This window comes from Cibotium barometz, chromosome 50, assembly GCF_041138505.1.
Source record: "Cibotium barometz isolate CiBa-2024 chromosome 50, ASM4113850v1, whole genome shotgun sequence".
Taxonomy (NCBI): Eukaryota; Viridiplantae; Streptophyta; class Polypodiopsida; order Cyatheales; family Cibotiaceae; genus Cibotium; species Cibotium barometz.
In genome coordinates this window covers 3,563,330-3,624,277 of record NC_141095.1, presented here as the reverse complement: position 1 = coordinate 3,624,277, position 60,948 = coordinate 3,563,330, and the positions used below count along the sequence as shown (strand labels likewise).

Genomic DNA, 60,948 nt, shown 5'->3' with positions numbered 1-60,948 from the left:
CTAGCCACATATTGCAGTTGCATGAAGGCATGTGACAGTGAGCATATAGGTAGTGACTAGCAAATATTGCAGAATGCAATATAAACCATGGTAGTTTCAAACGTATGAAACGGCACGAGTTTAGTACGTCGTATAGAACGTTGTCGACTGATACAGTACGTCAAAAATGTTACGTACTTTACAATGTTAAAATCATATATATGGGTGTGTCTGTGTGCGAGAGTTTGGTCAAGAAAGCTCGAAGTCTATATCTAGTATATATCCTTTGATAGACAAGGAGCGATGTGTCAACACGTCACATTCTAGCATTTCAGCCTATCTAAGATTTTCAAAATTAGCACTCACAACATAAACAATGTCTAGACATACCCAAATACACCATGATTGGAATTTGACAATTCAAGTAGATAGAAGTAGATAGTAGAAACAAATGATAAATCAAAATCAAATGACAATGTCACATCTGTCTGATGTCATGAGCGCAAACGGGCTATACAAAGCGATCACCAAACATAATAAATAGAAAAAAGGACACGGGGGAAGAAAACCAAAACACAAATGTTTTTTAAGTTTGAAACATTTGGAAACGTTCGGAAGTCCAAAATGCAACCTTGGTATAAATCAGGTGCTCATCTGCAGATGGGTAGCACTAATCAGGTGCATAACTAGCACAGAAACCCTAGTCACATAAGACCTGCATGTGTACACAAGCTCACAGGGAAGTCACACAGGACCTGCATATGTACACAAGCTAACCGGAGAAAGCAATAAAGATGTATCTTTCTGTCCGGTAGTCAGTGAAAAAAATTGCAGCTTCAGACACAGAATGGCCCCTGCTTCAATTCCTGATTTAATCAGGGTTCACCACAGATTTAATGTGGATTTATATCCCACAACAGAAACAAGAGTCAGCCATGGCCTAAAAATCACCAGTGTTTTCCCTTGCAGAATCTCCACTTCTCGGTGTTCCGCTAGTTAAAAACGCAAACTCACAAGCTAAGGCCAAGTGATCACTGCCCCATTTCTGTTCCAGTATCCACAACAAAGACAGAAAAGGTAAATTAAGTCTCTAGGGGACAAAAAAGAAAAAAAGAATTGTTCAAAAACTTTGGTCTCCACCCTTGTGACAAGGTTCTCAAAAGGCTTTTCCTGAGGAAACAAGGACACCTGCAAACCAACCCTCTAAATGCATGCAAACATGCATGCACATCACCCAAACCCCTCCTCCCTTCTTTACATGCACACAAGCAAAAACACTAGGTTTAAGCGACCACATATCGCTTAAATGGATTCCAAATAAGCACTCTACCTGTCAAAGACCAAGCACGCACAAAAGGGCAAGAGCACGACAACATATGCAGTTAAAGATACGATTGCCTTAGAAATTGATAAGTTCCAGCGAAAAGGTGCAACCTTTGAGGGAAGACCCTTCGTCCTTTGTAGAACATGGACTGGCAAAATGTCTAACACCTTAACAGCTACGAGGCCCTCATTAAACCTGCAAGAAGGTCCAACTTGTCAGAAAAATCATGTTGGGTGAAGACACTTAAAACTCATCCAAAATCAGTAACTTGTACACAAGGTCGGACTAAGACGGCAAGCTACCTTCTCAATTACAAGAACTTGATATTTTACCACATTGATTAATTAGCCTACAGATTATAAGAACGCATTGATCAATTAACCTACATTAATCAATTACCACATTGATCAATTAGCCTACGCAATAAAAACGCATCCCATTTTCAGGCAATACACCATCTTGACAATTCTAGCCTACACTCCAGTGCAGAACGGTGTAAAACCACAATGTCCTTCATGCACGCATGCAACGCAAAGCTCTTTATGGTCAGCATGCAACTCTGTTGACTGCAATGCAACTGTGAGGCATCGTCCGATGCTATCCCCCATCTTCCAATATCCCCCAGGGGGCTTTTTCAGCTCCTAAAGCCCCTTCCCTGACCTGAACATCTTGCTTTCATCATGAAACCTAGTGACTGCTCAACGTACACCTCCTCAAGGACTCAGAAAATTAGATGCCTGATTACTCACAAGTTTCCTGCCTGTAAGACAGACGAGGAGCTCTTTGAACACAGGACAACCGCCAAAATTCCTAAGAAATTCCAAGTGCTGAGGGATGCATCGCCTTGACATTCATACAAGCAAGAGCCATCTTTTATGTGAGAATTCTTTACCATGTAACAACACGGGTTAGGCAAGCCAAATTACCAGATGTAGTCAACTGTGCCCATGAACTTTCCATGATAGGTGGTTACAAGAGGCTCATTGCTTGTGTCTCTAGTTTCCACTGGACCCTGTCAAGATTTCCATTCACAGCCATTCAGTAGGCTAATTGAGAGGATTCGTGACTTTGAAGAAAAATTCCTACATCACTTAGATCCAAAAACAATACCTGTATATTTGAGTAGGCACTCTGAAGCTTGAATTTGTGCTTCATAAGACTCTCAGTAGCACTCCCTGTTGCAGTTTCCAGCTCCTCTGCCGTCCACTGGTAGGCCCTCAAAGATCTATCTTTGTATGTATCACTGCCAGAAACTTTGAAGCTTGCACGCTCAGAGGTGTATTCAAGCTGGCTGCTTGAGTCTATAGTACTTTCTTTTAGCAGCTCACCCGATACAGAATTCGCTGTTTCACACTGCCAGTCTGCAGAAATCATGGATGCCTCGGCATATACCTCTTGCCCTTCTGTCATTGATGTCCACCTAGATGAAATGCATTAAGGCAAACCACATGACTACCAGGTTCTCAAACTATCAATCCATGCCTTTTCAATAAGTGGCCACTTAAAGTAGTCAACCTCTGCACTCGAGTTCCTCTCACTCCCCGAGGGACTTCCACTTGCCCTGAGATAGCGCGTCTATCAAAGCATGATACATCAAGCTATAAAAACAAGATCGCCCATCAATATCAAAATAAAGGAAATTTTGCCTACAAAAATAGAGAATATTCCACTTACGGTCGAATCATGTAGAAATTGATACAGCGGGCTCTGGAGATAAAATACAACACAACATATCAGTTAGAATAAAGGGATCAAACCTACCCTACTAAAGACGTAACACACGTAGATCCCTATGACACAACTAATCAATGGTTTAATGGCCCACAACTACAAGTCAAATCAATAACTTGGGCAAAACGTAGTATCAAAAGGGTGCTTCGTTAGTGATCTTGACTCCTGTAAGAGGTGGCTTCAAAAAGGCCCATCACATCCTCCAGGACCTTCCCACCATCAGACAGTCGGAGGCAACCCTCCTCCCAGTCGCTTTGGAGACTGTCAGATTTGCCAGCAGAAAAAGTGGAAGGAGATAACAGCTGCAATTTCTGAGGCCACCTTTAGTCAAGCATCAACTAGTAACAATATGCATGCATTCCTCTTCTGCTCCAAGAACCTTCCTGAAAGGTTCCTCCCTCCTAACATATTCAAGACCCAGCGAGGATTTATCACTATACATCCATCCACAGAGGGTGACGATGAGTAAACAAATGTGTGCATGGGTCGAGATACAAGCCAAAAAAAAATCTATATTTGGAACCTTAAAAGGGAAGACCCATAGCCACTTATGTATTCTGTCATCCCAACAGAGAGAGTCGCACTTCTCCTGATCTCATTACCACCATGTTCTGGAACACTACTTGGTTCCATCATCATCCCTTTTTTGTTGGTGCCACTTTGTAAAACCGTTTGGTATGGCATCGTGTCGCAAACAGCACTCCTCCCTCAGGTAAAATAGAAAAGGCCAATATGGGAGTCATGACATTAAGAAGGCTATGATGTCAAAGAAGGAAATGTGCAAAAACAAAAACTAGAACACACTGCCAAGCATGGAGATGTTACCACCCACACGAGCTTGGTACGAAGATGGCTTTCTATAGAGATCATCTTCTCCAGCTACGGAGGATGGGTTTGTGATTAGACCCAGCTACATGGATACTCATCTTTCTCATGGGGTACGGTGTGTTATTGGTCAGAAACCGCACATCCTCACACCAGCTAGAGATTGAGACTGGCAGATTCAGAGGAGTACCAGTTGAGGCCAAGAATTGTCAACTGTGCCAGATGGAGCCAGAGACAGAGTTACATTACATATGTCACTGTCCAGTGTATTATGAGATACGAGGCCGTTTTCACTGCTTGTTCAGAGAGGGTTTCGGACCACTTTCTAAAGTCATGAGATACCAGGATCAAAGATGCCTCGGATTATACTTGCTGGAGCTGCGTAGACATAGAGAGGGTCTCTTGAGAGGGAGGGGATTAGAGAGGGAGAGACACCTACAGAGGCAGATTACAGACTTCTTTCGACCAGAGATTGAGCAGTCAAGCCAACAGGCATTGCAGCTAGCCCCAGAGTATAGCCGCACCAGAGGTACACTGATTGATCGGGCTATAGAGCTGGGGCGGTCCAGGCGCCCCAAGATGAGAGGCCCATCTCGACACCGGCGGAGACTACAACAGAGGACCAGGACCATACTAGCACGGCATGGGAGACGTCCAGTCAGAGTACTCACCATGGAGTACATTGAGGATATCCGCCATCGACCGATGAGAGACATCTTTGGATAGTGATGTATATGATGCTTACCTTTGTTGCTGGAGTTTTCCTCCCATATGTTATCCATTAGGAGCTCCTAGTACCTTACTTTTCCTCGTAGTTGTTTCAGTTTCAGTTCGTTGTTTAGTTGTTTTTAGCTTTTCTTACACAGACATTGTATCAGATCCACCAATTGTTGTAACCTTTTTGGTCTCATAGGTCATTTTGGCCTTCTTAAGACGTTAATATATCATTTCATTTCATTTCATTTCATTTCTCTCTCTCTCCTGCCCATTTCGCCCGTCGCTTCAGTCTCATTGTTCGCCCGTCGCCTCCCTTTCCCGCCTCCTGCCCATTTCGCCCGTCCCTTCAGTCTTTCACTGTTCGCTGCGGTGTCCCCCCCAAGAGAAACTCGAGGCCCTCGAGACGGCAACGAAGGCACTAATCAAGGAGAACAAGAAGACATCCGATTCCAACCTCAATGAGGTGGAGAACAAACTACACCGGCACATCATGGCTCTCGAAGCATGGGTCACGAACCTCGAACAAGAGAACACGGCACTCAAGGAGGAGGTGAGTGCATTGAAAGTGGAAATGGTAGCCATCAAGAATACTGAGAAGGAAGAAGGGGAGATCAATGACAACACTCTCACGACCATCAAAGAAGAGAACTCCAAGGAGATCACAAAGGACATGGAGGGAAAACTCGAAGCCAAGCAGTCAGGATGGGTTGAGGTCGTGAAGAAGAACATCCGTAAAGAAGTGAGGGAGGAGACTCAAAGGGAAGAACACCAAACCATTCACACCACCATTGAGGAGGAGAAGATGAGGCATGCCCGCCGCCTCAACATTCGAGTCACAGGTATAGCCGAGACACCCGACTCCACTCCCGAGAAAGATGGACAGCTTCTATGCATGAAGCTCGGCTACAAGGAAGAGCACCCTCTCCCCTTCACCAATGCATGGAGAGCCGGGAAAGACTCAACACGCAAGCGAGCCCTCATCCTACAGTTTGCAGGAGAGACGGAGAGACTCACCTTCATGAGGAAGAGGGTCATACTACGAGGTTGAGAGGGAGCTCCTATTTTCTTGGATGATGATCTCACGAGGATGCAGCTTGAGCATAGGAGAGCTTGCATGCCACGAGTCTTACACGTGAGGAGAGGCGGCAAGAAGGCCTTCTACCGAGATGGTCGGGTCATCATTGATGGCTGGCCCATGGATTAGCGGTTTGGGGCCTATGGGACACAGACCAGGCCACTGACAGAGATACACATGGCAGTATGAAACTGTAATGGTTCACTATGGGTGCAGCCTGGACGAGTGGAGCATGTTATGGTGGGGAGAGACATCATACTTCTGACAGAGACACATCAGAGCCCAGAGAGAGGGCTACCTCGAGTAGAGGGAGTCAGCATACAGGAGGACCACACGCCAGGGTACCTCGAGAGGGTCGGGGGGAGTAGCAGTTCTATTCAGACGGGAGCTACAGGGGAGACTGAGAGTGGTAGCACAGGATCCAGAGGCTAGATACATGTGGATCAGCTTACAGCTCTCACAGGACAGGGTTATATACATAGCTCTATGTTACTTTTCTCCATCAAGATCCTCCTATGTCATTACAGAGGACATGCCACAGGAGGAGGAGATAGGAGCCTCGCCATACACTTGTCTGTCAGAGGAGATTATGCATTATTCTACACTAGGGGAAGTATTTCTTACGGGCGACTTCAATGCCCACACACAGAGCAGACAGTGTGAGGTGTATGACTATGATGACATGGAGATCCTCCACCCTGTGGATCTAGAGGAGATAGGGGCTAGTCGGGCATCAGAGGACACTGGACCAGACAAAGGACATTTTGGGGACCACTTACTAGAGTTGGGAGCCAGGCATCATCTCATTATTTATAACGGGATGCTACAGTGGCCGGGATCAGGAGGGCTGACATGCTTCCCACATGGGGGTCATACACGGACCGGAGGCACAGTGGTAGACTACATTATGGGGTCTTTGGAGGCATCACAGCTTGTCACCTCATTCTCCATTCCACCTCATCTTATTGGGGCAGATCATACATACTTGGCATTTTCACTAGCCGGATCACCAGTATCACCAGCCCCCCACATACCGACGCCACACACTACCATCTACTTCACACATGACATGGCAGACATATACACTGGCAGAGTAGAGGATGGGCTCCTACTCATGGATCCCCTGGCACCTATGGATACCATTACAGCCCAGTTGGCATCACTCCTACTGCATTACAAAGCTTCCCACATCGTGTCCACTTAGGAGAGCCTGCGAGATCTGGGACTATGCCCCAGAACAGATGGTATGATGACGAGTGCAGAGCCCTATACTCACAGCTCCGCATACAGAGAGCCTTGGGAGCCATCACAGTGCAGGAGTCGAGGAGAGAGATGAGGAGACTTACTCGCCGCAAAAGGCGGGCCTTCGCAGAGATACAGGAGCTAGAGATCTTTCATTTCTTCATGAGTAGAGATAGCCCTGTCTCATGGCGGCACTTCAGAGAGCCCCGGACATCGACACCTATTGCAGACCCACAGACATGGCACACATATGCAGAGGGCCTATACCACGCCCCACAGCACCCACCTATACCTCAGTCCACAGGAGCCTCGACCTACCACACACTCGATGGTACAGGAAGCTATCCGCCGCCTACAGCATGGACGGGCTGCCGACCATATGGGCCTGCACGGTGAGCATCTCATATATGCAGTAGATTCTTTGGCTCCTTTTCTTGCACACCTGTTTAACAGGGCACTAGCACAGGGTTTGCCTGCGGAGTGGACGATGCACACCATTGTGCCGATTCACAAAACACAGGATATGCTCGATCCGAGCAACTACAGGACGGTTATGGTTGGCCACGTGCTGGCCAAACTCTATGGTGCAGTGTTGGAGCAAGAGCTTAGCTTATATGCTGAGCGAGCAGGTTTACGCTCATCAGGGCAGGCAGGCTTCAGGAGAGCTTTCTCTACCACTGACCATGTATTCACTTTGAGATATATGATTGATCAGGCTAGAGTGAGGAAGAGAAAGCTCTATTGCTGCTTTGTGGATTTCCGCAAGGCATTTGACACAGTACCACGAGAGAGGCTCTTTCAGCGCCTACAGTCTCTTGGCATACCAGCAGATATGACATGGGGCATCTATGCATTATATGAGCAGGTTTTCGGGCGAGTCAGATGTCCAGGAGGTATGTCCGAGACTATTGCTAGCACCATTGGTGTGCAGCAAGGATGCCCACTTTCCCCCACGCTATTTGGGTTATACATTGATGAGGTGGCTGACTTCATTACACAGGGAGGCGGAGATGGAGTTGATTTAGCAGGTACCTCAGTACATATTATGCTTTATGCTGATGATATTGTATTAGTGTCTGAGTCTCCAGGTGGTCTACAGCAACATCTACATGCACTCGATGATTTCTGCACACAGAGGGGTCTTACTGTGAACCTTGGGAAAACCAAGGTTATGGTCTTTCATACATCGAGACAGGGCAGGTGTCATGGCCCTGTGAAAATGGAACAGTACAAGTGTGGGCATGGTGGTTGCAGAGTCAGAATATTTTATGATTCACATGGGGGGTGCCCGGACAGAGTTTAAGATGTGTGGACATCCCTAGGTGTGAAGGGGGGAACTAGAAACATTAAACTTTAATATTTATTAAAGTTTGCCCCTAGGCCTTAGTGGCCCTAGGGAACTTTTAAAAGTTTGGGGCCCTAGGGATTATTTTGGGGAGGAGGCCACTCCACTTTTGGAGTGAGTGCTTCTCTCTCCTCCCCCTCTCTCTAGCTTTTGAGAAAGGAGTCGTGGAGGAGCCTTCATGCGCTTGTATTCATGCATGGAAAAGCTGTGGAAGGAGGCGGCGGGCTGCTGGAGATTGTTTGCTGCTGTTTTCTCCGTGCAAACCAGCCGTACAGCCTTGTACGGACAGGCTGCAGGCTTTTTCTTGGTCCACGCTACACCCAGGAGCTGCTGCAGGTTCTCTTCTCTGCTGGACTGGCTGCGTACAGACTCTGCACAGGCTGTACCAGCAAGTACACAGCCAGTATAATACTGTACGACTGCCGTACAGTGTACGGACAGTCAGGTACAGCAAGTATCTGCTGCAGGCGGCGCAGGACAGGTGCTGGACAGGTCTGATTACACTGATTCAGGCAGGTACAAGAGTGGACAGCAGGCTGCTTGTGCAAGTACAACTCCTGGCACGTATCCCGAGGTAGTACAGACGGGTACGGGGCTGTTTTTCAGATCTGTACTTTCAAAGACAGCATAGAGGTGAACACAAGGAGGAAGGTACAGGCAAGTACGTGCACATGTGTGAAGCAGGATTGTGGAAACAAGTGCCTGCAAGTACAGATTGGTACCGTTGCTTCCTCCAGTGCTGTTTCACGAGCTGAATTTGGTAAGGTCTGTTTCTGTTCATCTATCTCTCTTTCTACTGCTTGATGTCTGTTGCAGATATGAGTTATCTGGCCCCTTGTGAGAGGAGGGGTATGGCAGATTGACAAGGGTTGAGACAGAGTTTGGACAGCATATGTATGTATGAGCTGAGATGTTGTATCATGCACTTGAGTTATGCCAGATGTATGCCCATGGCTGCCCTGCTTAGTGGTCTTGGCTGATCAAAGGGAGGCACAGTGTGTTATTGTGGAACACAGATCTGTGTGCATAGATCCTCTGTGCTAAGAGGTATTGTGGGCCGTCAGATTGGACATACAGGTGTAAACTCTTGGCTGATTTTTGTTGTACTCAGCCATTCATATTATTTTAATTGAATAAAGAAATACCGCAAGGGGCGCCAAGCTTTGGGGCCAACAGGTGTCGCCTTGTTTTCAGATTTGGGCACTCTAGCTCCAATCTGTTTTGTTTTCACATCTAGACTACAAGTGGACGGGTGACTACTAGCCTACCGCACTCTGGTTTCTATCAGAGGCCGGTTTCAAGGTTCCGTTGTCGGGACCAATCATCAACTTTCTGAAGGGGGTGAGCTCGTGGTTGCTTTGAAGAAATCCATCGCTGAAAATTCAGCAAACATGTCTGATACAGAGGATGAGTACTTCTATCATGAAGAAGAAGAGCAAGAGACTTCTCCTGAGAGAGATGTATCTGAGGATATTTTTGCAGGAGAACAGGCTGCAGATATTGAGCAATATGAGGATGTAACCCAGTCAGAAGATGTGCATAGTAAAGAGGATGATGATGCTCGGTTCAAAGATCGTTTGGCTGGTGTTATGGAAACTTTTATGCAGCTCACACAGAGCGAGAGATTTGCTGAATTTATGAGATCTCGCACAGAGCCCCGCACAGAGCCCGAGAAAAAGAAGAAGAAGGTTCGTTCAAAGAATCTTCCTCAGGGTCATAGTGGAGCCATCCCACAGGAACCATCTTTTGGCCAGTTTCCGAATATGCAGCATGCTTATGGTGCAAACTCTCAGAGTTCCTTCTATGGACAGCCACCTATTCCTCAGCAGAATATGCATCCAGGTTATTTTGGTGGTGGCTCGGTGTTCCAATCTATGACTGGGGGTTACCCTCAGGGAGGCATGGGTATGTACGGGCCTTTTGGAGCCAATTTTCAGCCTGGCATGCAAGGGAATATGTATGGTGGTATGCAGTTCGGTATGCAAGGAAATGTGTTTGGAAGCATGCAACCTGGGATGCAAGGCTGTTTGGTGGTATGCAGCCAGGTATGCATAATGGAATGTATGGAAATATGGCTGGAATGTATGGTATGCCTGGCATGGGAATGGGAAATGTTGACCCAATGATGGGTATGAATGTTGGGGGCAGCAATCTTACGAAACCACTTCCATATGACAATCTAACGCCTATGGGAAAGGCGAAGGATTACAAGGAAGGGGGAGCTGCAGTGAAGTTTGACACTTTCAGTGGGGCCAAGGATAAACTTAAAGCACTTACCTTTTTACAGCAGTTTGATGCTGCTTTTTCTGGTGGGAATTACACAGAGTCCTCTAAGGTGAGGAAAGCTGCCACTTTTCTCAAGGGCAATGCTTTGCAGTGGTGGTCTACTCTTCTTTTGCAGGGCATAGCACCCACCACATGGGTCCAATTCAAACAGGTTTTCTCTTCCGTATGGCTCACATCTACATTTGAGGTGGATGTTATGACCGCATGGCACAAATTGGATGCTTCAAAGTGTGATAGTTTGGAGGATTATAACAAGAAGTTTTGGGAAGCATTACTCCCAGTGACTTCCTATCGTGCCGTGCCATTATCTGAGCAGGTAGAGAAGTATTGTTGTGGGCTGCCCAAAGAGGTACGAGATTATTGTATAAAGACAAGAGTAACGAACATGTCACAGATGATTGAAAATGCTATGACAGCTAATGCGTTACTCACAGGTGGTTCATCTGGGTTTAAAGGCAGTAAGAAATTGGGCAAGAAAGCTGAAAAATTTGGGCATGCTTCTCGTGATGCTAAAGGGTCTACAGAGACAAAGTATAAGAAGTTGCCAATGCCCAAGAGGACTTCTGAGGAAAGACAGGCTTTGAGAGATGCTCAAAAGTGTTTTTACTGTACTGAAGAGGGGCATATGTCATTCAATTGTCCCAAAAGAAAGTCCCAAAAGGACCCTGACAATAAAGGAGAGCCCAAGCCAAAGAAACCAAAGCCTTCTGCAGGCTTAGTTCCTGATCTTGTGGAGGAGCAGCTAGGTGGTGAAGCTACAGAGTTGTGCAGGGCATGGGGCAAAGTGAGAGATCAGAATGCCTTGATCTTCTTTGACACAGGTGCTAGAGCCAACTTCATTTCCCCAGATTTGGCTGGCCGATTGGGGATTCGCGCAGAGGAGATGGGGCCGTTACATGAGGCAAATATGGCTTGTCCAGGGTATGCAGAACCCGTTACTCCTATCATTGGGAAGCTTTGGCTTCATTTGCAGGGTTATGTGGACAGCGAAGAGTTCTTCATCATGCCTTTGGATGGCTGTGATGTTTTGTTGGGGATGCCATGGTGCCACAGGGTACATGCGGTGGTGGATACTTACAATAGGAAAATCACTCTGACTCATAGAGGGAAAGAGCATGTATTGGATGTAAAACTCAAAGGGGAATCTGTTCCTATTGTATCCGCTTCGGCTATTTCATCAGTAATGAAAAAGCATCTTTCCGCGTACTTGATTTATGTAAAGGATGCACAGGATGATGAGTCTAAGTCTAATTTGTCTATGTTAGATAAGGACAGGACTGATTTCTTAAGTGGGTTTCAAGATTGTTTTTCCGAGTCATTGCCAGGAGAATTACCTCCTGAGAGGCCAGAAGATCATGCCATAGATCTGATTCCTGGTAGCACTCCACCGAATAGACCGCCGTACCGTGTTAGTGCAGCCCAACAGGAAGAGATTATGAGTCAGGTGCAGGAGCTTTTGAATAAAGGGTTGATACAGCCTAGCTCATCACCCTTTTGCTCACCTGTACTCTTAGTGCAGAAGAAGGATGGTTCTTGGCGCATGTGTATTGATTACAGGGCGCTGAACAAGAATACCATCAAGAATCGATTCCCCATACCGAGGATCGATGACATATTGGACCGCTTACAGGGCTCCACAGTCTTTAGTCGTATTGACTTGAAAAGCGGGTATCATCAGATACGCATTAGACCCGAGGATGTGCATAAGACAGCATTCCGAACCACGTTTGGGTTGTATGAGTTCTTGGTTATGCCCTTTGGTTTGACAAATGCGCCTGCCACATTTAACAGAATGATGGACAGGATTTTCAGGCCTCATAGAGAGTTTGTGGGCACCTTCTTTGATGATATGATTGTGCATTCACAAACTGAGGAAGAGCATAGAAAGCATTTGGCCATTGTGTTTGCAGAACTCAGAAACCATAGGTTGGTGGTTAATGGCAAGAAGAGTGAATTTTTCTTGCAGGAGATACATTTCTTGGGGCATATTGTGTCTGGTCATGGAGTCCGTATGGATCCAGCAAAGGTAGAAGCAATACTTAATTGGCCAGCTCTGAGGACCGTGCATGATGTACGCAGTTTTCTAGGATTGTGTTCCTATTCAATGTAGTGGCAGATGCTTTGTCACGCAAGCCACAGGTCTCTGCAGTTTCACTTGCTTATCATCATGAGCTTGATGAAATGAAAGAGCAGTATGCCCATGATGAGGATTTTGAAAGGTTGTATGATCAGATGTCTGAGGGTCAACGGCATGAGCACTATACTCTCAGAGATGGGTTTTTATTGATGCATGGCAGACTGTGTGTTACCAGGCCATTGCGACTCAAGGTTATGATTGAAAGTCATGCTCCACCGTATGCAGGTCATAGAGGTATTGACGCCACGGTAAAAGCAGTGGAGACTTTCTTTTATTGGCCAACCTTGAGAAGAGATGTTGATGCCTTTGTGAGGCAATGCATCGTATGTCAAAAGGTAAAGTTTGACCGTCAGAAGACACCAGGGTTATTACAACCTTTACCTATTCCGGATAGACCTTGGGAGAGCATTGCCATGGATTTTGTATTTGATCTTCCACGGACACAAACGGGAAATGATGGCATCTGGACTATCATATGCAGGTTCTGTAAGCAGGCTCATTTCATTCCCGTGCGGAAGACTATCAAAGTGGATCATATGGTGAAGTTGTTCATGGCGAACATCTTCAAGTATCATGGCTTGCCTACGTCTATCATTAGTGACCGTGATCCACGGATGACGAGTTTGTTCTGGAGAGGGTTGTTTGACAACAAGGGTACAACTCTCAAGTTTTCATCGTCATTTCATCCACAGACAGATGGTCAGTCAGAAGAGGCTAACTCTACAGTGTTGGATCTTCTCAGGTGTTATGTGTCAGAGCACAAGCAACAATGGGAAAAGTATCTTCCTTTGGTGGAGTTTGCATATAACAACACTGTACATACCTCGACAGGCAAGGCGCCTTTTGAGATTGTGGAAGGAGGGAAGAAGGTTCCACCCATTTTGCATACAAAGGATAAGATCTTTGAGGCTGATCAGTATGTGGAGAGCTTGGATGAAGCTTATCGGAGAGTTAAGTTGGCCCTCCAGAAAACTCAGCAGAAGCAAAAGAAAGCCGCAGACCGTCACAGACGTGATTTACAGTTTGCATTGGGTGATTGGGTTCTTTTGCGCTTTGAAAAGGCTAGACTCAAGAGGATGAAGGGTAAAGAGCGCTTATTCCCTAAGTTGAGCATGCGATATTATGGGCCTTTTCAGGTTTTGGAAAAGATTGGTGAGGTAACCTATCGTTTGAAGTTACCAGATCACTGGAGGATTCACAATGCTTTTCACGTGAGTCTTCTTAGACCTTTCCGTGGGGATGTGCCTGAGGATGTATCAGATGAGGCTCAGCCGGAAGTTGAGGAACTTGATGAGGTTCTGATTCCAGAGCAGATACTGGCACATAAAGAAAGGATGGTACGAGGTAAAGTTTCCCGTCGCTATCTTGTGAAGTTCAAAAACTATTCCTCGATGGATGCGAAGTGGATGGAGGAAGGTGACTTAACAGATTCACCTCAGGTTTTGCAGCTTTATCTCGATGCCTTTGAGTTAGAGCCGACTCTTATTGTGGCTCATTCAGGTTCAGCAGAGCATGGGTCTGGAGCATTACCTGATGCTCAAGAGGGGGGTCGCACCTCCACTCCCTTGATGCAGACAGGCTCCGATGACATCTACAGGTCGCTTGGTGCAGTTTTTATCTCACCCGAAGGTACTGAGGCTGACAGTACATCTGTTTATGGGACTTCTATGATATATGTGTACTAGTCACATGAGATTTTTGTGGATATGTATGGTTCACAGTGGTATACAACTTGGACTATTACTATGCCATTGGTTTGCAGTGAATGTTGATACATGTGTATGGCTTAGAGAGATTGGGACGCTGATCTTGCCATATTGTATATTTCACTTTGGATATTTTGATGCATCACCAGAATGCGATCGAGGACGCTTGCCATTTTTCAAGAGGGGGGTATGTCATGGCCCTGTGAAAATGGAACAGTATAAGTGTGGGCATGGTGGTTGCAAAGTCAGAATATTTTATGATTCACATGGGGGGTGCCCGGATAGAGTTTAAGATGTGTGGACATCCCTAGGTGTGAAGGGGGGAACTAGAAACATTAAACTTTAATGTTTATTAAAGTTTGCCCCTAGGCCTTAGTGGCCCTAGGGAACTTTTAAAAGTTTGGGGCCCTAGGGATTATTTTGGGGAGGAGACCACTCCACTTTTGGAGTGAGTGCTTCTCTCTCCTCCCCCTCTCTCTAGCTTTTGAGAAAGGAGTCGTGGAGGAGCCTTCATGCGCTTGTATTCATGCGTGGAAAAGCTGTGGAAGGAGGAGGCGGCTGCTGGAGATTGTTTGCTGCTGTTTTCTCTGTGCAAACCAGCCGTACAGCCTTGTCCGGACAGGCTGCAGGCTTTTTCTTGGTCCACGCTACACCCAGGAGCTGCTGCAGGTTCTCTTCTCTGCTGGACTGGCTGCGCACAGACTCTGCACAGGCTGTACCAGCAAGTACACAGCCAGTACAATACTGTACGACTGCTGTACAGTGTACGGACAGTCAAGTACAGCAAGTATCTGCTGTGCAGGCGGCGCAGGACAGGTGCTGGACAGGTCTGATTACACTGATTCAGGAAGGTACAAGAGTGGACAGCAGGCTGCTTGTGCAAGTACAACTCCTGGCACGTATCCCGAGGTAGTACAGACGGGTACGGGGCTGTTTTTCAGATCTGTACTTTCAAAGACAGCATAGAGGTGAACACAAGGAGGAAGGTACAGGCAAGTACGTGCACATGTGTGAAGCGGGATTGTGGAAACAAGTGCCTGCAAGTACAGATTGGTACCGTTGCTTCCTCCAGTGCTGTTTCACGAGCTGAATTTGGTGAGCTCCGTTTCTGTTCATCTATCTCTCTTTCTACTGCTTGATGTCTGTTGCAGATATGAGTTATCTGGCCCCTTGTGAGAGGAGGGGTATGGCAGATTGACAAGGGTTGAGACAGAGTTTGGACAGCATATGTATGTATGAGCTGAGATGTTGTATCATGCACTTGAGTTATGCTAGATGTATGCCCATGGCTGCCCTGCTTAGTGGTCTTGGCTGATCAGAGGGAGGCACAGTGTGTTATTGTGGAACACAGATCTGTGTGCATAGATCCTTTGTGCTAAGAGGTATTGTGGGCCGTCAGATTGGACATAAAGGTGTAAACTCTTGGCTGATTTTTGTTGTACTCAGCCATTCATATTATTTTAATTGAATAAAGAAATACCGCAAGGGGCGCCAAGCTTTGGGGCCAACAGGTGTCGCCTTGTTTTCAGATTTGGGCACTCTAGCTCCAATCTGTTTTGTTTTCACATCTAGACTACAAGTGGACGGGTGACTGCTAGTCTACCGCACTCTGGTTTCTATCAGAGGCCGGTTTCAGCAGGAGTCAGCTGACATTCACTCACGGAGGATGCCAGGTGGAGGTGGTGACATCATACGTGTACCTAGGGGTTACCTTCTCTGCAGCAGCCACACGCTTCACCATGGTTTCAGCAGCCAGAGCTAGATTGACACGAGGATATGCAGCATTGGCTATGCTAGAGAGACAGTGCCACCAGGCGCATTTTTAGGAGCCCCGGACGAAGGGGTGGCTATTTGACACATTAGGCATTGATGTATGGAGCAGCGGTATGGGCGCCAGGCCTTGCTACCCATTGGTGGACACAGATAGAGAGACCACAGGCCCTCATGATGGCACGCATGATAAGCAGCAAACCGTCAATACCTCATGACATTATCCGAGCAGAGTTTGCTATGCCTCCTATGATGGTAGAGGCCATATTTCAAACTATATGCCTGCTAGACAGATTCAGAGAGATGCCACAGGACAGATTGTCATACAGAGCTTTTGAGGCATCGAGACAGCTGGCTAAGGTAGGAGACAGAGGATCATGGTATGCACAGGTCACACATTGGTTCTCACAGCATGGCCTAGACATGGATCATCTACCACCATTCCAGTATGACAGGGATGCACCACATATCCGTCTCTCTCATAGTGAGAGGAACAGAGTATTGAGACAGGAGCTATGGCAGCTCTATACACGAGAGACATGGATATCGCCTACACAGCCTCTTCCACCGAAGATGCTATACTACAGAGATCACTTCATGACTATCACTTATGATGGATTTATAGAGAGGCCTAGATACATGGAGGGCTTTTTACCACAAGGCTCCCGAGTGGCTATTGGTCAGCTTAGAGTTTCATCACACCAATTGGAGATTGAGACTGGCAGAGCAGCACGGGTCCCCCGAGAGGAGAGGGTATGCAGATTGTGCAGAGAGGAGGTGGAGAGTGAGGAGCATTATGTATGCAGATGCAGAGCATATACAGCCATCAGAGAGAGATATCCCATTTTATTCAGAGCCACATTCCCTACGCCAGATCTTTGAGGAAGCAGACCAGCGCATACTGGGGAGATTCATTCTAGACATACAGCGCCACAGAGAGACATCATTACAGACTCAGACAGCTCCAGAGGGGGTGTTGGGGTAAAGGCACTATGCCCACCCTTATAGTGTGTACAAGCCCATAAGTTATAGTACATAGTACACTTAGTACTTTTAATGTACTAAGTGCACTATGTGTACTAGTGCAATATACATGTGTGATAGGGGAGTCACACACTCATTCCCATGAGTTGACTTATCCCCACAACTCTCTCTCTCTCTCTCTCCCTTGTTCTCTCTGTGTATGTCTCCCACACATGAATTACTCTAACCCTAATTCTCCCACACAACTGGTATCAGAGCCCTGGTTTAGGGTTTTTTGTTCTCGAGTGCTGAATCACTAGCTCGTAGGGGTTTCTTCTTCTATTAGAGCCCAGGCTGCCTCGAACTGCAACTGAGGAAAGTCACTACGCAGAAGAAACTCAACAAAGCGAGGAACAACCCCTGCCGCAATGACTTCTTGAATTGGAGGACTGCGCTCAATGGACAAGAGCTTTCGGAACTAAGCTGGACTGGGCGGCAGTGGTGCTGGACAGCTGCTGGGGCGGCATGCCCTCCTTGCGTTTCTTAAGCAGACTCTCCTCGCGCTTGCTCTTGCGGATCTCCACCAAGTTGTCCTCTCGCTTGCGGCGGGCCTCATCTGCATTCACTGCGATCTTGTAGGCCTTCTTGCGCGCATCTGCGCTCGCGTTGGGCGGACAGGCTGGCGGGCGGACCTCATCGCGTGTGGGTTTCGCTCCTCGTCACCTTCTCCTAAGCGTAACAACGCTTACGTGTTCCTTGGTTACGCTACTTGAGTCGGCGGCAGCTGGTAGGCAGGCGAGCGAAGAAGAACGCCGTGCATTCAACAGGCTTTCAGCGCCGGAGGTCCACACGCAGAGGGCATCTTCAAAAGCTGCTGCTGGTCCTCGTGCGTGCAGTAGCGTTTTGTGGAAGGTGCAAGTTCTACCACTTGTCCACCTTGTGCCTGCGACTCCCATTTTTGCAGAGAAGCACCAAATTCATCACCCATTTTTTTTTCTGCAACAAAAAATCAGAAATTACAAGGTATTCTGCTTCAATTTTTTTTTTTGGGGATTTGCAATTGAGCAAGTACAGTCATCAATTGAGCAGATACAGGTGCCCAATTGCTCAATTTTAAGCAAAATTGGCAAAATTGGGTGACATTGGTCACAATCAGGATCAATTTGCAGGAAATTGGATGTCAAAATTTGGGGCTTTTGATGTAATTGTGCAATTAAGCAGTCATACATGCTGTATGATGTGAGAAATCGCACATTCGGGCAAAATTGCAGCGAATTGCAGTGCAAATCAAGGGGCTTTTGTGCCGATTTGGTTGATTTGCATGCAGGCACTCGCAGTTGATGCTTTGGGCAACGTGTTGATGCCCGACAAGCACTCAATGTGCCTGTAAATCAAGGGGCTTTCATGTATTGGATGTATATGTGGCCAGGGGGAAGCATCGTGAAGACTCTGGATGCCTTCATGTGCGTCAATGTACCATGTATGATCAGCAATTGATCTTAAATCAAGGGGCTTTTCAAGATTTTATGCTTGTTAAGCTTGGCAAAGTAGCAGGCAAGACTTTTATGCCTTGAATCCTCAGAAATCAGCTTGCAGTCAAGGGGCTTTTGCCCAATTTCTGTTCGGGACTGTTGTATGCAGTGTTTGGGACTGTAAAAGTCTGATTTTCACTCATTTGGACAGCCAGGAGAGCATTTATTGCTACTGTACCCGCTGGTACAGATTTGGTACAGCTTTGTACAAGTTTTGCCATGGCTGCACATTGATTTGAGTGGGGAAAACGTTCATTTACAGCTGCTGTACTTGCCGGTATAGGTTTGGTACATCATTGGTGAGCACTTAGTACTGCTGTACAGTACTTTGGAAGGGGAACAGAGCACATTTAAGGTGCTGTCCTAAATCTGCAGCAACCAGATTTTGGTGATTTCATCACATAAAGTGGGAGAAAAGTTGCATTTGTGCTTCCGCAGTGGGAGATAAAGCTTGGGAGAACAACTGTGAGCACTTTGTGTGCTTTTGGTGCAGTGTTTGCACATTTTGCAGGGAGTCAGGCATTGACAGGTTGCATATTGCTATGGCAACCACAGGTGAGAGCTGTTCATTGCTTCACATCAAGAAGCTTGAAGGCTCACATAACTATGATATTTGGCAAACCCAGTGCTATAATGTGTTGCTCCAGAAAAAGCAGCACAAGCCCATCAAAGAAAGGGGTGTAAAGCCCGCTTCTCTTACTGCTGAAGAGTGGGAAGATATGGATGAGCTGGCAAGATCTACTATCATGTTATCTGTGTCAGACTCTTTACTTTTCAGCATTCGTGAAGAGAAGACAGCTTGGGGAATGTGGCAAAGATTGCTTGTATGCCCAGCAAAGTGCCTCAAGCAAAGTGTATCGGTTGAAGAAACTCATAGGTCTTCAGATGAAGGAAGGGGCGTCTATGACAGCCCATCTAAATGAGTTTAATGGTATTGTCAGCCAGGTCATTAATCAAAAGTTGGCAATGGACGATGAGTTCAAAGCCACTTTTCTGTTATACACTTTGCCAGAGAGTTGGGACACATTCAGGACAGCCACTAGCAATTCGCATGCTATGCTGTCATATGCAGATGTTGAGGGTGCTCTTCTTCAAGAAGAGATGAACAGGAAAAACAACTCTGTTGGAAAGTCAAATGCAATGAATGCACGTGGGAGATCCCAACAAAGGGGAAAAAGCCAAGAAAGGGGAAGGAGCAAGTCTCGCTCCAAAAAGGATTTGGAATGCCATTATTGTGGCAAGAAGGGACACATTAAAAAGCAATGCTACAAATGGAAAAATGATCAAAAGGAAAAGGGAAAAGGCAAAGACAAAGAGAAAGATGAAGCCAAAGATGTAAAGCCAAAGGGCAAAAGTGGAGTCAAGATTGAAGAAATCAATGTGTCACATGCAGGTGACAGTGAGGATGAGGTCCTATTTACGTCTTCACTTGATGTCCATTCACTTCTTACAGGTGGTCATGGTATGCACTCATGGATCATTGATTCAGGTGCCTCCTTTCATGTCACAGGTTGCAGAGACTTGTTTGTCAGGTATACTGCTGGCAATGAAGGAGTGGTTTATTTGGGTGATAACCATGCATGCAAGATTCTTGGCAGAGGTGATGTGAGGCTTGTGTTTTCAGATGGCTCACAGCTTATGCTCCATGATGTCAGGCATGTGCCTGAGATCAAGAAGAATCTGCTTTCTACTGGATAGCTTGATGATGCTGATTATGTTACCACATTTGGTCGTGGAAAGTGGAAAATTAGTAAGGGCTCACTGGTTGTTGCCAGAGGCTCTAAGGTGGACATTCTTTACTTTATGCATGCAGGTGTTTGTCACCATGCTAATGTAAATGCAACCGAGCTGCCGGAAATCTCTATGTGGCATAGCCGGTTGGGACACATGAGTGTCAAAGGAATGGAGCAATTGTCTCGTTTGGGTTACTTGCCTTCTCTAAAGTTTTCAAGTTTTCAGTTTTGTGAGCATTGTATATATGGTAGGCAACTACAGTGCCCCCACAAGAAAGCTCTTGGACAGAAAGATGCTCAGTTAGAGCTTGTGCATATAGATGTATGTGAGATGCCTCAGCTTTCTTTGGGAGGGGCAAAATACTTTGTGTCTTTTATTGATGATGCCACACGCAAGGTGTGGGTCTATCCTCTTCGTTTGAAGAGTGATACTTTCTCAGTGTTTCAGAAGTTTGTTGCTCATGTTGAGAATCAAACTGGTAAAACACTGAAGGCTTTGCGTTCCGACAATGAGGGAGAGTATATGTCCAAACAATTTCAAGACTTTTGTGATGCTAAAGGCATCAAGAGGGAGCTCTCTACTCCTTATGATCCTCCACAAAACGGGACAGCAGAGAGAATGAACAGGACCATACAGGAGAAGGTCCGTTCTATGTTGTCACATGCTGCATTACCTCATGGTTTTTGGGCTGAAGCTGTTATGACAGCCGTTCATCTTATCAACAGGTCACCTAACACGAGGCTTGGTGGGAAAGTGCCAGAGGAAGTATGGACAAGGAAGCCTCCGTCATACAAGCACTTGAGAGTGTTTGGTTGCGTTGCGTACGTGCACATACGCAGGGAAAAGCGCACCAAACTTGATCCTAAGTCTCACAAATGCATATTCCTAGGATATGGTGACAGAGGTGAAATGGGGTATAGACTTTGGGATCCCGTGAATAGAAAGATTATACGCAGCAATGATGTCATTTTTGATGAAACATGCATGTATAAGGAGCCTGCAAGGCAACAGGAGCCTAGCAGAGTCATCTTTGATGATGATGGACATCATGGACAACAACCAAGGGCTGTAAATCAGCCATTACAGCAGGAAAACCAGCCCTTAAATGGTGCTGAAAATGGTCCAAATGGACAGCCAGACATGGCAGAAGATATCCCTATGGATATACCACAGTTAGAGGAGATACCGGGCATGATTTTTCAGCCTTATGGCATGGAACAGGAGCCACCAATGGGTGATATGCAGGCTGAACAGCAACCTGCAAATGATGGTCATTGGGTACGGAGGTCCACTAGACCCTCCAGAGCCCCTGACAGGTTTGTTCCAGGGGTTGACTACTTGATGCTTACTGACTGTGGGGAGCCCTCATGTTACAAGGAGGCTTTACAGAGGGCAGACAAGGCTCTTTGGGAGCGTGCCATGAAGTCAGAGATGGATTCTCTGCATAAAAATGGAACATGGAAGTTGGTGCATTTGCCTGCAGGCAAGAAGGTTTTGCTATGCAAGTGGGTTTACAGGCTCAAAGTTGCACCTGATGCAAAGCCAAGATACAAAGCCAGGTTAGTGGCTAAGGGCTTTAAGCAGGAATATGGTGTGGACTTTGAGGAGATCTTCTCTCCAGTGGTCAAAATGACCACACTTCGAGCTGTGTTAGCTTTGGTTGCACATGATGATCTGGACTTGATTCAGATGGATGTGAAGACTGCTTTTCTTCACGGTGATCTCCATGAGGAGATATATATGCAACAGCCAGAGGGTTATGCAGTGAGTGGAAAGGAGAAGCTTGTATGCAAGCTGAAAAAGAGTCTTTATGGGCTCAAACAGGCACCAAGAGAATGGTATCATAAATTTGATACATTCATGAAATCCCAGAAATTCAGGAGAAGTGACATAGATCACTGCTTATACACCAAGAAAGCTTTGGATGGCAGTCTATTGATCCTCATCTTGTATGTTGATGATATGTTGATTGCCGGGAAATCTCGTAAAGAGATGGATGCCTTGAAGAAGAGGCTGCATGAAACCTTTGATATGAAGGATTTGGGTGATGCAAATCACATTTTGGGTATGCGGATACTTCGGGACAAAAATCAGCATGTGTTGTATTTGTCTCAGAAGGAATACATTGGCAAAGTCTTGCAGAGGTTCAATATGGATGGGGGGAAGAAGACTAGTACTCCTTTGCCTCCATATGTGAAACTCAGTGCTATGGACAGCCCACAGTCAGATAGTGGCAGGGCTGATATGGCCAAGATTCCGTATGCTTCAGCTTGTGGCAGTCTCATGTATGCCATGGTTGCTACTAGGCCGGACATTGCATTTGCAGTGGGAGTGGTTTCTAGATACATGGCCAACCCTGGCAAGAAGCATTGGGAAGCAGTGAAAGGTGTCATGAGATACCTGAAGGGCACACACGATATGTGCATTTGTTTTGGCAAACAGGATGCATTAGTGCATGGTTACACGGATTCGGATTATGCCGGTCATCCAGATAACCGGAAGTCTACTACCGGTTATGTGTTTACATTCACAGGAGGTGCTGTGTCATGGATATCCAGGATGCAGAAGTGCACTGCCTTATCTACTACAGAGGCCGAGTATATTGCAGCCACAGAGGCTTGCAAGGAGGCATTATGGCTATCTCGGTTAGTGGTTGATTTGGGATATACAGGGGATGTTCCATTGTTGCATTGTGACAGTCAGAGTGCCATCCAGTTGGCAAAGAACCCTGTCTTTCATGCAAAGACGAAGCATGTGGATGTGAAGTATCACTTCATCAGAGAGGTGATAGAGAACAAGCAAATTCAGCTTGTTAAGATTCATACGGATGACAACCCGGCTGATCTGTTGACAAAGAGTTTGCCTCCGGAGCGGTTTGCTCATTGCAGACACTTGATGGGCATTGGATGAGGCCAGTTTCAGCCTTGATATGGCCTTGTATATTATCATGTACATGCTGATTTTTTCTTTTCCTTCATTTAAGGGCACTTTGCCTTTAAGTGGGAGGTTGTTGGGGTAAAGGCACTATGCCCACCCTTATAGTGTGTACAAGCCCATAAGTTATAGTACATAGTACACTTAGTACTTTTAATGTACTAAGTGCACTATGTGTACTAGTGCAATATACATGTGTGATAGGGGAGTCACACACTCATTCCCATGAGTTGACTTATCCCCACAACTCTCTCTCTCTCTCTCTCTCTCTCTCTCTCTCTCTCTCTCTCTCCCTTGTTCTCTCTGTGTATGTCTCCCACACATGAATTACTCTAACCCTAATTCTCCCACACAGGGGGGACGACAGACACAGATTACTACATTTTTTCAGAGATCCATCCCACTCCCAGCCCCTAGGGAATTGCTCTCCAGAGAGCAGAGACACTCAGAGCCCGCAAGAGACAGAGGACACTTGGCTTTTGGACACCACACCTATACCAGAGAGAGATGACAGAGATCAAAGCAGGGTTTCACAGGGAGGGTGCGGAGCGACTAGCTTGCTTCAGAGCACACCCAAGCATGTTCTTCAGGGAGCTGTGGACACCCCCTTCATTGATGTATACCATTTTATACCCCCAGTATGGTACAGGATGGAGCTAACTAGGTTGCATATCATGATTGTATACTCCATGCATATAGCTTTGCATTCTCCTAGTAGTAGAGCTCCATCCCCTCCCCCACTCATTGTACTTATTGCACACCCAGATTCAGCTTTTTAGTTCAGTAGTTTTTCATTTTGTTGAGATGACAGAGGATACCCCATACAGGTACACCGATTTGTCTCAAAGGCCGAGTTTGGTCTTTTGGAAGACGTTAATAAAATCTCTCTCTCTCTCTCTCTCTCTCTCTCTCTCTCTATTCATGCGTTAGCCATAGCCATAGCCATGTTTCTCTATGATCCATCATAGTCTCCACTTCATTGTTTTCTTCAATAGGAGACCTTGCGGGAGTGGAAGCTGCACCATAGGCGCTGCCGGAAATCTTGGAGGAAGGCGACTAGGATTCCCTGAACTTGCCAATGAGGGGGAGGCTGTTGGGTAACAGCCCTTGTGTGAAAGAGAAAAAGAAGCTATGGGGACTTGAAGATGACAGCCATGGCTATGGAGTGTAAGCCAACAATGATAGAGAGAGAGGAAGGGAGAAAGCTAGAGAGAGTGTGAGAAGTACATGACTCAAATGATGTGATAGTTGCTGATTTTTCAAAGAAGAACATGCACCTTTATAGGTTACAAAGGTTGCCCCAATGACATCATTGCTTATGTCAGGCACACACAAATATCTAGATATTATTTGATATTCCTCTAAGAGGTGGTTCACACACAAACACTACCTCACTCATAAGTATGGGTTCACACATAGACATACACTTACACACTATGTTGACCAAGTGTACACACAACATGGCTTAGCAGCCATTTACACACACTCTTAGATCAAGTACACACCGACCATAACAACCACAAAGATAAAGAGGACATGAGCAAATGTTTGATGAAGATGGCGTAGCAAAGGCTCACGTGGAGGCAAAACAGAGTGCTTAGCACACAACAACACTTAAGAGGTAGACGCGAGGAGAAGATAACGGGCTGAACATGCAGCTTGGGCAGGTGCAGCAGCCTGGGACACAAAGGGTAAACTTTAAAGGCAGTCACGAAAGGAGCAGATGCCAGCACGTGATGTCGAGCAGATTGTCGGAGTTGGCTACTGCAAAGAGAGATGGCACGTGGAGGCTCACGAACATTGCTGAAAGACTAACAGCGTGGAGCTCACGAGTAGGAGTAGTTGCAGCAGAAGGCGTAGGAGACCATGTACATAGGAATCGAAGGAGCCATGGACATGTAGCGGTAGAACTTGGGTGCTCTGATACCACTGTTGGGAAACAGTCCCTTGTGTGAAAGAGGGAAGAAGCTATGGGGGCTTGAAGATGACAGCCATGGCTATAGAGTGTAAGCCGACAGTGATAGAGAGAGAAAGAGAGAGAGCTAGAGAGAGAGTGAGGCGTACTATGACTCAAATGATGTGATAGTTGCTGATTTTTTCAATGAAGTACATGCACCTTTATAGGTTACAAAGGTTGCCCCAATGATATCAATGCTTATGTCAAGCGCACACAAATATCTAGATATTATTTGATACCCCTCTAAGTGGTGGTTCACACCACATACGCTTACTATGTTGACCGAGTACACACAACACGGCTATGTAGCCATTCACACACACTCTTAGATCAAGTACACACCGACCATAACAACCACCGAGATAAGGCCTTGTTTCCAACACCATCGTCTGTTGCATCAAGGACCCTGCGTCCCAATCGGGCCCAATATTCGAAGAGGGTGTTGGGGGAATCGTCGAAGAGGCCGTGGGTCGTGCCAGCTCCATTGGCCGGGGTCCCACTCAATATGTATGTACCAGGGTTTGTTCTTGCAAGCGCTTGGATGCAGATGCCCATGATCCAAAGGGGGAGGATCCATGTGCCGCTTCCGCAAACTTCCTCCTATAAATCACCATTTAGAAAGGTTGATTTAACATCCATCTGGAACACAGGCCATCCGAAACGAGCAGCCAGAGCCAAAATAGTGAAAATGGAAGTAAACCTAGCTGTAAGGGCAAATGTCTCATCAAAGTCCTCGCCGGCCTTCTGATGAGCATATCCACAAACAACAAGACGGACCTTGTACTTATCCAAAGTACCATCTGCATGAAAATTAACTTTGAAAATCCACTTGACACCAATGACCCGTCAATGTAATGGCCGTGGTACTAAATCCCATGTATGATTCCTAACAATAGAGCACATCTCGGTTTTCATAGCCTGTTGCCACTGTGGTTGAGCAAGGGCCTCCTATGGAAATATGTATCCATATGTCCATAGATCCTAGCCAACATGGCCTCCAAAACCGGCTCGCTGAAGCCTTGCCCCCCCCCCCCCCCCCCCCCCCCCCCCCGGCAGCTCGAGCTACCTTCGCCACTCCCCGCCTGCTCGCACCCCCCCTCCCCGCCTTCGAGCCTTCGCCTCTCCCCGCCTACTCGCACTCCCCCCCTCCGCGCCCCTGTGCTCTTCGCGCCCCCCGCCCCCCCCTTTCGCGCCCATTGCCACTGCTCGCCTGCCCCCGTCTCCTTCGTGCCCCCCGCTCCCCCTTCCTCCGCGTCCCGACTCCCGCCCCTTGCCTACCCCCGCCCCCTTTTGCGCTTTTTCCCGCCCCCCCTTTTTTTCGCTCCCCGCTGCCCTCGTTTTCCCGCCTCTGTCTCCCGCCCCCCCCCCCTCTTCTGTCTTCCGCCCTCCTCTGTCTTCCGCCCCTCCCCCTCTGTTTTTCGCCCTTCCCACTTTGCCTTCCGTCCTTCCCCCTCTTCCCTTCCCCGTTCCGCTTTTTCGTGCAGCTTGGTTCTTGCAGGACCCTCCGTCTTCGCTTCGCCCTCGACTCAGCTTCAGACTCTGATGGAGGCTCCTCCCGCCCCACCTCAGAGGGACTCTTCTGCAGCCCCCTCGCCCGCCCCTGAGGATACCCCCATCAGGCTTTCTCTTTCGCCAGAAGAGGAAGCGAGCCTCGCCGCAGAGGTGGAACGCCTCCAGGCACATTCCACCATCTACCGTATAGTTGGCACTCGCCCCAGCAGAGGGGAGATCCAGGATCTTCTCCAGGCCCGCCTTCTTGCAGATGTGGGTAAGATCCTGGACGTTCAGTTACTGGGCCGCGGACACTATCAGATTGAGTTCGAGACAGTCCAGAGAGCGTGGCCCAGGTCCTAGCCATGAGTCCCTTGACATCAGGGGCGCTCAGGCCTTCTTCAAACATTGGCAGCATGGTTTTGACCCAGCAGCGGCCGAGCAAGGAGAGCACCTATTCCATGTCATAGTTTGCTTTCCTGGACTTCGCCGCGAGTACCTTCCGCTCCTTTCTAGGATAGGATCACTGGTGGGCTCGGTGCTTGAGACTGGCCCCACAGCAGCTTCAGTGGTGGCTAGAGCAACTGGCCTTCCTTCGGTCAGAGTTTTGGTTCCTGACATCTCCTCCCTTTCGAAGGTCATTCAGTTACCTAGGATAGAGGGGCTCCGGGACACCTGCTCAGCCCCCAGAGACCTCTGATTGGCAGCCTGGACAGGGGCGCCGTAGAGGGAGATAGCCACAACAGCATGCCCAGAGACCGACTCAGCAGCAGACACAGCCTTAGCATTATTGGGTTCCAGTGAGGAACAGCTTTGCTCCCCTCCAGGAGGAGACCCCAGCGTAGACTGAGGACCAGGAGATGCCAGCAACCCCCCCTTCTCCTCCACCCCCCCCTCCCACCTCGCCTCCTCTCGTTCCAGCTCCAGCTTTTTCATCGTCTCCTTCCCCACCCCCTTCTCCCCCTCCGCTCGCCTCAGCTCCCCAAGAGGCACTGGCAATACCCCGGCGCTCACCTGCAGTTCGGCGGGCACTGAGCACCTACCTTGCTCGTGCACCGTAGAGGAGACCTACCATGCCGATCCGTGCTTCACGGATATCCTCTATCCGCAGTCGGCTAAGTAGTCTCGACACTAGCCAGCGCTCGGAGGCTTTCGACTACTCCTTTACACGCCTTTTTGGAGCGGAGGGCCCCCATGAGCCAGCACCCATCACAGTTCATGTGGTGATACCTCTGGCCCGAGGGGAGGAGGCACTTGATTCAACGGTGGCCTTCTCCTTCCCTCTTTGCGGCACTAGCGACCGGGAGTGGACTCTGGATCTCGCTCTTAGTATTTTGCAGACACAGGTAGTTGAGTTTTCTCACCACGTGAGCGATTTGGAGATGACAGACGTGATAGGCCGACTCTGGAAGTTGGCACATTTCTTTGATACCGGGAGTGCGGATGCCTCCGGGAATCGACACTTGGTGGTTCGCATAGTGGCACACCTAGCGTGAGACCCTGGCTATGTATGCATACATGAGGATTCTCTCTTCGAGCGGGAGGCAGTCGCTATGGGACAGCCACTGGCGCCTGGTCCGAGACTCCTGCTGCACACTGGGTGGGCAGATTCGTAGCCGCTCGGATGGGGATTACTCTCCATCCAAGCCGCTTGTTGCGAAGGCCCGTCGTATGGCTGAGACAGCCTCCACCTCAGCAGGTCATCCATGAGGATCATCTCATGGAATGTACAGGGCCTTGGCGGCGCACACTATGTACGTTATCGTGGTTGTTTGAGGCAGGAGCTTCAGAGATGCCTGGTTGGGGGCAGTATTGATATTCTGATGATGCACGAGCACCATTTGAGTGAGAGCAGGATTCGGAGATATGGTTCGGTGATGCCTGGTAGATGGGACACATTTTGGTCTACAGGTTTTGGCCCCTTGGGTGGGCAGGGAGGAGTATGTAGGGTCATTGATATAACTAATGAAAGGATCTTTTCTCGGGGGAAAAAAAAAACATGGCCTCCAAAAGGAAACACTTGAGCCTATGACCTGTCCCACAAATCAGGGATCAGAGAGATACAATGGAAATGATCTTGCGTATTTACAGGCTCATGAAATTACCCCTACAACCAGTTGGCCAGCTGTCGACCAACACAGGACAAGCATAAATACATATTAAATGCCAAATTGCCAGTAAATGTCCTCCTCCTTTTTGACTGCCTTGGTTAAAACCCCTAGCATACATCCTAGTTGGACAATGCATGAAAAGGCTCCTAATCATAGCTAAAACTGGAGATTAATCATGCCCACGTGTGGTGCATGTGACGGGACCCTGTCCTGGAGAAAGAAGCCATCCAAGCGCCATCCAAGGGGTCGTCAAGGGGGAGAAGCCAATCAGGGGGGATGGCTGAGTCGATGTCAAGGCACATGGTGGAGGCACTGTGCAAACCTAGGAGGTGCTCCTGCTGGGTCTGCTCAGGAAGACAATGAAAGTGCCTCCAAGTCCCTAGAGTCTGGGCGAGGACAAAGCAAAGTCTACCACAAGAGTAATGATCGGGCCAATCAGATGGCCGATTGGAAGGCAAAAGAGAGGATTCAAGGCAATGGGTTTTCACTCGCTGTGCAGAGGAGCCTGGATCAGAGCTATGCGGAGGGCCCACCAAGTGCGGAAGAGGCTGGGGGAAAATCTATGAGCAAAGGAAGTATTGAGCTCTCTCAAGGGAGCCGTGGAGGAGAATCATCGCATATGCGAGCCGAGATGAAATGCCGATCAAGAGAATCCTTCAACAGCTCTGCCCAGGGCTAGAGACCGTGGACTCTCAACTTGCCCAGAAGGCTCTCCTCTGGGCTGCAAGGTCTATGAGGTCAAGGCCGCCCTGCTCCTGTAAGCTGAACAAGTACCACTAGGTGACCTAGGCCCTTGCGACCTGTTGTCTCCTCCCGACCAAAGAAAGTTTTGGATCAGCCACTGCTGTACCTGGCCGATGCAGGAATGATGAAAGACCTAACAGGAGGTGATGTAACTGTCCTTGGGGAAATCCCGTATATTGCTACTTATGGAAAAACAAGCACAAACAAAATACTAGGTAAAAGCTTTGCAGGGGAAATTGAGCTAAAAACAACCTGGGGTATGCTGTTGAAATCACCAGCCACAACAACAGGAATTCCTCCCCGCTCTTGAGACAAAGAATAAGCCTTCTCCAACAGATGCCGGACCTGTCACAGCCAAAAGTCACATGCAGGCAAACAAAAGAATGTAAAGAACATACGTGAATTACTTATAGATCAAATAAACCAAATACATCTCACTGACCAGGGCATTACAACTCTGAAACAACAAGAACTTTACCTACCTCTTGGTATTCTTCCACAACAACTTTACATCAAAGCAGGGGATCCACAGGCACCTGCACCTTGAGGACGGCCACCCTACAACAACCTGGAGCACAGCCCATTGGCACAAAGTGGGTGTATAAATTGAAAGCAAGGGTGCCATTGGCACAAAGTGGGTGTATTTGATGTTGCCACCTCTCAACAAGCTGTGGGATTCCTTAGTGTCACAATTGAGCAGATTTATACACTGCTGTGACACTAGGCAATAACAAGCGGTGAAGCGTGTCTTTCATTATCTTAAAGGCACTCAGGACTTTGCATTGTTTTATGGCAATGCGTCTTCTTTATGCTTTACCACCTACACTGATAGTGACTGGGCAAGATGTTATGACACTAGGGTGTCAACCAGGGGTAACTGTTTCCTTCTTGGAAGTTCATGCATTTCATGGCTCAGCAAGAAGCAGTCGATAGTGGCCACTTCTAGTTGTGAGGCTGAGTACAGGGTAACATTCACAGCTACTGTGGAGTGTGTTAGCAGATCTTGGTATTAGAGAGTCGTCTTCTACCACCATTTTCACTGATAGCTAGAGTGCATCAGCAGTGGCGTGGAATCTAGTTTTTCATTCGTGGACAAAGCACATTGAGGTGCATTATCATTATGTCAAGGAGAGGCTCTATGCAAGAGAGAGAGTCTTGACTTACGTGCTACATAGGCCAATGTGGTAGATGGGTTACAAAGTCTTTTTTGAGACAGAAGTTTGAAGCTTTCCGCAAAGCTTTAAACTTATTACCTCTACCAGGGTTGTCTGCTATACCCTGTACACATTCACACCTTTCACTTTGGGGGGCTCTGTCGAAGTCCTGGTGTGAACACCTCTACCCACGGGCACTTTTACTTGGGCTGGACAAAGGTTTTTCCCCATGGGAACACACCCTTGTGTGTTGGGGCTTGAGCCTTAGAGTTTTTAGTACTTTCTACTTTGTACTTTCATTATTACCAAGTATATTTTCGAGCACGTCTTACTCTTATGTTTTTCTCTAAGGTCGACTGTGTGTGTCTCTATGTGTGTTCTCTTGCAGAGCTCCTTCACATTAGCCAACAAAGATCGCTCTTTTTGTGGCTGCTGGCACATAGGAGTTCGGCGGTTGGCACGTGGCTGGCCTGGCTGGCCATTGGAGGTAGACCAATAGCATGTTTGAGATGTGGCCGTCCCCAGGACTCTCAGCGACATTGTCTTTGGGATTGCCCGAAGGCTTAGCAGGTTTGGCAACGGATTCTCCGCATCTTCACTATGGACAGGGCCTCTTCCCGTACTATTACATGGGGCACTGTCGCTTGGGCCACTAAGGCTGAGGTTGTCATGGCTTATGAGGAGAAAGGTGTGGGGCTAGCCCTTCAGGTCTCTCACCTTCGCATCTATATATATATATATATAAAATGAATAGATAAATAGATAGATAAACAAACAAATAAATAAATATGTGAGCCCTCTTGTGCACAAGGGCATGAACATTAGAGATCTTCGTTGACTTCACTCTCGCCATCTACATCACCTCGGTGCCCTCTTGCACCTTGCTGTACTGCTATGCAGACACACGCGGACCTATATGGGCAAGTAGGACCAGCACATATGCACTGAACGGATATGTACGGATCTGTATGGACTGCACAGACAGATTTGTACCAGTGTTCAGAATTTGACACTTGGTTGTTTGGCTTCAAATCGACTGTTTTCGAGCAATTTTTGGCTTTGTTGGCGAGTTTCAAGCTTTTTTCTACTCATTCGGGACCATGGACAGCTTATGGGACTGTTTCTGTTCGCGTGTTTGCTTTTGGGAAGTGATGTTATCATGGATATCATGAAGTTGCAGATTGTGAATTGTTTGATCTAAGAACCCATCTATGGATACTATTGTCCACACTATTAATCGGTCAACAACGGTGTGTGGGCCCTGGGGACTTATAATCCATGTTTTATGGATTCCATGGTCTACATGATCCCGTGGATATGTGGATATCTTTTTGGGACATTGTTATTGGATTCTGGATAACATGGTGCTAAACACCCCCAAAGCTTGTAACATATAAATACTCCTTGGTAATATGACAAATTCCAAGGAGGGGGCCAGTCCATTCCGGTTCTAGTGTGGTATCCAGTGTGTAGTTTTAAGTGGATAAACTGCGTGCTGTGTTTAATCCCGGTTAGTTACAGTAGGACCACTCGGTGCTACACCCTTGCTTTCAAGCAAGTCACATAACTCCCATGTAGCATTTTTTTCAATGAAGGCTCTGAACGTATGGCTATAACCCAATTATCATTCTCTAATGCATCAAAATGAGAAAGTGGCTTCTCATTACATGTGGTAGTAGCAAGGGTTGTGTCAACAAAATTAGATGCATGTCGAGAGGCAGCGCGTGTGAGTCACCACCTAGCATAAGTGTAGGCAGCTTGCTGTCATGCAAGGTCAATGAGACCAAGGGGGAATTCTCTGTGAGTCACGAATGGCTACATCCTCTTCAACCAATGCATCACCCATGGCATCCTGATCAAAGTGTGGCAGATTCGGAGCAATATGGAGAATGTTGGGCTGCTAATTTTCAGCAGCAACAAGGGGTTGATTTGGGGCCAAAGCAGGCATCTGGGGCATCGATTGATGGTTGTAGCCTACATGAAAGCATGGGTTGAGATGCATATTCATCAAAGGTGACATCTCTAGACACAATAATCTTCCTGGTGGAAGGTACACAAAGCCTGTGAAACCGGTCTATGGACACATAAAGCGGTAATTCATTCACAAATAACCTGGACTTACTCAGACACACAATCACAGAATCCTCGCTCCCTCGCTCAACAACACATTGGCCCCGAAGTCCGGCGCCCCTTGCGGTATTTCTTTATTGTTAAAAGGTTGGAAATTACAAAGCACAAGTGCAACAAAGCACTTTACTTGCATCAGCTGAGTTTTACAAATTCTGGGAGAAATTTGCCAACATAACTGCACTAAAACTGTTCCATAACATCTCAGAATGAGTCCCAACTGACAGGCTCACTTCCATAGGCATCAGGCTACCCAATGGAGTCCAAAACATCACAATTCAGCTTGCTGTAATTTTCTGCACAGACCTGTTTTCAGCCCAAAATAACCCTTGTACTGTCCTGGAGGACTTTAGCAAAGTCCTACTGCATTTTGGCATCAACCGGGCAACATAACAGCCCAAAAACAGCACCTAAACAGTGCTGAAACAGCATTGTATTGAAGAGGTTATTACCCTCTTCCGTCCCTGCTTTGGTGTAGGAACTAACTACACCGGTTCCTGTTCAAGGAGGCAACTAGCCTTTGCATATAAGCATGAAATTCACACAACTGTACCTGATTTTATCTGATGAGAGCATTTCCATAGTCTGCAAGAGAGAGAGAGAGGCTGTGGGGAGCAAGCTCAACCCTCAATTCATGAGTTGTAGGGCAAGGGAGTGCACCACAAATGCTGATTTTCCTGCAACAAAACCACACGATGGCTGCAAATGAGTCTCCTTTTTCCAAATTCCCACGCTTCCCTCTTCTCTATGAGGAAAATGCACCAAAATTTGACACTTGGCACATTTTTAAGCCTTTTCCACATGCAATCTTCCACGCTAAAAATCTCCTAACTGGTTCACATTCTCGCAACAGTCCTTTGTCAGCTTTTGGTCCCCTTGACATTCCGCACAAACTGACGCGAACACTTTTCAATTCCGACACTGCCAAAAATAGCAGTTCCCTAGATTTTAGGGATGATGTCATCTGCATTCCTTCTGGTCTCCTGACCATCTTTGACCACTATGGTCACTTCAGAATTTGCTTAGAATTCAAGATACATTCACATTTCGGTGGCGGCCACTTACTAGTGTAAACCGGCCTATGCCCTCATTCAGTGGCCATGTCCTGGACACTGTCATTCATCTTTCAGTGCAGTTCTCAGGCTTAGCCAACCACTGGTCCAAAGTCCCACTGGCTGACCCATTCTGACATTGCAATGGCCCAAGCCCTTCCAAGAGATCCCGGGGGAAAACAACAGCAACCAAAGAGAAAGAAAAGAAAAATATATATTTATAAAGAAATGTAAATAAAGAAAACAACTGCAAAAAGTTTCACCTCCTGGTGACATACCCCCCTCTTGAAAGAAGCAAGCGACCTCGATTGCAAGTCCACATGCAAACGGATGACACAGGACGATCACAAGACTCCGCAGGTGATTAGTGTCATCGCATGTATCTCCTGCCAACGGATGACACAGGGCGATGATAGGGATTCCCCACTACCATTTGTGCCATCGCAGGTTCAAGCCTTTCAAATACATGTTTCCGGATGCAACACAGGGCGATAGCATATATCTTGTACTATTAGTGTCACAACATGTAAATCATTCATTTGAAGCGTAACAGATACAACTTCAAAGCACTGAAAGTTCATTCATTGATTAAGTCATTGACAACAAACGTCAAAACTGTACATTGTCAAACATATAATACAAATGTACAGGTCATTCAGAATTCAGCTTCAAAAAGCAGAAATAACTGGGACAGACTCTCCTTTCAACTTCACATCCAGAACATGAGTCTTGTCCCTATGTACAATTGTGATTTTCCTGTTGAAAGCATCCAACACTGCATGTTTCCTATGACACCATGGAATTCCCAATAGGACATCACATCCTTCCAAGGGCATGATAAGAAACTCCTCTGTGTCGACATAACTCTGTATATGCATGTGAAGTTTGCCAAGTATGGGAGTGACAGGAACTGAATGCCCAGGGCATGCCAAATCAGCCTGTCCAACTGGTCCCATCTCTTCAGCACGAATTCCTAACTTGGCTGCCAATGCTGGTGAAATAAAATTGGCTCGAGCACCAGGGTCAAAGAAAATCAGCACTGTAGCATCTCTGATTTTACCCCATGCTCTGCACAATTCTGTCGCATCATCACATGGCTGGTCACCAACCATGTCAGGTATCAATCCTGCACTCGGCATTGTCTTCTTCTTGGGTGGCCCTTGTTTATCCTCCGCATCTTTTGGTGGCTGTTGTGGACATTTTGCAGCCATATGCCCTTTCTGTTCACAGATGAAACATTTCCCAGCTTGCATCAATGCCTTTCTCTCTTCAAATGACTTGCCATACAGTGGCCTCTTCTATCCTTTGTCTTGAGGTTCCTTCTTCACTGTGCTCTTAAAGCCATGTGAACCTCCCTGTAGCAATGCATTAGCCATGTTTGTATTCTCAATGAGCTGAGTCATATTAGAAACATTGGTCTTAATGCAATAATCCCTGATTTCTTTGGGCAAACCACAGCAATACTTCTCTATTTGCTCTGACAATGGCACTGTCCTGTAGGAAGTTACTGGCAAGAGTGCATCCCAAAACTTCTTATTATACTCTTCCAAATTTACACAGTTGGCTGCATCAAGTTTGTGCCATGCTGTCATAACATCCACTTCAAAAGTATTTGTAAGCCAGGCAAAAGAGAACTGCTGCTTAAATTGAACCCATGTAGCAGGTGCTTGTCCTTGCATCAACAGTGAGGTCCACCACTGTAATGCATTACCTTTCAAGAAAGTAGCAGCCTTCCGCACCTTAGAAGACTCTGTAAAGTTACCCCCAGTGTATGCTGCATCAAACTGCTGAATGAAAGTCAGCGCTTTCAATTTGTCCTGCATCCCACTGAAAGTCTCAAACTTTACTGCTTGACCTCCTTCTTTGTAATCCTTTTGCACCTTTTCTGCATCAGTCCTTACTGCTCTTTGTCCACTAGGTTGAGAAAATTCAGCCACACTGACAGGTGCTGCGGGCCCCAAAGCTGGACTAAAATAAGTTTGAAATCCGGGCTGCACACCTATATTGGCATAAAGAGGGTTCACAGCTTCCATAGGCATCATTCCTGGTGACCCTCTTGACATCAGTCCTGGTAAAACTGTGGGCGGCCTAGCCATGGCCTGGAAAACAGACCCACCACCAAAATAGCCAAGCTGGAAAGCAACGAATGGAGGAATGGTCGGCATGACCCTTTGCACATTACTTTCCTGGCCATTAAATGCATGTACCTGTGCCTGTGTAACATGCTGCACTGGATCAGCTGCCACTGCTGGTGTTTGCTCTACATGCTGTGGCATCCTTGGCATTTGTTCCTGTGCCCTCTCAAGTACATGCTGAGATGATTCAGCCTGGGAATCCCCTGTCCTTGACTGCAAATACCTCTTCATCCTGGGATTCTTCACCAACTGTTCAAAGGTACCAACCATGCTCAGGAGCTGCACATGAAATAAATCCTCTTGTTCCTGTTCTTCCTCTAACAAGGCTGGCTGTACTACTGGCTCCATCCGAGCAGAGGCTGACACCTGGGCACCTGTCACCTCTATATGCTGTCTGCGAGTAGAAGAGGAACTCTCTTCGGCAGGGAGCTTGCCTTTCCTTTTGTCTGTCATACTGTCAACTGAAAGTTTGAGGGAACCTGTATCCAAAGAAAGAGACCGTACTCTTTCTCACCTGTAATCAGTTGTACCTCACTATGTATGTCTCCTGTTCACCCAATCCAATTCGTGTCCGGGCTCTTGCAGAAAAGAGGACCCTGTCCCGGCAACGGAACCATGAAACCGGTCTATGGACACATAAAGCGGTAATTCATTCACAAATAACCTGGACTTACTCAGACACACAATCACAGAATCCTCGCTCCCTCGCTCAACAACACATTGGCCCCGAAGTCCGGCGGCCCTTGCGGTATTTCTTTATTGTTAAAAGGTTGGAAATTACAAAGCACAAGTGCAACAAAGCACTTTACTTGCATCAGCTGAGTTTTACAAATTCTGGGAGAAATTTGCTAGCATAACTGCACTAAAACTGTTCCATAACATCTCAGAATGAGTCCCAACTGACAGGCTCACTTCCATAGGCATCAGGCTACCCAATGGAGTCCAAAACATCACAATTCAGCTTGCTGTAATTTTCTGCACAGACCTGTTTTCAGCTCTGTTTTCAGCCCAAAATAACCCTTGTACTGTCCTGGAGGACTTTAGCAAAGTCCTACTGCATTTTGGCATCAACCGGGCAACATAACAACCCAAAAACAGCACCTAAACAGTGCTGAAACAGCATTGTATTGAAGAGGTTATTACCCTCTTCCGTCCCTGCTTTGGTGTAGGAACTAACTACACCGGTTCCTGTTCAAGGAGGCAACTAGCCTTTGCATATAAGCATGAAATTCACACAACTGTACCTGATTTTATCTGATGAGAGCATTTCCATAGTCTGCAAGAGAGAGAGAGAGGCTATGGGGAGCAAGCTCAACCCTCAATTCATGAGTTGTAGGGCAAGGGAGTGCACCACAAATGCTGATTTTCTTGCAACAAAACCACACGATGGCTGCAAATGAGTCTCCTTTTTCCAAATTCCCACGCTTCCCTCTTCTCTATGAGGAAAATGCACCAAAATTTGACACTTGGCACATTTTTAAGCCTTTTCCACATGCAATCTTCCAGGCTAAAAATCTCCTGACTGGTTCACATTCTCGCAACAGTCCTTTGTCAGCTTTTGGTCCCCTTGACATTCCGCACAAACTGACGCGAACACTTTTCAATTCCGACACTGCCAAAAATAGCAGTTCCCTAGATTTTAGGGATGATGTCATCTGCATTCCTTCTGGTCTCCTGACCATCTTTGACCACTATGGTCACTTCAGAATTTGCTTAGAATTCAAGATACATTCACATTTCGGTGGCGGCCACTTACTAGTGTAAACCGGCCTATGCCCTCATTCAGTGGCCATGTCCTGGACATTGTCATTCATCTTTCAGTGCAGTTCTCAGGCTTAGCCAACCACTGGTCCAAAGTCCCACTGGCTGACCCATTCTGACATTGCAATGGCCCAAGCCCTTCCAAGAGATCCCGGGAGAAAACAACAGCAACCAAAGAGAAAGAAAAGAAAAATATATATTTATAAAGAAATGTAAATAAAGAAAACAACTGCAAAAAGTTTCACCTCCTGGTGACAGCCTGTATCCCTTGCTCTCATTGCTACAACCCACAAAAATACATTTTAATGTTTTTGCTTCAAGTTTATGTCTCCGTTGTGTTGGTACATGCATGTAATCCAGACATCCAAAAACACGCATATGAGTGACTAGGGATTCTACCATTCCAAGCCTCATACGCTGTCATAGATTTCAATGCTTTAATGGGATAGCGGTTCAACACATAGTTGGAGCACATGACTGCTTCAAGCCAAAATCTGGATGGCACATCCTTACTTTTAAGCATACATCTAAGTGATCTCACCACACCATTCTACTAAGGTGCATAAGGAGTAGTACACTAATGAGAAATACCATGCGGTTGCATAAAAGCTGTAAACTCATGTGACAAATATTCCCCCCCCTCGATCTGTACGCCAATATCATGAGCTTATGGATGCAAGCGTTTTCAGCCATAGGGAGAAACTGATGGAAAGCTGAAATTGCATTTGATTTAGCTTTCAAACCATACACCCAACAAAAACGAGTGTTATTATCCATGAAAGTCATTAACGCTCATAATTGCAAACCCATCCAATGGTGATGCATTCTTTCAACTCGTATATAACTATGATTGGTCTAAGAAGGGATGTTTTGCAGAGGCTTTCAAACCTACCAATTTCCCTCTTTTTCAATGCATCAAATGGCTTCAAATCAATTCTTGTGCTTGCTCCCAAGTTGCTATTACATCTCACAATGCCAAACACATGTCTCCTTCACAGATTTTTGCCAATACTTGTGCTTCATAGCTTCTTTTTCTTGGCCACCAAATGCACGTACATATACACAAAAAAGATGGTGCCCTCATAGAGCTACATAGATCACTATGTATGAGCTGCAATGGCCGAGTAGCTCGCACAATGCAATCTTTTGGAAAGGACCGACGATGCATCTTTCCCAATATACATCCCTTGCATACATACGTGTGTGGGAGCTGCATAGGTGGCAACTCATGAATCATAGACTGACGCTATAAACGCATAAGAGAAGAGAAATTAAGTTGACTAAACCGAGCATGCCATAGCTAAGTGTCACACATAACCTATGATGTGGAAGCAACCACAGCATCATCATGAGAATCACTCCTCCTGTCATAGATCTCAAGCCTGTAAAGGCCATTGCTCAATGTAGCAGAGAGCATAAGTGCATTAGAATCTCTTCCGTCATAATGGAGCAGCAATGATAAGAAAATTGGATTTTGAGACTTTTGCTAGTGTTGAGACAAAAATAAGATTCTTGCGAATTCCACGTACATGCAAAGTATTACAAGAGTAAACGTGTCCCCACTACATGATGTCAACTCCACATTGACAATGCCTTTAATGGCATATGATGCATTATTAGCACCAGAATTGTACCACCTGATGGTGCATCTCTCAAGGCAGCAAATAACTTCTTGCATGAAGTGATGTGCTTTGTAGCACCCGAATCAAAATATCAATCAGCATTTGACAATGACAAACAAGAGGCAAGCAAATCATTGCATGTGACTGTTAAGGCATAGCCATCATGTGCAAAATTTGCTTCCTCGGCACTGTCACCTATAGTTGCAGCAAGACCTTGCTACTGCTTCTTTTTCTCTCTCTCTCTTTATGCTTCCTACATTTCTCAATTACATGACTAGGTTTTCAACAATAGTTGCATCTCTTTTTCTTCACAGTCTTCTCCTCTTTAGACTTAGGAGGATCTGAATGGGCTTGTGCTTTGTCCTTAGGTTTAGCACTAGAACCAACCCCAGATTTTCCTTTGCCATGATAGGAGGCAGCGAAAGCTTGATTTGCAACAATAATCATGTTGTTCAAGTTGGAATGGGATTGCTCTTCCTATGACAAGAGAGCTACCAAATCATCAAATGTGTACAAATCTGGATCTCCCTTCGTCAAGAGGGGAAGAGTGATAGCAAATCCTTGATAGAATTCAAGCATACCATTGAGAACCGTAGAGACAAGTGAGCTGTCAGTATCACCTCATCAATATTGATTAACTGCTCTCGCAAATCATTAACATGGGTGAGAAATCCATCCATAGAATCACCCTTAGCCATATGCTCCAAGTCGAGCTTTTTCCAAAGATAAGCTACACGAGCTTCATTGCGGATCTGATATAAAGAGGCAAGTATATCCCATGCACTTTTAGAAGACGTACATAAATGAATATGAGAAATAACTTGTTGTTTACATGAGAGAGCAATCAAGGCATGAGCCTATGCATCTTTAGCATCCCATCTGAGTTGTTAGTGTGTCGAAGGAACAGGTGCAGGTGGTGCACTGCCATTGGAACCAGAATCACTCATTCCAATAGTGGATCCCCCTAACGTACTAGCTGCAGATGCGGAACCAGCATGCCTTAACTCAGCACCAGATACATATACCCACAAATTCCTTGCAACCAATACATGCTTCATCATATATGCCCACATGGGATAGTTAGTTCCATCAAGCTTATCCTCGACAAAGGACATCCCAAATACATCATTATTAGCCATGACTCAAAGGTAACTGACAATCTGTGCACAATGCACTGCAAACCCTCAATGTCCACGGAGAGGCAAGCTTCTATGATGCCAAATGATTCATTGATGACAAGGACTTGCAAATGTATTGAGATGACAGAGTATAGGGATAGAACAGTTATTTGAATAGAGGCTTGATGACCAAAACAAACCCCAAAAATGGGTGTCGCAATGTTGTATTTTGAAGCCAAGTGCATTGAGAGAGAGCATGAGGAATGCCAAATTCAACCTAGGGCTTGATTTAGCTCTGTTTTTGGAGAAGCTGAAAATTTGTAGAGGGGATTTGATGGCCTAAATGGGCTCCAATTCAGGTGTGCTTTAGCTTGGGAGACTCGTCAAAGGATGAGGAACACAGCTGTGCAAAAAAAAAAAAGGCTGAGATTTTGGCTCTACAATAATGGCGATGGCAGGGGGCGGAACTGGCAGCTCAGTCGACCGAGCCGGAACTTCTATGGTGGCAATGGCGGAAATACCCAAATCAAAAATTGATTGGGGGTTTGCTAATTAAAGGCTGGACGAAGCCCTTGGTGCAGGCAGCGATTAGGCGTTCGAGGTGGAGTAGGCGGCGCTAAGGTTCTACAGGCGGTTGCTGCAGATCTATGCAATGGCGACTTGATCTTAATGGGCAAGTGACCAGATCTTAATGCGACAGTCGGCTACTAGCCTACTGGCAGATCTAAATGGCGCCTGTTCTGAATGGCCACCAGCTCACATGTGCGACTTGTGGGCAATAAGGTTGACAGGCAACCAACTAATCCACGCTCTGATACCAATGTTGGCTAATGTGAGGGAGCTCTACAAGAGAACACGCACAGAGAGACATAATCGAGCTCAAAGAAAAACGTAAGAGTAAGACGTGCTGAAAAATGTACTTGATAATAATCAAAGTACAAAGTACTAAGTACTAAATACTTAAGCCCAACACATAAGGGTGTGTTCCCATAGGAAAAAAACCTCTCATCTAGCCAGAGTAAACAGTGCCCGTGGGTAGAGGTGTTCACACCAGGACTTCCCGGAGACCAAATGGCTAACAATCTTACGAGGTCGAAAACTCTCCCTGAACCACTTCGAGAAATTTGAGAAAAAGTGTGGTGAGAGACCCTGAGATTGCCTATGTCCTCTTATTGCTGGAATGCCCTCAACCTCGGGCATCTAGATCCTCCAACCAAGCCGTGCGGTGTATGCAAAAAATGGGGTACCTGGAGTCTCCTCCAGGTCTGCAGGATCACACCAAGTTCACTCCCCCGGGTCCTGGTGGAGGCACGTGATGGGCCGGCTCTCCCAAATCCATAAACGCTAGAGTCTCTCCCTAGCCACCTTGGCCGGAGGTGGGTCAATGTGCTACTCATGTGCATGGAATCTGATCACCCTCACGCTTTGTAACGTGCATCCCCTAAAGTCCTCCAAGGGAGATCTTTCTAACCTACCATGAGGTCCAATCGAAAAAGTAAGCAAGGCAGAGCTCTCATCCATGCCATGAACTACCAGTAGAATATGGTGCCTAGAGAACACTCCCAGCCATTGCGGGGGAATAGGTCAGGGATCAGAGTTGATGTCGAGGCTAAGTTTGTCCTTGCCCCGGATCCCAGTTAGGCCCCTCTTGAGACACTGGGAGGGGACTGTCTAAATGTAAGCCAATCTCCAAGGGACCTAGTAGGGCCTGTGCTCAAAGCTCCCTAGGATACATGAGGCTGAGCCCCTAGCATGTGACCACTAGATAAGCGGATCAAGGGGTTCCAAATCAAGGGCTATTGGAGACGCTCCTCAGAGGCAACCGTAATAGGCTACTGAAGGGCCTGCTTGAGGTGATCCCAAGTTCGTAATAAGCTGGCTGCAAATCTGTCTTCAAAAGCTGGGCTAAAGCCATGGGCCCACATCTCTGTGTCTGGAATTGGGGCCGGTGCTCCTATTGTTAGACCTCGTGAAGCATAGACTCCCTAGGTTGCATCCAAACTCTGGTAAATGCCAAGGGTCCTTCCCTCTAAGAGCAACAATCAACTCCTCCCAAGCAGAGTACTCTAAGCGAAAAACTATAGCCATGTCTCCTTCGAGTCTATCCTCGGCTGACTCTATCATGTTAAATTTCCCACCCATACACTAAAGGTCGGCCTCTAGAAGGGACTGTCGAACTGTACTCCAGAAGGTGGCTCTGAATGCAGCGGCGTTCGACAGATATACATTTAAAACTCCCCCACAGTCCTCTCCAATCCTGATGGTCACCCATTGAGACCGGCCAGTGTCAATGGTACCTGAGCCAACTACTGCCTGCAATAGTTGCACACTAACAAAAATACAAACTCCCTGCATCTTGGAGGGGCCAAAAGAAGGAGACCAGAAAGTGTGACTCCTGCCCAGTAGAATCTTCCCGCAGCCGCAGGTACGCCCCTCTGAAAGATAGTGCTCCTGGAGGAAGAGAATATCAATGGGTCCCCCAACTACTACTCTATGAAGCTCTCCTCTAAGGATGCCACGCCTCTGACAGCACTGAGGCCTCCCCAAACTCTGGATGTTCCATAAGGCAATCCGCATATCTAATCTCTATGGGAAGCGGAACTATTGGAACTGCCCGCCACTTAGAATAAGCATAATCTAGGCTCCACTTGTCCCAATGCAGGTATCTGTAAGAGGGGCCCCAGTCCCAGCTAAGATCCTCTTTAGGAGGCTGGGAAGGAAGCTGGCCCCCAGGCAGCAGAGCACCGGGATCTGCCACGACTGATACTGATGCTAGAGAGTGGCAGACCGTTGACCTGAGACGGAGCTGCCAGCCGATTTCCAGAGTTGAGCGGTGCCGCCGACGAGCACGCCACCTGGCAGAGCATAAGAGAATATGGTTTTGTCAGAGAACCGTTTCGAGCATGTGTCTCAGCAGCCACCCGACAGTGATTGCGCCCCCCCCCCCCCAAAAAAAAAAAAAAAAACTTACTTCAAGAAACCCCTCTTGTTTGGAGGCCGTTACCTTGCCGAGATTCATCTCCAGGTTCCTAGATCCCAGTGAGGCCCTCTGGCCCTACTGAGCCTTCGGCGGACCCTTCCTCTCTCAGGAGGATTCCTCCCCTTCTTTTCCTTCGCCCACTCCAAGGGTTTCGATTGTGTACAGACCCTAATACATATACCAACCAATCCAAAAGCACAAATCTAACAATGGGCATGTGTCTCATGGGCTTGGACGGGCAAGTTGCCAGCCCAAGCATTTTGTTTACTTAAAGACCCTAATTCTCCTGCTAGTTGCAAATTCCAACAATTCTGAGTGCAAAATGAGTAGCATTACCTGGCCAAGCTTAATATCACCGCGATTTGGGTTGAAAAGAACATGGATATTGCACACGACAACACAATTGTCTGCAACTCTCTCCCTGGAAAAACTCGAACAAATACTAAGTTATACATAGCTTGCACAAGTAATCAACTGCGTATACAAAGCCTCCTTCCCCTTGCCACTTCCTCCTTGTGATCCCCTCCCCCTCCCCCTTGCCCCCTCCCCCAGCCGTCTACCATAAGAAAGGTTTTCATTACATATGCCAAATTCAAAAGATAGAAATTGTACTTTGATCTTTTGCTTTTGCCTCTATCCTGCTCTCTGTGTCTGGTCTGATTCACAAAACAAACAGTCACCACTCTCCATACTGTACTTAGATCAAAAACGCCCTCTGTCTAAGCAATGCTTGTTCAGACAAAAGCTCTTGTGCTGAAATTGATACCTGGAAGACGCAGAGCTGAGCAACATTATGTCTCAGGTCCAGCTCTTGATATTCAATGCTCTCTTCTTGTAGCAGGCGGAACCTGAGCTCACATGTACAATAAATAAGACTTTCAGTAATCAGGAACTCTAAAATACAAGTGGAGATGAGCACAAGTCACTCACCTTCGGGTCCTCCAAAACATGGCACACCCATCACTTGACCCTCCAGTACGGCCCTGCACACTGCTGCAACAATAAGCTCCCTCAAAAAAACTATCCACAATGAGGTAAACCATGCTATCCAGGAGGCAGCATACCTTGTACACACCTTCATAACCTCGCTGAACAAGATCATTCTGCAGATCTTCGAAACGATCAACTTCCTGCGAAGACATCCGCATCGTAAATCGGAATGGGCTGCTACAAACTCTCATCAGCAAAACTGAAGACTGCTACATCCACTCACTCACCTGCAAGCAAATGATATCTGGTGACCACAATCCAAGCTCTACTAAGATTCTTCCCTTGCGATAATTCCAATCCATGATAAAGGATGGGATGTGCCAATAGAGCTCTCGCCAGTGTTGGTTAGCATTGTCTACTCCCAGTATATTGTATGAAACAACAACAAATCTCTCTGTAAAAAATGCAGAATATGTAAGAAAGACTGGGAGATTAAGATATGCTGATTGCATGATGCAAATGTACTCATGCAGACCTTGTTCGTGTGGAAACATTAAAAATGTAGAAGCCTTTAATAATTGATTATTTCATCCCATATATAAACTCTCCCATCTGAGTAAATAGAGGGAGTATACTTTTAAAAGAGAGGCAGTGTACTTAAACATGCACACACAAAATGTAATATTGTCAGAAGGCCATTCCCTGAATTGCAAATATACCACCCTTCCCAGCAGGAAGCATCAGTTCATACCCGAGTGGCTAATCGTACCAAACTGCCCAGTAGGAAGAGTGAGTTTGAACCCCAGCACCCAATACTCAGGGGAACCAAGTTCATTTGAAAACAGTGACACTGTAGATCCCAACATTGCGTGACGTAAATGTACTCATGCAGATCTTGTTCGTGTGGAAACAAGAAGCCTTTAGAAAATAATCATTTCATCCCATATATGAACTCTTGCATCTGAGTAAATACAGATCATTCCCATTTTGAAAGGAAGGCAGTGTGTACTTTGTTAGCAGTCATCTCCTGTCTGGATATTTACACCAGGGCCTCTGTTGTGGGTGTGCCCGCCTGATTTAGGTGTTTTCTCATTTTTCCCCACTTTCCATATTTTTCCCTATTTTTTCCTTGGTGTGGAGGGCTGTCCGACTGCTCTGCTGCCCCCGGATTTCCCCTGTATGCTGGCCGACTGGAGAGTGCTGGCCGACTAGAGGGAGCTGGCTGACTGGCACTGATTGCTCGTCATGGGCAGCAGTGGTTGCTGTCAGCTGTTTACAGCAGGCCGACTGGCTGCCCTGGGGCCATATAAAATGGCCCCTTGCCCCCCCCACATTGTACATTGTATCCCGGGATTTTCTTGTGTATATAGTTGAGTTACACGCTTCTCTCTCTCTCTCTCTCTCTCTCTCTCTCTCTCTCTCTCTCCCAATTCTGCGTTTTTCTGCTGTGCCCTTGCTCTTGGAGTTTCCAGTTCTTGTCTTCATTTCCGCTGTATATTCTGACATGGTATCAGAGCTCTAGGCTCTTGGAAGATCTTGGGAACTGTGTGAGCAAGAGGGGGGTAGTTTGAAGTGCTGTTTGGAGGACCGTTTGGGCTTTGAGGAAATAGGATTACAAGTGTTTCGCAGGCTGAGTGCTGGACAGCCAGTTGTTATTTCTTATCTCATCCACCTTATTTCACAAGACTTCAAGACTGTTTTGTGCCGTACGGGAAGAGGAGAAGCAAGCGAAAAGGCGGGCCGTGTTGCTAGACAGCCACTTGTAGGTTTAGTTTTTCATTTTTTCTCACCCACCCTCCCTTTTTAGTTAAAACCCCGCAATGGCAAATTTGCTTGAGATGGTTGAGAAGCACGTGAAGATCACGACACTCCCCACGTTCCCGGTGGACCGTCAGTTGGACGGGAACAACTATGGCATATGGAAGGTAATGATGGAATCTGTTTTGGAGTCTTATGACTTGGCTGATTTCATTGTTGTTGGGGTTCCACAGCAGGAGTTAGAGGAAGGGGAGTTACCCTCTATTCGGAAGGAACGGGAGGCACAAGCACAGTTATGGGATTGTGTCAATGCCAGAGTCCGTTCTTTCATCTTCCTCAATTGCACACCACAGGTGATCAATCATATAAAGCATATGACGCTGGCTAGAGGTATTTGGCAGCATTTGGCTTCTCTCTACAACAGGGTATCACCCATGAAGAGAATCTCCTTGGAAGTTCAAATGCGGGTTTCTGCAAAGTCGTCAATGATGCGGGAGCACATCAACAAGCTGCAAGCTCTTTAGCAAAAAGTTCTCTAGGCAGGGAAAGAGATTTCGTCAGAGGATATGGCCATAATGTTGCTGTCACATTTGCCCTCTTAGTACTCAGCCTTTTACTCTTCGTTGATCACCAATGGTAGGCTTAACACCATCACATGGGAGGAGCTTGTGCCCATGGTCTTGGACCAGGAGGAAAGATTCACGAATCCTCCACAAGGCGGAGGTTCTGGAATCTGAGGCCTTGACCGGCCAACGGTCGAAAGGCCGTAATAACAACAACAACGGCAAAGCGAAGGCTTCATCGCACAAGTCTTCTGAGAAGAAGCCCGACTCAGAACAAGAGAAACTGAAGGCCGAGAGGACCTGTAATGATTGTGGCGAGAAAGGCTACTATTGGAGGAAGTGTCCCAAGCGGACTGGGAAGAGTGCTGATTCTTCAGCTTCAGCTGCAAAGACTCCAACCTTTGTGCACTTGGAGATGATGGACACGCATGCTTCATCTTCTTCGAGCGAGGAGGCAGTTGGCTTCACCGCAAAGGAGGGATTCTTGATAGTGGTGCTTCCACGCACATGACTCCTTCCCCCCGTGACTTCTTTCAGGATCTAAAACGGAAGTCAGGTCGCATTTTCATTGGCGACAATTCCACCATACCGGTACACAGTGAGGGCCGGATGGAGATCATTCCTCATGGCAGAGGGGGGAAGCATTCCTCTCATGTTCTTTATAAACCCGCACTTGGTTTTCATCTGTTGTCAGTGCATGAGGTATGCAAGACTGGCTTCCAGGTTTGAGGAGCATTCTGTTGCTCTACAAGACCACGAGACTGGCTAGGTTGTTTGGGAAGGCGGTGTGGAGAATAGTATATACAAACTCTCCGCACTCTCCTCTTGGACAGGTTCTCAGATTGGTGACTTGTGGCACTTTCGGTTTGGCCACTTGAATGTGGATGCGCTGCGGCGAGCTTCCCAGGACCAAATGGTGGTTGGCTTGCCAGATGTTGGCAGCAGGCAAGGACGCTGTAGTTCTTGCATTCGTGGTAAGCAGCACAGGGAAACTTTTCCAAAGCAGACTTCCAGCAGGCGGGCTTCAAAACCTTTGGAGTTGGTACACACTGACTTGTGTGGACCTATGTAGACAACATCCTTGGGAGGTTCTTTGTACTTTATGCTGCTTGTTGATGATTGTTCCAAATTCACATGGGTTTATTTCCTTTCACAAAAGGACCAAGCTTTTGCTCGGTTCAAGGAGTGGCATGTAATGGTGGAGAAAGAGTCTAGCTTGCAGGTGAAGACTCTTTGGGCTGACAAAGGAGGTGAATTTTCTTCCAATGCTTTTGTGAGATTTTGTGCGGAACATGGTATCAAGAGGGAGCTGGCCAATACAAGTTCGCCGTTAGAGAATGAAGTAGTTGAACGAAAGAACAGGACTGTGGTGGAGATGGCGTCCATCCGACACTGGATGAATGAGTGTCGTTCAAGATAGCCTCGACCAATGGAAGATAATGTTCCCATTCAGACTGCTGGTCATGACAATATGACTTGAGAACATCAAAGGCCAACTGGTTATAGATTTCTGTCTGGCCGTCTGTCTGTGGATGGAATGCACTAGACAACTGCAACTTAGTTCCAAAGTTTTCAAATAATGCCCTCCAAAAATGCGAGGTAAACTTGGAATCTCTATCTGATGTGATGCTGCTAGGCAAACCACAAATTGGGTACCAATGCTTGAGAAACAGATGAGCTATGTTCTCGGCTGTGGCCGTATGCTTGCATGGAATGAGCATGCAAAATTTACTGAAGCGATCCACAATAGTGAAACACTGAGTGTTACGGGATCCGGTGGATGCTGGTAGAGGCCCTACAAAGTCCATAGATATATCGATGAAAGGTCCGTCGGGGATAGGCAAAGGTTGAAGTAAACCAGCCTTCTTTGTATGTGGAACCTTTACTTTTTGACAAATCTTACAAGCTTGAACATGTGAATATACATCACGCCTCATTTTTGGCCAATAAAAGGACTGTTCTAATTTCTTGAGGGTACTGTTGATACCCCTATGTCCTCCAACTAAGGAGTCATGGGCATCATGGAGAAGAGCTAATCGCTTTTCCCGTATGACATAGAGGCGGTTCTTGAAGAACAAAGAACCGTTTTGTATTGAATAATGGCCAAGCTCAGAAGTGAGGGCCAAATTATACTGAGTACCAAACTCCAAGGGAGTCGACATATTAGTCTTTCATGCTATCTAAGTCCTTCCCTGTGATTTTGAGAATGGTAGATTCCTCGATTGCCTGGATGCTAGCCTTGCGACTAAGAGCATCTGCTACTAGGTTATGCTTACCAGGGATGTATTCAATCATTCCTCCAAACTGTTGGAAGAGTTGACTCCACCTCGCCTGCCGATCACTCCACTGGGCATTGGGCATGGTTTGAAGCCACTTAAGTGCTTGGTGGTCTGTTTTCACTGTGAAGACCTGTACATAAAGAAAAGGCTTCCAATGTTATAGCATTGTGATGACACCCAAAAGCTCTTTGTCATATACCGAATAATTATTTTCGACGACATCCAACTTTCTACTGTGGTATACCACGGGTCTATTGTCCTACTAGAGAACTGCACCTATGGCTACATTGCTTGCATCGGTAATGACCTTGAAAGGTTCATCCCAAGATGCTAACTTTAATACAGGCGCTTCTGAGGCAGCTTTCTGGAGTGCACGGAATGCATCAAGCGCCTTGCCTATGACTGAGACTTTTTGCTTGCGAGTCTTCACCCCCTTGAGCAAGTCGGTAAGCGGTGCTGCAAGGTTGGAAAACTGATGGACATGAGTACTATAGGCCTGGCAAAGACCTACGAATGAGCGGATCTCTTGGGTAGTCTTAGGAATGTCCCAATCTGAGATTTCTTGAACCTTTGATGGATCCAGTCTAATTCCATCGGAACCAATGATATAGCCCAAGTATTGAACTTCCTTAACGCCGAAGACAGACTTTTTGGCGTTTATGTAGAGCCCATTATCTCGCAAACGTTGCAAGTCTTTCTCAAGTTACGTTGCAAGACTTTCTCAACATCTTTCTCATGTTGCTCCGCAGTGGCTGAGAAGATTAGTATGTCATCAAGGAATATAAAAACACACTTCCCAATGAGGATTGCGGAAATCCTTGACATCATTTTATTGAAGGTTGCGGGTGCATTTGTAAGCCCAAAAGGCATGACTACGAACTCGTAGTAGTGACCACGCTCTGTCCGGAAAGCTATTTTTGGAATGTCAGCTTTACAAATGCGGACCTGATGGTAACCACTCTTGAGATGAGAAACGTGTTTCTAGGGACTGAAACAACCGTTTCTTGTGACTATGTGTGGGAGTCTTCTTTCAGTCCTAAACACCATCTAGAACATGCTGATGCAAAAACGCAAACAGAAGGGAGAGTAGAGAGAGAGAGAGAGAGAGAGAGAGAGAGAGAGAGAGAGAGAGAGAGCTCGAAATTCAATAAATCATATGATACAAAAAGGTACATGAATCCTTGCAGCCATAGGCGGCCTTCTGGAAAAGGTAGAAAACCCTAACTCTAGTCCTATATCTAGACCCACACCCAAGAGGGAGTGAATGAAGAAAACGATGAGCAACTATGCCTTAAATAGGCTGGAAAATCACTAATGGGCAGGCCGATTGCTGGTTGGCTAGGTCCAAGTCCAAAATCCATGTGTGTCATGTGCATCACAGATGCCATGGACATTCTCAGGGCTAGATCCAGAAGAGGCAAACAGATAAAGACCATGAACCAGTAGAAGATAGGTAGAACCAGAATGTAGGAGCTTCAGGTGTAGCATCTGAGGTGGACATGGAGCAGGACTTGGAGCAAAGCATGGAATCAGATGGCTGTTAGCTACAGGACAGAGGATGCTGGCTGCCAGAAGAGCTGTTGGCTGACGTCAGCAGAGTGTGGGCAGCAGGCGCATCAAGCAGCAGATCCAGTCGGGCAGAGTTTATCATCAGTCGGGCAGCGCTGAATATTGGTATGGACATGGAACTGGCCGACCAGCAGTCGGCCAGCATAAAGAGTGTCCAAAGACCCATATAAATAGGACCACATGCTCTATGTTTTATTCATTCAATCCCACTAGGGGTTTGGATCCTTAGAGGTCCCAGAGGGGACAGATTTTGGTGTTAACCACCTTTTTTATGAAGGCAGCCCATGGCTGCAAACATGTACCCTTTTTGTACCATAGATTATACTGAATTTCCAGCACTTCTCTCTCTCTCTCTCTACTCTCTCTCTCTACCTGCGTTTTTGCATCAGATGGTGCGTTTTTGCATCAGAAGGTTTCCAAGAGTGTTTAGGGCTGAAAGAAGACCCCCAGAGCTTCCGCGTGTTACATTGGTATCAGAGCATCAGGCTCAGCAAAGCTAAACACTGATTCAGTCCCATATGATGGTGTACAGGTCCAAGGTACAGGAAAGTACACGGATTCGAAGCCCAAGGCGGGAACACAGATCGGGAAGAACTCCCAGGAGGTTTGTTGGTGGTGTTCCACAGTGCCAGATGGGGATGGCAATTCCATGAGCCAGATAGGTTCTCAGGTAACGGTCCCAAGGGAGGTTGATCCTCCAAGGGTGATGTGAGAGTGCCAGACTCAGTTCCAGGAATGAAGACCAAGACCGTGTTCAGAGTCAGGGCAGGAATGGATTGTGGGCTAGAGGAAGACCAGATGCATAGATCTTCATCAGAGACAGAGTGGTTTGGAGAACAGACCGGATTTTCAGAGAAAACGGTTTGCCAGGGATGGATGATGACAGAGGGACTTCGGGACAGGATTGGGATGATGACAGTCATCCAAGAGCAGGTTGGATTCCCGTCATCAAGTTTAGCAGAGGGGGATGTCATGTGCATCACAGATGCCATGGACATTCTCAGGGCTAGATCCAGAAGAGGCAAACAGATAAAGACCATGAACCAGTAGAAGATAGGTAGAACCAGAATGTAGGAGCTTCAGGTGTAGCATCTGAGGTGGACATGGGGCAGGACTTGGAGCAAAGCATGGAACCAGATGGCTGTTAGCTGCAGGACAGAGGATGCTGGCTGCCAGAAGAGCTGTTGGCTGACGTCAGCAGAGTGTGGGCAGCAGGCGCATCAAGCAGTAGATCCAGTCGGGCAGAGTTTATCATCAGTCGGGCAGCGCTGAATATTGGTATGGACATGGAACTGGCCGACTAGCAGTCGGCCAGCATAAAGAGTGTCCAAAGACCCATATAAATAGGACCACATGCTCTATGTTTTATTCATTCAATCCCACTAGGGGTTTGGATCCTTAGAGGTCCCATGGGGGACAGATTTTGGTGTTAACCACCTTTTTTATGAAGGCAGCCCATGGCTGCAGACATGTACCCTTTTTGTACCATAGATTATACTGAATTTCCAGCACTTCTCTCTCTCTCTCTCTCTACTCTCTCTCTACCTGCGTTTTTGCATCAGATGGTGCGTTTTTGCATCAGAAGGTTTCCAAGAGTGTTTAGGGCTGAAAGAAGACCCCCAGAGCTTCCGCGTGTTACAATGTGATATGCAGCCGACAGGTTCCTTAGTCTATTCTTATGCTGGCCGACAGCAACACCACCTCTTCCACAAGATAATCTCTTGCCAAAAACAGCATTACATGCTCCTAAATTCTGGTTCTAGTGAGTCTTTATCATGTAGCCTCTTCAAGATTAGCTTTGAAGTATGCATGTGCATGTTTTGCACATGACATCCCCCTCTACTAAACTTGATGACAGGATTCCAATCTGTTTCTTGGATGACTTTCATCATCCCATTCTATTCCTGGAGTCCCCTTTGTCATCCTTCCTTCTTTGGCAACCCCAAGAACTTGAAGAAGTAACATCGCTCCCACTGAACACCCAGCCCGATCTCCAAATCCACTCTAACTCTGAAGAAGATCTATGCATCTGTTCCATCCAGTCCCCATTCCGTTCCTACTCTGTCTCTGAACACTGTCTTGGTCTTCATTCCTGAGAAATGAGTCTGGCACTCTCACTCCATCCCTTGGAGGATCATCCTCCCTTGGAACCGTTGCCTAAAAGCCTTTCCTGACTCACAGGATTGCCATTCCCTTTGGGCTTTGTGAAACACCATCAACTAGCTTCCTGGGAGTTCTTCCCGGTCTTGCGTTCCTTCCCTTGGGACTCGTACTTGTGCACTTTCCTGTACCTTGGACCTGTACACCTTCATATGGGACTGAATCAGTGTTTAGCCTTGCTGAGCCTGATGCTCTGATACCAATGTTACATGCGGAAGCTCTGGGAGTCTTCTTTCAGCCCTAAACACCATCTAGAACATGCTAATGCAGAAACGCAAACAGAAGGGAGAGTAGAGAGAGAGAGAGAGAGAGAGAGCTGGAAATTCAGTATATCATATGGTACAAAAAGGTACATGAATCCTTGCAGCCATGGGCAGCCTTTTGGAAAAGGTAGAAAACCCTAACTCTAGTCCTATATCTAGACCCACACCCAAGAGGGAGTGAATGAAGAAAACGATGAGCAACTATGCCTTAAATAGGCTGGAAAATCACTGATGGACTGGCCAACTGCTGGTCGGCCAGGTCCAAGTCCAAAATCCATGTGATGTGCAGCCAACAGGTTCCTTAGTCTATTCTTATGCTGGCCGACAGCAACACCACCTCTTCCATCAGATAATCTCCTGCCAAAACAGCATTACATGCCCCTAAATTCTGGTTCTAGTGAGTTTATCATGTTGCCTCTTCAGGACTAGCTTTGAAGTATGCATGTGCATGTCTTGCACATGACATTTATCCCCAACCCCAACAGCCTAGGTATCTCATATGGGGTGGAGTCCTGCAGAGGAAGTGCTAAATAGGCCGGGGGGAACCTTAGTTGAGTCATCTCCCCCAAGCCAGTCTTTTAGGAGATCAGCTTGTCGAAAGATGGGAGCCCCAATTGCAACGCTGCAGCTCATGGCGGTAAGTCTCCTAGGAGCAGGCTGACCATGACGAGGCTGCACAGACTGGCGAAAAATTTAACTCCAAAAAAAGGTATCAGAGCCTGGTGGTGGACCTGGGCAGGCCCTCGCTTGAATGGAGAAGGGTGTTGGTGGTGCAATCCTCACAAGGTCGAGGCGGGTGACACAAGTGTAATTGTTCGCCTGGTTTCCCACGTGCACTAGAATCGTGCAGGGGTGACACTACATAGGCTGGAGCGGACGCTTGGTTCAGTCACGGGGGGCAGCTGGGAGCTCAATTGGAATGGTGCAGCCCCCATCGTGCTCATGGTGGTGCGTCTCCTTGGAGCGGGCTGGCCATGCTGGAGCTACATGGACTGGCAAGAAATTTTGCACCAATATAAACCTTCATTACCATTTTGAAAGAGAGGCGGTGACACAAAAATGAAACATTGTCGGAAGGCCATTCCCCGAATGGCAAACATACCACTCTGCCCAGAAGAAGGCATCACTACGAACCCAAGTGGCAGCAGGGAGCGTGAGTTTGAACCCCAACACCCAATACTCAAGTGAACCACCTTCATTTGAAAACAGTGACACTGTAGATCCCAACTACTAAATGGATGAATTTTCCATTCATAAACCCTTAACAGTGACACTGTAGATCCCAACTACTAAATGGATGAATTTTCCATGCATAAACCCTTAAACATCTAAAAATTTATCCCATACATAGAATTACTCTCAACAATTTGTAATTAGAAGGCTTTTCTTCTGGAGCAAACTTCAAATAAAATTCAAACGCAGCAGCATGGGTCTTTGCTGGCATGTTGAGCAGTGAACTCTGTTATACCAAACCCCACTAATGTAGCCACTCGCTACAGTAGCCGGCCATGGAAGGAGTTTGTATCTTGCCATGGTGGAAGTATCCATATTATGTGATTTTACACCGTGGCATATCTGGCCATGGCAGAAGGTCCATATTTTGCCATGTTTCTTCACCATAGAGTCTCTCTCCATGACAGGAGTTTCCATCAACGCTGTGTTTTTTTCAGTATGGAGTCTCCATGGAGGGGTTTCTTTCTTGCAGCCTACGTCTGATGCAAACATTGAAAGACGGAAAGAACCTGCTGAAGGAGGCGGCAGGGTTTCACTGTGGATCCAATCGCGACGATCGTCAGTGCGGCCACGGTCCCTTTGAGGCCCTCTGGACCAACGGTGGCGGTAAGCCTGACTTCCGCTATCGGATACGGTTCTGGTGCCATCAACTCCGCTGCAGAAAGTAGAAACCCTAGCCGGGAGAGAGTGCCCCATGTTCTTCAAGCTGCCGCAAGCATCCTGCCTACTATGGTTGTTGTTGAGGGCATGTGCAGGCGGGGGTTGAGGTCTCTGCCAATCGGACGGGGAAGGAACGGGGGGACCTCTGAAGCTTCGCTCGGAGCCTGCGCAAGAAGAATACCAGGGTTGGAAACGCAGACATGATGGAAATGGAGAGAAATGCGTGGTAGACATTGTAAAACAGTAGGTAGTTACCTTTCATTTCCAGCTCTTTTCGACTCAAGGGTCTCCCAGAAAACTGATGAGCCCGTGAGCGCGACTTTGTAAGCCTGACAGATCCTGTGATATACTTGGTTAGAGAACAGAGCTCAAATAGATATTCTTCACCAAAGGCAAAAAAGAAAAATAATACTTTAGATTATCTATTATATTTTATTTTGGCGAGAAAGCTAATCGAACCCGAAGGGTGCTACCGAATATGTGCAACTAAAAATATTATAACAATATATTTATATACATATATACATAATAAAAAAATTATATTTTTTATATACTAGCATCTATTAAAGTATATTTTATATATTTATAATCTACAAACACACAAAAAATTTATATTACTTCATACCATTTTTTATTTATTGATTTGTTTTTACCCCCCTCTCTCTCTCTCTCTCTCTCTCTCTCTCTCTCTCTCTCTCTCTAAACAATAAAGACAATGCATGCAAAGACCATGCAAGAAAAGGGAAGGAATAGAGCTCACAAGGAAACTACTATTGCAAGGGAATGACTGTGTATTGCTTATTGTCAAAAATGACTTATGTACAAGTGACTAGTTTTCACAATAGGCCGATCAAACTTAAAAATGGTTCGGCTATTACTAGTCTTAGGCAACTATGAGTTCGTAGATTTTCCCTATTTGACATTGAGTACATGGTAAGGCTGCTTTATATGTTCCAATGTCGAGTTAAGTGCCCGTTCGCATGGGCAAGATGACAAAGCGCCATTTTACGTGGTAGGTTAAATGGTCGAAACTATGTTAACCAACGGAGTAGTTAGCATAACCCCTTCTAATGGTAATGATCGTGTGTCCTCACATGAGGTTGGTGGTGAAGTTGTTGTGTCGAGAAGTGGATGGTGTGGATGGTCTAAGATACATTGAGAAGTTGACAACCGAGGTTATGTGGTTAGTTCGAGGCCGATCAGCCGCCGCGCTCTACAGTCAAATACAGGACAAAGTGATGGGAAGCTTTTGGCAACCCTGATGGCAACAAGCAGCTTGTCGAGACGACATGGAAAGTGATAGGCGATGTAGAGATTCTTCATGTCAAGCCTCCGTTGGTTATGGAAGTGGTATGGACCCTTCAATGTGAGGCGGCTAGTAGAAGCCGTCCACACCCTGTGTTTGGTGGAATGAGGCCAGGACCTAATGGAATGATTAGCATGGGTAGATGGAGGTCTGGGCGTCTTGGTGCGATAAGATATTATGCCTAGATGGGGCTTTTGCTTAACGAATACGTCAAGACCACGGTGAGGTTTTGTTGGTATTGAATTGGAGTCGAAGTTGAGGATATAGGCAAGGTTGAGGGTACTCGAGGTGATGGGTCATACCATGGGCGAGACTTATGCCTACCAAGGTCCCGCAATCCAAGATGTACCTAGAGGAGGAAGGTTCGTTGATGAGGTTAGTTGTAGCAGTTTACAGGTGTTTGTGCATGATGTGAGATGCAAGAAGCCTTACTACCCACAAGCGAATGGCTAACATGGGCCTACTGCACCACATACAAGGTGGTTCTCAATAGCACACCTTTTCAGTGTGTATTTAGGGACACTTGGTTCTAGGTCTACAAGTTACAGGAAGACATAACCTCAAGGGAAACCCTCTCACAAAGAGGTTAGTTTCCTTAGAGCAACTAAGAGAGCAAAGATCACAATCTGTATACAGATGGTGATGGTTGAAAAACGATGGCGCAAGAGCAAGGGTTTAATGACCAAGTCAATGATAAATGCATGAAGGTAGGAGACATGGTACTTATATATAATGTTAAGAACACCAAACGCAATCTCAATTACTAAGGCCAGGTGTTATATGTATATTATGTGTGCTATGTTATATACACATTATGTGTGCATATACTAGGAGGCTAACCCATTAGGCTTGTGAGCATGGGAGCATGGGAACAAGCTCTAGTGGAGCATGGGTTAGGACTAACCTTAAGGATTAAGGTTAGGGTCAGGCATCCAAGGGTCACACATGAGAAATGGAAAGTCAAGAGTCACTTGAGGGCCCTCCTATATAATAGGGGTATGGGGCACACTCAATGGGGGCTTGGAGGTTTGGGCTCCATGAGGCCAAGGCTATGTTATGCTCTCTTTGTAGAGGTTCATATCTACTCTTCTACCATTTCACACTTTAGCTACATGCTATTGGATTGGAGTTATACCTCTTGATGGTATGGGACATCAAGGTAGAGGTATGATGTATTTCATTTATTATTCATGTGTGCATCCCTTGGGCTCGGGGGTGGTTGGGTGGTTGAGTTTATGCCTGATTTATGCATGTTTATGCATAACAATTATCTAGAGAGATCTTAGGGTTTTAACAGTGGTATCAGAGCAATCTTTATTTAATTGTTGTTGATTTTTTTAGTAAATTTTAATATTTACTAATAAAATATTATTTTGTTGATTTGTGTTGATGAATTGCACGTGGATCATCGATATGGTGATTGGAACGTGTGTTACTACAATTCAATGGACGAATCGATGTTGCAGGGGAATACCGTGAGTTAATGCTATTTTTTCTTTATTTTTTATGGTTAAAATCAAGAATTAATGGAATTTTTTACAAAAATACCATAAAGTTTATGGTGGATATTTTTGTAGAATGGATTCCTTGAATTTCTAGAATTTTTAGAAATTTTTTTCTAATTTTTTAGGAATTTTTTGAGCATTTTTATGATTAAAAATGTATTTTTATACATTTTTGCGGGTTTTTTCCGCGGGAATGCGATCAAATTTCTATCAATTTCTACTGAAATTCAGTAGGGGACAGCGTGTTGATGCATGAATTGCTCTCCCGTGTACGTGGGGTTCTCTCCACCTCTCAAATCTGATTTTTCTTTCTCTTTTCCGTGAGAAAATCTCTTTAAAATGTTTTTTTTAAACATTAATCATAATTATGATTAAGATATGTTAATTAAAAAGCTTAATTAAAGATTAAGCTAATCTCTCTCTCATTAACAGAGAGAGAGAGAGAGAGAGAGAGAGAGAGAGAGAGAGAGAGAGAGAGAGATTGGAGGAGAGATGGAAATGGAGAGGAAAGGGAGGAGAGAGGGGAGAAGAGAGAATCCATCTCTCTCATTCTCCATGCACAGGCGACGGGAGGGGGGGGCTGCGCACAGCAGCCGGCGGAAAAAAACGCCCCCCCTAAAAAATCAAATTCCATATTATAAGCTAAATAAAGCTTATTTTTTTATTTTTTTATTTTTTTTATTTTTTTAAAAATGAGTTTTTTATTTCAAAAAAAAGCTTTTGAATTTATTTTAGAAAAAAGCTTAGAAAAAGCCTGAAAAATTCAAAAAAATTTAGGATTTGAGGGAAAAAAATCCCTGAAATTTTTTTTGAAAATTTCTTAATGAAAATTTTTGGCTTTTCATCTTCCGGAAAACCTTTGGCTTTCCGTTTTCCCGAAACCTTTTGGCTTTCCGAATTCCGGAAAAACTTTTGACCTTCCGTATTCCGGAAACCTTTGACCTTTCACATTCTGATTTTTTTTGTCTTTTCATTTTCCCAAAACTTTTGGCTTTCCGTATTCCGAGAAAACCGTTGGAATTCCGAAATTTTTTTGACCGTTCATATTCTAAATACGTTCGGGGTAATTTAAAATTTTTTAAAAATTTAAATTAGTGGAAAATTAGACAAAGGTTATTTTAAATTTCAGGAAAATGTGGGGTTGGTGTTTGGCATGTGGTGTGTCCATTCGGGCGCCCGTGACCATTCAAATTCCTTTAAAATTATATTTTTTGACCCAAAAAATTAGAAAAATCCATTAAAATTGAAAATTTTCATTGGATTTGAGAATTGTCGGGCGAAATTGGAAATTTCGTGAACGATGGGATTCTCAGGGAAAATTAGAAAATTTTTAGAAATTATTTTTAAAAATCCTAAAAATTGGTATTTTTAAAATATCAATGGTATTTTGGCAAATTTAATTGCTAAAAATTTTCTGGAAAAATATAGGTTTGGAATGCCATAGGATAGGTTTGGTGGAATTCAAAATTATTATATTTTGAGGCCCTATAAAATTTGGGAAAATTAGAAAAAAATCATGATAATTCTTTTTCTCGAGAATTTAATATTTTCGAGGGTTATTTAATGTTGAAGTACATTTCCTCGTGCTGACATTAGATAGATGCGGGTTATTCGCATATTATTAATATGATTATGTCTCGTATTAATGGATATTTATGTTTGGATTAATTCTAAACGATGTATTCATGATTTTTTACCATTGTTTAGCCATTCTTTTTGGACATGTTCCTTAATTTCTTTTGATGGCTATAATTTTCGTTCAAAGTGTGTTTCACCTTTGACATTTTTTCATGATAATTTATTTTGGCACTTATTAAAGTGTGGATTGTGCTTAATTTCTTAAGCCTAAGACAAACTCTATCATGGATTAGTTGATCGGTTTATTTTGGTGGATTTCTATTGGATGTTTTCCAAGTTTTATATGGACTCATCAGGTTCTGCCTAGATCACTTGTGTCTAGGGTTTTTTTTATTGAGTGCTACACACGTGTTTCACTTTCTTACTTTGGAGTTTTATTTGAACAACACAACGTTCATATACTCTGGATTGATGAGTTGGCCACCAATTTTAATGCTTCTTTTGGCATGATTAAATGTCCATTAGATGGTATGCATTGTTTTTTATGATCAACTATGTTATTTATGGATTGAAGAAGCTTCTATGCTTTTATCCTTGGTTTTATAAGGATCTTTTGATCTTTTGAATAATTACATGTGCTTTCAAGGTAGCACTTGCCTTCGTTTTTTGCACATAATTTTGGAGTATATTTCTTATACTCTTGTGTATATTCCAACTCGGATACCTAGTTGCTTATATATCTAGGTGAGTTATTTTTCTACCCTAACATGCATAAATCAGGCATAAACTCAACCACCCAACCACCCCCGAGCCCAAGGGATGCACACATGAATAATAAATGAAATACATCATACCTCTACCTTGATGTCCCATACCATCAAGAGATATAACACAACCCAATAGCATATAGCTATACTGTGAAATGGTAGGTGAGTAGATATGGACTTCTACACAAGAGACTATAGCATAAGCCCTCAAGCCTCCAAGCCTCCAAGCCCCCTTGAGTGTGCCCCATGCCCCTATTATATAGGAGGGCCCTCAAGTGACTCTTGACTTTCCATTCCTCATGTGTGACCCTTGGATGCCTGACCCTAACCTTAACCCTTAAGGTTAGTCCTAACTCATGCTCCACTAGAGCTTGTTCCCATGCTCCCATGCTCACAAGCCTAATGTGGGTTAGCCTCCTAGTATATGCACACATAATGTGTATATAATATAGCACACATAATGTACATATAACAGAAGCACACTCAATGGGGGCTTGGAGGTTTGGGCTCCATGAGGCCAAGACTATGTTATGCTCTCTTTGTAGAGGTTCATATCTACTCTTCTACCATTTCACACTTTAGCTACATGCTATTGGATTGGAGTTATACCTCTTGATGGTATGGGACATCAAGGTAGAGGTATGATGTATTTCATTTATTATTCATGTGTGCATCCCTTGGGCTCGGGGGTGGTTGTGTGGTTGAGTTTATGCCTGATTTATGCATGTTTATGCATAACAATTATCTAGAGAGATCTTAGGGTTTTAACACCAGGGGCCTATCGAGTCATTGAAATTGCTCGTCAAGGTACATAAAAGATAAAGA

General features: G+C 45.9%; 1 protein-coding gene across 1 annotated transcript; it reads right to left on the bottom strand.

Moving 5' to 3' along the window:
• Positions 1–538: 538 nt before the first annotated feature.
• LOC147609730 (carbon catabolite repressor protein 4 homolog 5-like) lies at positions 539–55,367 on the bottom strand. The gene is made up of 15 exons (XM_086786703.1): positions 55,223–55,367; positions 54,817–55,131; positions 44,770–44,936; positions 44,617–44,682; positions 44,483–44,535; positions 44,319–44,400; positions 44,165–44,208; positions 43,889–43,973; positions 29,856–29,948; positions 2,978–3,010; positions 2,819–2,901; positions 2,414–2,723; positions 2,230–2,315; positions 1,414–1,498; positions 539–1,024 (listed from the first exon to the last, which is right to left on the bottom strand). The coding sequence occupies exons 1-15, from the start codon at positions 55,227–55,229 to the stop codon at positions 920–922; spliced, it is 1,614 nt and encodes a 537-aa protein (XP_086642829.1). The 5' UTR covers positions 55,230–55,367; the 3' UTR covers positions 539–919.
• Between the last annotated feature and the right edge of the window lie 5,581 nt (positions 55,368–60,948).

Excerpts from the sequence above, each read along its gene's own strand:
- LOC147609730 (XM_086786703.1), bottom strand. Across the intron at positions 29,949-43,888 it reads GTGATATTAAGCTTGGCCAG|GTCCGGCATCTGTTGGAGAA; the intron begins GTAATGCTACTC and ends TGGCTGTGACAG. Across the intron at positions 1,025-1,413 it reads CGAAGGGTCTTCCCTCAAAG|AAATGGGGCAGTGATCACTT; the intron begins GTTGCACCTTTT and ends ATACTGGAACAG.